The sequence below is a fragment of the Cibotium barometz genome, chromosome 16, assembly GCF_041138505.1.
Source record: "Cibotium barometz isolate CiBa-2024 chromosome 16, ASM4113850v1, whole genome shotgun sequence".
Classification (NCBI taxonomy): Eukaryota; Viridiplantae; Streptophyta; class Polypodiopsida; order Cyatheales; family Cibotiaceae; genus Cibotium; species Cibotium barometz.
Window position 1 is genome coordinate 7,583,342 of NC_141061.1, and position 72,089 is coordinate 7,655,430.

The 72,089-nt window shown below is 40.7% G+C and overlaps 2 protein-coding genes and 2 pseudogenes across 2 annotated transcripts; all 4 read left to right on the plus strand.

Annotated features, from left to right (window-relative positions):
- The first annotated feature begins 7,704 nt into the window (after nucleotides 1–7,704).
- Nucleotides 7,705–9,851, plus strand: LOC147630322 (chalcone synthase-like). Its single transcript, XM_086809974.1, has 2 exons — nucleotides 7,705–7,940; nucleotides 8,066–9,851. Exons 1-2 carry the CDS (start codon nucleotides 7,763–7,765, stop codon nucleotides 9,112–9,114), a joined length of 1,227 nt encoding a protein of 408 aa, XP_086666100.1. The 5' UTR covers nucleotides 7,705–7,762; the 3' UTR covers nucleotides 9,115–9,851.
- Nucleotides 9,852–17,401: 7,550 nt separating this feature from the next.
- LOC147630323 (chalcone synthase pseudogene) lies at nucleotides 17,402–18,987 on the plus strand (annotated as a pseudogene).
- A 10,202-nt stretch (nucleotides 18,988–29,189) lies between these two features.
- On the plus strand, nucleotides 29,190–31,336 carry LOC147630324 (chalcone synthase-like). The gene is made up of 2 exons (XM_086809975.1): nucleotides 29,190–29,425; nucleotides 29,551–31,336. Exons 1-2 carry the CDS (start codon nucleotides 29,248–29,250, stop codon nucleotides 30,597–30,599), a joined length of 1,227 nt encoding a protein of 408 aa, XP_086666101.1. The 5' UTR covers nucleotides 29,190–29,247; the 3' UTR covers nucleotides 30,600–31,336.
- A 1,411-nt stretch (nucleotides 31,337–32,747) lies between these two features.
- On the plus strand, nucleotides 32,748–40,504 carry LOC147630325 (chalcone synthase pseudogene; annotated as a pseudogene).
- Nucleotides 40,505–72,089: the final 31,585 nt, after the last annotated feature.

The window sequence follows — 72,089 nt, forward strand, 5'->3', positions numbered from 1 at the left end:
TTAGGTGAAACCCCCGAGAGAGTGTCTTTAGGGTGTTTCTCTCATCAAATGATGGGATTTACATTATAGTGCCGGTGCCCATTACATAAGTGCGCTGACATAGTTGTTGTAGGAATGTGTAACCAATATGTGGTTAACACACACACACACACACAGAGATTTGTGGGAGATGAGTGTTAGAGGTTACGATAAAATCATGTGGATTAAGTACCTTTTTAAGAAAACTTTAGTGGGTGCACTTAGATTCTCAAAGAAGGTAAGAATAAAGCAAAATAAGGTTAAAAATGAATAAAAATAGAATTAAATAGTGGGTCATATCATAAAAGTAGAAGTAGGTAGGGGGTTATGTCATAAAGATATGAAATTCAAGAAGAGAGAGGTGGTGGTAGAAATGAAGGACTAGAATAACAATAAAAGAAGATGGAATGGAATGATTATTAATTAAGATTTGTGAAATCAATTAATTAAAGTGTACAAAGAACACTCAAAGAGCATATGGGAGTAGATACATGTTGGAATTAGGGTTGCAGGAATGCACACACAACTTCAAGAAGATGAGGAAGCTTGAGCACAACACAGTAGTGTATTATGAGTGCCAAAAATGAAAGATAACAAGCCCTAGAAGATAATGGGCGTATATACAATGCACGGGGGAAAAAACCTCCTAGTGAGGGAAAAAGTGCCCCGGCGGTCCTAAGTGTGTTCACACACATCACTACTATAATATGATAACAAATCCCCCCTGGAGTGATGCGGTGAACAAGAGCTAGCACTCATGTATAGGGAAGTGTCTAGCTATGTGGACGAATCCACAAAAGGGAGTAAGCCCAAAGCTTTGCGAAAAGCTTCGAACTTCTCACGAGGCAGAGCCTTTGTGAAAAGGTCTGCAAGGTTATCCTGTGTTGGCACATAAGCCAAACTGATCTCTCCTGCAGAGAGTCTCTCCCTGACATAATGGTAGTGCACCTCAATGTGCTTTGTACGAGCATGGAACACTGGGTTCCGCGCAACTGCCAATGCGCTCTGACTGTCAGTGAAGATGGTGGTGGCAGATGGCTGCCCAACACCCAAATCAGCCATAAGGCGTCTGAGCCACACACACTCAACCGTAGCTGTGAAAGCTGCCCTGTACTCAGCTTCACAACTAGAAGTGGCCACAGTAGGCTGCTTCTTGCTCAACCATGATATGCATGAGCTTCCAAGCATGAAGCAAAAACCACTCGTGGACACGCGTGTGTCATAACAACCAGCCCAGTCAGAATCTGAAAAAGCATGTAAATCTGGCGGCAATGATCCCCCCTTGGGATAAAACAACCCAAGATGCCGAGTACCACTCAAATAGCGAAAGATACGCTTCACTGCCTGCCAATGCTTAATGCCTGGGCTATGCATAAATCTGCTCACCTGTGAAACTGCAAACTGAATGTCTGGCCTCGTAATGCATACATAAATGAGGCAACCAACAGCTGTCTGATAGAGTGTGACATCAAAGTGATCTCCAGCATCATGAAGACTCAACTTCAAACCTGTCTCCATTGGAGTAGCAATAGGCTTGCAGTCTTCAAGGCCAAATCTCCGCAACAATGTTTCAATATACTTTGTCTGACACAAAGCAATACCTCCATCACACTGCTTAAATTGTATCCCCAAATAATGATGCAAATGCCCCAAATCTGACATCTCAAAAGAGGCATTCAAATCAGCCTTAAAATCAGCAATATGACTCTCATTTGGTCCTGTGAGCAGCATGTCATCGACATAGAGAGCAATGATTAGATGTACACCATCCACACGTTTAGCATACAAAGTGCTTTCTGTTGGACTATTCTGAAACCCATGTGCAGTCAAATATGCATGTATTTTTTCATACCAAGCTCGTGGAGCTTGCTTTAAACCATATAAAGCCTTTTTTAACCTGCACACTTTGTTTTCCTGCCCTCTTTGAACAAAACCACGAGGCTGCGATACATACACCTCCTCATGCAAATCTCCATTTAAGAACGCAGTCTTTATGTCCAGCTGATGTACATTCCAACCATTATGAGCTGCTAATGCACAGATGCTACGAACAGTGGTCATACGACATGTGGGAGCAAAAGTCTCATCAAAATCAATGCCCTTCTCTTGAGCATAACCTTTTGCAACAAGCCTAGCCTTATGGCGATCCACTGTGCCATCAGGCTTACGCTTCAATTTGTATACCCACTTAGTGCCAATGGCCTTCTTGCCAGGGGGCAAGTCACATAAAGACCATGTACCATTCTTCATAATAGCATCGTATTCTGCTTGCATAGCAGCCATCCAATTTTCTGAACTTTGTGCCTCATCAAATGAAACAGGCTCACTTTCATCGCACATACTAGAAACAGCCAATGCATAACAATCTGACGCATAAGAGGCACCATGAGAGCCAGAACGAGTGCGACTAGACAAAGGGGCATCCAACTTGCTGTCACGCAAAGTCTGCACCAGCCATCTAGGCATATTCCTAGAGCCCTCAATCTCTTGTCTCTCATCCTCAAGTGCATCATGCGCATCTGCATCAGATATAGGCTGATCTGTGCCATCATTTAAAACCTGCATAGGCTGAAAAACTGCCTCATGAGGTATTGCACTTGACTGTGCACCACTGAAAAGAGGCAACAATGTATCATAGACATCACGTGAGCTGATATCTGTCTCCTTAGTACATGAAACCAAGGGCTGAACTGCATCTTCCACAAATACAACATCACGGCTAACCAAAATGCGCTTTGTCTGTGGATGATACAAACGATAGCCTTTGCTCTCAGCACTATATCCAACAAAAATACATTTGACAGCTTTGTCATCCAATTTTCTGCGATGTTGCACAGGCACTAATGCATATGCCAGGCAACCAAAAACACGTAAATGGCCAACAGATGGCTTGCGGCCATGCCAAGCCTCATATGGAGTGACAACCTGTAATGCTTTGGTGGGACACCTGTTTAGTACATAAGTGGCACACATGACAGCCTCAAGCCAAAAACCATGTGGTAGACTTTGACTCTTAACCATACATCTTGCCATTTCCATGAGAGACCTGTTTTTTCTCTCAGCCACACCATTTTGCTGTGGTGTATACGGCACTGTACATTGGTGTTTTATCCCACGCTCAGCCAGAAATGCATTAAATTCTGAAGACATATACTCCCCCCCTCGATCTGAACGGAGGGTGCCCATCTTACTTTCTGACACATTTTCAGCCATAACCAAAAACTGTTTGAAGCACAAAAACACTTCGGACTTTGCCTTCAAAGGATATACCCATGCATGCCTGGTAAAATCATCAATGAAAGTCACGAAGTAAAGGTAGTTTCCAAATGATGGAGTTTGCATGGGACCACAAACATCACTGTGAACAAGCTGCAATCTGCGTTCAGCTCTCACTGATCCATCTTTGGGAAAGGAAGCACGCTGCATTTTACCCAATATGCAGCCCTCACAAACATGCTTGACAGGTGCCTCAAGCTTAGGCAAAGAAGACACCATTTCAGATTTCTGCAGGCGCAGCAAACTTGCAAAATTCAGATGACCAAAACGTGCATGCCACAGTTTTGCATTTGAAATAGCCTGCGTATCCATAATAGCACATGCTGAATCCTCTACACATTTGCCATCCATATTGAGCTTATACAGCCCTCGACATAGTGAACCAGATGCTACAATGATGTCACCACAAGAGAGATCATGAACAGTACATCTGTCATCCACAAATTTTACAACCAAACCTGTTTTGGCAAATGCGGAAACTGACAGCAGATTCTTTTTGATCCCTGGCACATACAATGCATCAAAAAGTGTAAAGGTGTTGCCATTTGCAACATTCAGCACAATCTGTCCAACTCCTTTAACGGGATAAGAGGAGTTATTGGCACAAGTGACAGTATTCCCTGTGGGAGCAGACTCAAGGAAAGTGAATAAACTGCGCTGCGAGGTGATATGCTTAGTGGCACCACTGTCAAAGTACCATACATCTGAATCTACTGCAGACATACATGTGTCATGCAAAGATGGGTCATAACTGCACTGCGCATTGAATGCCCATTCTGTATCTAGCACAACATTAGCAGATTCATTGTTAGAAGGAGAGGCATCTGCAACAGCCATACCAGCCTCTTTCTTCTTAGCCTCTTTCGCAGCCAGCTTAGGACACGCTTTGATGACATGATCATTTCCCTTACAGTACTTGCAAAATGTCTTCTGTTTGTCACCCTTCTTCTCATCTTTGTCTTCCTTCTTTGGTTGCGCAGCATTTGCAGATTTCTGCTTACTAGAAGAAAAGCCTGCTTTACCTTTCCCGCTTCTCTGATTAGCAACGAAAGCTTGATCTGCGACACGCATAATATTCCTGTTTTGCCTTGACTGGTCTTCTTGCAGCAAAACAGAAACCAACTCCTCAAATGATAAGGCATTGGGATTGCCTTTCATCATCAAGCGAAGAGTGGAAGCAAAACCCTGATAAGAATCTGGTAGACCATTCAAAACAGTCTGCACAAGTGAACTGTCTGACAGGATTTCATCTGCAGAAATGAGCTGCTCTTTGAAATCCTTGATCTTTGTCAAAAAGCTATCCATAGAATCACCTTCGTTCATATGCTCACTCTCCAACTGTTTTCGGAGGTAAGCAACACGAGCCTCATTTCTTGCCTGATACAATGTGGCAAGTACATCCCAAGCATCCTTAGAAGTCCTGCAGGAGCGAATATGTGGGATAATGGTACGTTTGACAGACAGCGCAATCAAGGCATGAGCCTGCGCATCTCTACCATCCCAACGAATCTGCTCTGCTGAAAGTGGTGGTTCTCGAACAGCTGCTACAGCACTTGTGCCTGCACCATCATCAACAGTACCTGTTTCTGATGTGTTTGCAGCATTCCCAGCCACAATAGGACGTGCATCAATACCCTGCACAATGTTCCATAACCCCTTTGCTACCAATACATGTCGCATCATATATGCCCACAATGGATAGTTGGTGCCATCCAACTTATCCTCAGCAGCCAACATGCGGAATACATCATTGTTGTCAGCCATGGCCAATGACTGTACTACTAGATGTAAATGCTGTCTGTAAGAGGTAAACCTGTATAAAAACGACCTGTGCTATGTAGCACAGCCCAAAACAGACAAATGGGCACCTGTCCTGCAGATTTTAATCTTGACAGAAAATCTGCACAGTAGGACGATTTTGCCTGCGCAGTACTTGGAATGCAAAAACGGAGGGCGAAATGACCTCAGATCAAAATTCTGAAATGACCAAGCCCTACGGGCTCTCCCACGGCATATACTAACCTGCAGTCGCTCGTGAAACCTCGTCGCAATCGGAGGAGATTAAGCGGCAGGTGCCGGTGATGCTGCCCGGGAGGAGGAAGCCTGCTCTGATACCAATTGTTGGAATTAGGGTTGCAGGAATGCACACACAACTTCAAGAAGATGAGGAAGCTTGAGCACAACACAGTAGTGTATTATGAGTGCCAAAAATGAAAGATAACAAGCCCTAGAAGATAATGGGCGTATATACAATGCACGGGGGAAAAAACCTCCTAGTGAGGGAAAAAGTGCCCCGGCGGTCCTAAGTGTGTTCACACACATCACTACTATAATATGATAACAATACATTGTGACTTTATAGAGAGATAATGTGAGAGGGTGGGCTAAAATATTTAGAGAAAAAGAAGAAAGAAAATAAATAGGTTTTTATAAGTTATAAAGAATAATAAGATAGAGAGAAGATAAAGCAATTTAGAGAGATAAGGGAAAGGGTTAAGGATAACTGTGTATACACACACACACACACACACACACACACACACACACACACACACACGTGTGTGTGTTATTTTATATAAAATGAAAAAGAAGCCTTAAAGAAGAGGAGAGTGTATGAGGGAAAGGGATTCAAAAGGGGGGTCCATGCCATAACCTTTAGCTACAAATTATGAGAAAGGTCCACCAAAAAAAAACACTTAGGTTTATAGAAGAGAAAAATGAAGAGAAGGAAGACAAATCATCAGGGGGAAACTTATGAGAAAGGTACACCTAAAAAAAAACACACTTAGGTTTATAGAAGAGCATAATGAAGAGAAGGAAAATAAGGCATTAGGAGAATATTGATGAAAGAGAAGTGACAAAATGATTAGTTTATGGAGGGGTTAAGTTAGGAGGGTATGAACCCTTCCTTCTCCTTCGGCACCATTGTTCTCTTTTAGTGTTTCCCAAAAAAGTGAAAGCCTTTAGTATACATCATGTGAGGCCCAAATACCACCTCCTTTGTGGAATAACACCATTTTTATATATAGCGTTGACACTATTGAAGCTTGTAGCAAGCATGACTCTAATACGGTTCCATTCAAAGTAACCTTTTTCACATTTTCATGAGATTTCCCTCATGCGCCTTTTAGGTCCATAGGGTCTATATTACCCTCGCGTACTTTGCAGAGCCATAGGGTCCATAGTACCCTTGTAACGATTTGAGTTGCTCCTTTTGTCACAATTCCATGCCGAGGGGACTTTTATGTGACCTTGTTTGGAAATGAGCCACAACATGTGCCCTATGAACGTGTTGTATCCTCCATTTTTCTCTCTTCTACTAATTTCATTGTTAGCATTACTTCTAGGAGTTCCCCCCTTCGGAGTGTCTAGTTGATTTCTTTTGTATGCATTGTTCTTGATGTGGGATCAAGTTCACCTTTACGGGTGTCATGCCATGATGCATGTCCATAATCTGGATTTGACACCAAGTAGCTTCTCCTTTCTTTCTAACTTAGCCAGGCTCCTTACTCTTAGGATTAATGTGCTTCCTTTGCATTCTTGGGGCCTTGTGTTTTCATGTGATTACACGCTTGTATGGTTTTTGATTTTTTTGGATGCACCTTAATTCCTTTATCTTGTCTTGATGCACCTCCTTTTTCATTGCCATCTCTTTTGGTTGAATGACTTAAGGCACCCACTCTTGCTCAATCATTTTTTGATTCCCTACTTGGTGCTCTTGAACTGCCCTGGATTAATTAATCACGATAGAGTTTGTGGGTTGAGGGGAGGTCCTAGCCTTAGGTATCCACCAATATTGTAAAGTACTTGACCTAGCCTTAGGTATCCACCAATATTGTAAAGTACTTGACCTAGCCTTGGGTTGTTGAGCATGACAAACGTTCTTTGGGACTCACTTTTGCACGAGTCTAGATTGCCTACATTGTGGAAATTGGGACATAGGTTGCCTAAATGATAGAGCATTTAGCCCTTGCATAATGGATGATCTCGACATATGTTGCCTACATTGTTTACTTTTGTTGAAACATTTTGTCCTTTGCATTATGGTTATTAATTGAAGACCTTATGGTTACTAATTATATGTAATCGTTCAAACATTTTGTCTTCCGCTTTATGGTTTGAAACTGAAGATATAACAAGTCTAATTATATGTAACTTACTCAATCGAGCATTTATGATTGGACACCGCAAGACGTTTGAGAAAAGGAAGTGCATGACAGGCTGAAAGAGTCAGCATGTAAGGAAAACAAGTTTTTGAGAAGATCTTTGTGCGTGCGATTAATCGATCTTACGGATACTTTGCGGATTACACTTCTGACAAAGTTTTGATGTTAAATCTCCAAGATGGATACAGCTAGCGTATTATAAAAGCTGCACTCCGGCTTATCTACAGCCAAGCTGCGCAGCGCACCCATCCACCCATATATATATTCTCTATCTAGAAGCTTGCTCGTCTCCTCCGCCCGACATGCCGAGCTCCGCCACCGGTGCACGCCAAGCCAAAGCCGATGGCCCTGCCAGCGTGCTGGCCATGGGCAGCGCCACCCCTCCCCATATCTTCTTGCAGCACGAGTACCCGGACTTCTACTTCAGCGTCACCAACAGCAACCACATGACCGACCTCAAGAAAAAGTTCCAGCGCATTTGTAAGAGGCCGCACCCCATGCTGCTGGTGAGAAGTACTGGAACTCCATCCGTACTCTGGTTCAAACGAGTGAATCTAACGTTGCTCTGTCTGTGTTGCTCTGTGTGTGCGGCACGTGTACTGCAGGTGAGAGATCAGGCATCCAGAAGAGGCACATGTACCTGAACGAGGAGATCCTGCGGGCCAACCCGAGCATATGCGAGTTCTGGGGCGAGTCCTTGGATGCGAGGCAAGAGCACATGGTGGCAGAGATACCCAGGCTTGGTGGGGAAGCTGCGCTCAAGGCGTTGGAGGAGTGGGGGCGGCCCATGTCCTGCATCACTCACCTTGTCTTCTGCTCGACAGGTGGCATGGACTTGCCGGGGGCAGATTGGGCTCTCACCAAGCGTCTGGGCTTGCGCCACAATGTGAAGAGGCTGATGCTGTACTCGCAGGGCTGCTTTGGCGGAGGCACGGCCCTCCGCATGGCCAAGGAGCTGGCCGAGAACAACAAGGGCGCACGCGTGCTAGTGGTGTGCAGCGAGATCACCGTGGTGACCTTTCGTGGGCCCAATGAGACCCATATTGACAGCCTTGTGGGTCAGGCGTTGTTCAGTGACGGCGCCTCCGCCCTCATCGTCGGCTCCGACCCCATTGCTCACGTGGAGAAGCCCTGGTTCGAGGTACACTGGACGGGCTCCTACATTTTGCCCGACAGCGATGGGGCCATCCAAGGCCAGTGGAAGCAAATCGGCCTCACTTTCCACCTCCACAAAACCGTTCCACAGCTTGTCTCTCAAAATCTTCGTGCCGTCTTGCAAGACGCGCTGGATAACACTATCGACGGCGGCGTCCATGCTGATGACGATGACCATGCAGCAGCAACAGCACGAGAAACCCCTAGCCCCAATGACATCTTCTGGATCACCCACCCAGGCGGCCCCGCCATTCTCAACCAAATGGAGCAGACACTGAAGCTCAAACCCGAGAAACTGGCTGCCACTAGACAAGTGCTCGCTGAATACGGTAACATGTCGAGCGCTTGTGTTTTCTTCGTCATGGAGCAAATGCTGCGGAACTCTCTCAAAAACAAGCTCTCCACTTCTGGGGAGGGCTTCGAATGGGGGGTGCTTGTCAGCTTTGGCCCCGGTGTGACTTGCGAGGCCCTTCTCCTTAAGAGCCTCCCCCTTGGTTGATGCCATAACTACTACACACATTCTTGAGTCTACTACACACTCTTGAGTGAATAGATCATGAATGATATAGGATAATATACACATATGTATGTAAGTAGACATGTATGTGCGCATATGCATGTATGTATGTATGTCTAAAAACAAAGCCTAGCCAATAACTTATCGACTTTACAGTAGGAAAAAGTAAAACCCGATCTTTTATTATATACCTAGAATAAAGAAAGCAAGGCTCCTTCCTTGTTAAACTACTTTACTAGTTGCCCATTATCAACAGAGTCTTTTGTGAGAAAGCAGAAATGTTGATTGCCTATTAATAGTCTTGGCTTCTCATTATGCTATTGTACACATGCACATGCACTTGCACACCTAACAAAGATAAGGGAGTTGCTATATTTTGATGACATCGCATGGCAATGGTCTTTATTCAAGGAAGATAATATTGGTTAAAGCAAGTAGTTGCAAAAGAGGAAAACAACACAACTCACTCTAAAAGATAAATTGGTTACTATTACCTCAAGCATGCAATCCTTTTTTTGTGGTGATGGGACTTGGGGAGAGAGATTATTTGGCTCTGTCTTGAAGAAAGCTATGATATTGTGCAAAGAAAGAGTGGCACAATCATAATCAACTGATCCTTGATTAGGCCATATTACCATAGTGCAATGGAATCAGTAGCATATAAAATTGGGTTATAATCAGCCCTACGATGTTGCAAGCATGACACAACATTATGAGTGACTCTAGGCAAGGTGGAAAAGTAAGCCTATGTTGTTTCAAACTTTCAGTATCAAATTAAAAAAGTCACTTTGCGACTATGATCGTGATGCCTAAAATATCACTCGTTGATGCTTTTTGCAAAAGCTGTCACTATAAGAAATCTATCTAGTACTGACATTTTCTACCAACATTTTTAAGGAGAGTTTTTTGTAAGCATATCGTACGGCCTCGATATAGTTGTTGTGTATGTGCATCAATAATTTACTAATTAGATTTTATAATAAATATTAGTGAATACATTTGATTTGAATAAATATATATATATATATATATATATATATAATGATTGTTATCCTATACAAGGTCTATGGATCCAAAGAGATCAATTTCCAATGTGCTCTCTATATCTCCTATATCTTCAAACATGGGATTAAAAGGGAATTTGTTACCATCCGTAGAAGGATCCAAGGATGTACGATCGGTAAATTCACTAGATGATGATGAGCTCTCCTCATGTTCTATCAATTGATTCTCAAAATGAAATTGTTTTCCACAACATTTCCATTATGAGAATCTCTTTGCTTTACTATAAGGGAATAACCCCACACTGACACGTCCCATAACGACGTTTTAGACTTATATTTTTTTCAACCTTTTGACTCCCCTATCATTGATAATATAGGGTCATTCGTAGAAGCATCGAGAAATACAAATGTTAGTAAAAGCGTCAGAAGTTTTGTTGGTATATATAAATGCTAGTATGATGTCATTATATTAGCATGCCATGGTCATTCTGATATTACTAACTCTAGTCGCCTGACACTTATATCCACAATCGTTTTGATAATTATACCGACCCTATATTTTTTTGGGGTAGAATGTGATAGATTGGGGTTGGTAGAGCTCAATCTCTCTAAAATCTAAGGACCTATTGTGATACCAATGCAAGAATAGGACAGACTGGATGGCAAAGATGCCAGAACCACTCTTTCCCATTTTGCCACTGGTACCATAACAGGTACTTAGATTTTTGTGAACCCTAGTCTATCCCATTTTGCCGTTGGTGCCATTTCAGAGAGACTGAAGGAAAGGTATTCAAAATCAAGACATTGTTTTACACAAAAATATGATTTTATTTATATTGCTAAGTGCATCATTTATATTATTGTGTCACAAAAAAATAGAGCCAAGCTCTAACAAAAAACATTCATAAAAAACAATCTCCCTACTTGTCATCACCTCCTTCCCCTTTCTCATCATTGTGAGCCTCTTTCGGGATTGCATGCATAAATATAGGCAAACCATAAGTTACGTGCTACCAAAACAAAGTTTTGTAAACTTAATTAGAAAGGGAATATACTTTTGTAGTTGATAATGTGGGATCAATTAATTAGATGCACATCGATGAAGATGATGAAGAAGAATACCATGATGACTGCTCAGACTCTTGAGGTAACATATTTATTGCATTTGATTATTTAACACTTTTCGATAAACTCAAGGAGAGTTTTTATGCATCAAAAGTAAAACTTCTTGAAGGAACTCGCCCTTCCATCTTGAATTATCCTTTATGAATTTTTCACTATGTATTAGTCTTGTGGTATGGGTTACGAGATTAATCCTGTGTGAAGGATTCCGATGCATACTTATCTCTACATCTGTGTGGGATAATATCTAGCGGTATGGGACACTATAATTCATTACACATAGAAGTCCTTAATATAATGTATTTTGTTAGGGAACACACTTGAATTTATTTAGTATATGATAATTGATCTCCTTTTCTTGCATAAGCAAACAAGCATCTAAGGTCAGTTGCTTATCCAAGTAGGATAGATGTTACATAATCTCCACCCTTTAGTTGTACGGGGATGCCCGAACGCTAGTGTGCCATCCTAGTGAATTGGTATCGTGGGCGACTACACATTAAATATTGATTACCTAGTGGTATTGGCATAGCTTAAGACCATGCTTGATGGGTGTATAATGTTAAAGTGTAACAAGTAGTGCCATGCTTGACAACTGTATTGTGATCAAGTGAAACAAGTGGACTATGCTTGACAATTGCACACGATCGAAGTGAAACAAGTGGTTTATGCAACTGATGTGCCATGCTCATTAGAGTGTAACAAGTGGCAACTTACACCATGCTAGATGATGTGTACATAATGATACTCTCATCATAGTGAAACAAGTGGTGAATATATGTTGTGTTTGTGCCTATCAATGTATCATATTGGGATTAATTGTACACTAGGCCATTAATTGGGATGTGTTTACAGAAATAGGTGATGAGAAATGTGTATGTGTCACACATAAGGGATCTTGTCTATATCGTATTAGTTTTTATTATTATTTGTGATTTCACGATGGTGTGAGGATCACCAGTTTAGGTGTCACACGAGATTTTTGTTGTTGTATCATTTTCTTTACACAACTGAGGACAATTGCTTCCTGAAATGGGACGACTGTTATTACAGGTATATATTTTATCATATTTTTTATGAATTAATAATTGAAGAAAAATATGCTTGATTTAATGTATGCAGGAATCGGCTTAATGGAATGTGCAAATGTGTACAAGATTATTATATGTAAAAATGTGCACAAAGTTATTTTATGTAACAAGGCCCACTAGTAATTATATTTGGGCAAAGGTTTTTATATGTACAAATCTTAGGGATTTTGATATGATTAAAAATATGTAAAGAAATACCCCAAAAGTTGGGAAAAGCAAGCCCAATTTGTATGCTTATCTATTCTTAGCTCCTTGGGCTATTTTTATGAATAAAAATCTCAAAATACTTAAGTCGTGGAAGTGGAGCTACACACTTGAGGGGGGAGATTGCACCCAATCTGGTTTACCATGTGGTATTCTCTATCCTTTACTTTTAATGGTGGTGATGTTATTCTAACTCTTTTGCCTTGTGTTATGCTAAGTTATTTAATTATCAATTTCAATTCAAGTCTTTGTTTCAATTATGATGTAATTTGTGAGATTTTTAATTAATTCTTCAAGAAGTACAAAAGGGTCCCGTGACATCGACATTAGCACAGATGATGATCATGATGTATCTCATATACATACACATGATGATGTATTGTACACACACATATATATGATGATATTGATACACTAGCACACGATGATACACATGCACATGATATTATTGATACTACACATGCACGTGATGATGATATATGTGATGGTGTTGTGTGTGAGTTGGATCATGTGGGCATGATCTCGAGGGTAGAGATGGCAACGAGCACATGGAGCATTGATACTTCTATGCCCATCTTCCTTCCTACAGATCATGTGGATACATTAGTTGATTGTGGGAGAATTTTATAGGATAGTATGCATTCAATTAGTGATACATCCATTATAGCACACGAGTTAAGTGATACTTCACATGTGGGTTCTCAAGACACTTATGGGGGCACAGGCCTGAGTTCCTTGTGCTAGAGATAGGACATGCTATTCTTCTACGGCTTTGGCATATGGATAAGTTCCTGATATCACTACTCCTAGCCTTTATAGTGAACCTTGCAGTGTTCACTTGGCTATAGTCTATGTATTTAAGAAGTCAAGTATAGTGTATGAGGGTAGTATTAATTGTATTGAGGTGACATCTCATAGGAGACATATGATTATTCATATCGATCTATAGAGTTCCACATTTGACTTACATATTTTCTTAGATCCATTATTGATGGAGATAGACCCTACCTTATGAGGATTACTTCAGTGACCTTAGAGATTATAGGGTTAGGGATTTTATGAATGATGATTCCATTTATCTCTCATGTGTGGACACATTGTCTCAGTCTTCATCAGTGAGATGATGATGATGATTATGATAATCCTATTGATCATATTCTTATCTTGGGGGATCATGCCCACATAGAGGGATTACACATAAGGATGTGATGCATAGCTTAGGTCATGCATATACACACATGGATATAGTGGATCGTGCCTCAAATTTTGTCAAGTTATGCTACATTGAGAGATGGTGTCGATTCGTATTGGACTTTACATGATGCTGACTATAAACTACCTGCATTTGGTTTCCGTGATTATTGACACAACCCTATGTTTTGTGAAGTTGAGACATTTAATTTTGGGTGTATCATTTTCCATTTTCACTCGAGGGGTCACCGTATATATCATGTGTGTTCAAGGCCTATATCTTATCTGTGAATTTTTATTAATTAAAATTAACCATTTTTTATACAATTTGTATTTTTTTGAATTTGTTTTTAGAAACCCCTTCTTTCTGTGAAAAAAGTAAATAAACTATACCTTTTTTATGCACTCATGTGATATATTCATGTATTTTTTAGTGACCCTCCCCCGGAGCATTTGCAGTATCTGGTTTTTTATTATGTGGCTCGACATTCAGATGTGCCTATGGTACATCCTAGTCTTGGCTCTTGGCTTGCATGATGGTTATTTTGTGCTAGGACATTTCGATATTCTGGCCACAAGCTTTGCCCTTCAACACAGGAGGATTTAGGGCTAGCCACATCATCAACATTGGTCTTCCATATTTACCATTTGATCCAAGTGGTTCAAGGGCCATGATTTTGGAGTTTGGATGGTTCAAATTTCCCTTTGATCCAGGAGATTTTATGATTAGCTTCATCATTGATAGGAGTTTGATATGATTTCCATTTAACCTTGGGGGTCATACGACTCATTGGCTTCAAATTTAACTCAAAGGATATATTGTTAGCTTCATCATCTGCATTATACTACATTCTTTTCCATCTGATCCAGGAGGGGCCATATGCTTGGATGACGACATCGACATTCAGCTTTGGATGTGACATTTTTTGGCTTTTGTATATGTTTTTTGTGTATGACCACCCTTCAATTTCGAGGACAAAATCATTGTAGGAGGGGATGGTTTATAATAAAGAGATTTTAGGCTTGCACATACACATGGGGATGGGCTTAGGCACACAAGGGTTAGAGGCATTTATACATGTGGTGCTAGGGCATGAGGGCCTTGGGACTATAAACGGCACTAGCACCACAACAGAATGAGGGTTCAACAGCAGTGAAAATAATAGCACTTTTATAAGTAGAGTACAGAGATGTTGGGCCTATTTTGCTTCTAGAAATGCTACTATTTTTGTTGCAATGGGATCACTACTTAAACACAAAAATAGCAGCAAAAATTTGTTGTGCATTAGTGAAATTTCACTGCTGCTGGAGCGGAGAAGTATCGCTACGAATTCCAGGGAAAAAGAAAGCTAGGGCAGACTGGGGAGTGTGCACACACAAGACTCCCAGTCTGCCCCAACTCTTTTTTTTAATTGATATAGATAATTTTTTGATACAAACATAAACTTGAAAAAGAAAATAAAACTGGGAAAAATGAAAGTGAACCAAATATATATTATATTTCTCGATTGGTCAGGCCTTTGGCCATATACCAAAAAAAAATCAAGGAAGGGGAGGCTAATCAAAATCCTCATCAGATTCCTTGGGCTCGTCTTTGTCTTCATCTTCACTTGCTTCACCTACTTCATGGTCATAGTCCACATCATCCTCTTCCTCTTCCTCTTCATCCTACAAACATGCAAACAAGAGTAAGGTAAGTATAAAACAATAAAATACAATCACATATAGATAAAAGAAGGGCTTAGCAACTATTTACCTCATCATCTTGAGTCCCCAAAATGGACTCATTCAAGCGTACACCTCGCATACGCATCCAAGCCCACAATTGCGGACGGGGAGCGTCATATCCATAATTGTACTCTTGTTTTGTTGGGTCACGCCCAACAAACTCCCTCTATAAAAAACAATTAAAAAAAGATACAATTAGTTAAAGGAAACAATGTTGTTTAAAATGAAATGAAACATATAACCCAAACCAAATACATGCATAAGAGTCAATTTATCAAAGCATAAAACATTTATAAATAGCTATGCATAAAGTCTTTATACATATAGCTTATGCATAGAGCCTACGCATAAAGCTTTGCATAGGCTCTTATGCATAATGTGCTATACATAGTCTCTATGAATAAATTTCTTATGCATAAGCTTACATATGCTCTATGCATAAAGCTATATGCATAGGCTCTTACGCATAAAGCATATGCATAGGCTTTATACATAGAGCCTATGCATAAAGCGCTTATGCATAAGCTTGCAGATGTGCTATGCATAAAGCTAGGCATAGAGCCTATGCATATGCTTTATGCATAGGCTCTTATGCATATGCTTTATGCATAGATCCTATACATAAAGCTAGGCATAGAGCCTTTGCATACACTTTATGCATACTATGCAAGCCTATGCATATACATAGGCTTGTATAAGGCTTTTTGCATCGGCTTTATGTATAAAGCTCTTATGCATAGAGCTCGTACGCATAGGCGTTATGCACTAAGGTGAACCTAAACTCGGAACCCAAGAAGAACACATTAGGGAGTTTGGGAAAATCCCAATTCCCATTTTGCAAGATCGAAAAATAGGGGCATGGTGAATCTTTTTAAGATTTTGTGAAAACCCTCTCATGTGACATATCTTTAGAAAGCTCTTTAAGAGAGGGTTCTAAATACACATTCTCTGACAAATTGGGAATTGGTATGGTCAAGATACACCAAAAATTAGATTGAAATTTTTTTCCAAAGTAACGGGATTTTTTCAATTTCCCTAATATGGTAATCAAGGGTGAAATAAACAAATATCTTGTATTGAGGATTACAATAAAAAGAGGGCTTACCTCTTTTTTGTGAAGCAAAAAAGGAGAGGATTAGTGCAAGACCTACAAAACATAAAATTAAGTAAAGTGATTAGTAGCACATCTAAAGTGATTAGTAGCACATCTAAGAGCTGCAGCTAGGCCTTAAGAGCTCCATCGTAGTTGCTCGTCATTGCCGCCTGCACTCGTTGTTGTCACACCGAGGGTTGCTCTAATCCAACGAGGGTTTCCATGTGATTTTTCTTCAACAAATAGTCAACTATATATATATTGAGAATATTAACTCTAATTTTATTAGAGATAATATAATCTACAGTCCCTTTAGGACTAGATTTATATCTACTCTTTAAGAATGATATCCCACATGAGTGGGTTTTAATGTACGGTAAGGGAGATATTTGATTTCTTTTGTATGCATTGTTCTTGATGTGGGATCAAGTTCACCTTTATGGGTGTCATGCCATGATGCATGTCCATAATCTAGATTTGACACCAAGTAGCTTCTCCTTTCTTTCTAACTTAGCCAGGCTCCTTACTCTTAGGATTAATGTGCTTCCTTTGCATTCTTGGGGCCTTGTGTTTTCATGTGATTACACGCTTGTATGGTTTTTGATTTTTTTGGATGCACCTTAATTCCTTTATCTTGTCTTGATGCACCTCCTTTTTCATTGCCATCTCTTTTGGTTGAATGACTTAAGGCACCCACTCTTGCTCAATCATTTTTTTATTCCCTACTTACTACCCTTGATTAATTAATCATTTTTTTATTCCCTACTTACTACCCTCAATCATTCTTGCAGCACGAGTACCCGGACTTCTACTTCAGCGTCACCAACAGCAACCACATGACCGACCTCAAGAAAAAGTTCCAGCGCATTTGTAAGAGGCCGCACCCCATGCTGCTGGTGAGAAGTACTGGAACTCCATCCGTACTCTGGTTCAAACGAGTGAATCTAACGTTGCTCTGTCTGTGTTGCTCTGTGTGTGCGGCACGTGTACTGCAGGTGAGAGATCAGGCATCCAGAAGAGGCACATGTACCTGAACGAGGAGATCCTGCGGGCCAACCCGAGCATATGCGAGTTCTGGGGCGAGTCCTTGGATGCGAGGCAAGAGCACATGGTGGCAGAGATACCCAGGCTTGGTGGGGAAGCTGCGCTCAAGGCGTTGGAGGAGTGGGGGCGGCCCATGTCCTGCATCACTCACCTTGTCTTCTGCTCGACAGGTGGCATGGACTTGCCGGGGGCAGATTGGGCTCTCACCAAGCGTCTGGGCTTGCACCACAATGTGAAGAGGCTGATGCTGTACTCGCAGGGCTGCTTTGGCGGAGGCACGGCCCTCCGCATGGCCAAGGAGCTGGCCGAGAACAACAAGGGCGCACGCGTGCTAGTGGTGTGCAGCGAGATCACCGTGGTGACCTTTCGTGGGCCCAATGAGACCCATATTGACAGCCTTGTGGGTCAGGCGTTGTTCAGTGACGGCGCCTCCGCCCTCATCGTCGGCTCCGACCCCATTGCTCACGTGGAGAAGCCCTGGTTCGAGGTACACTGGACGGGCTCCTACATTTTGCCCGACAGCGATGGGGCCATCCAAGGCCAGTGGAAGCAAATCGGCCTCACTTTCCACCTCCACAAAACCGTTCCACAGCTTGTCTCTCAAAATCTTCGTGCCGTCTTGCAAGACGCGCTGGATAACACTATCGACGGCGGCGTCCATGCTGATGACGATGACCATGCAGCAGCAACAGCACGAGAAACCCCTAGCCCCAATGACATCTTCTGGATCACCCACCCAGGCGGCCCCGCCATTCTCAACCAAATGGAGCAGACACTGAAGCTCAAACCCGAGAAACTGGCTGCCACTAGACAAGTGCTCGCTGAATACGGTAACATGTCGAGCGCTTGTGTTTTCTTCGTCATGGAGCAAATGCTGCGGAACTCTCTCAAAAACAAGCTCTCCACTTCTGGGGAGGGCTTCGAATGGGGGGTGCTTGTCAGCTTTGGCCCCGGTGTGACTTGCGAGGCCCTTCTCCTTAAGAGCCTCCCCCTTGGTTGATGCCATAACTACTACACACATTCTTGAGTCTACTACACACTCTTGAGTGAATAGATCATGAATGATATAGGATAATATACACATATGTATGTAAGTAGACATGTATGTGCGCATATGCATGTATGTATGTATGTCTAAAAACAAAGCCTAGCCAATAACTTATCGACTTTACAGTAGGAAAAAGTAAAACCCGATCTTTTATTATATACCTAGAATAAAGAAAGCAAGGCTCCTTCCTTGTTAAACTACTTTACTAGTTGCCCATTATCAACAGAGTCTTTTGTGAGAAAGCAGAAATGTTGATTGCCTATTAATAGTCTTGGCTTCTCATTATGCTATTGTACACATGCACATGCACTTGCACACCTAACAAAGATAAGGGAGTTGCTATATTTTGATGACATCGCATGGCAATGGTCTTTATTCAAGGAAGATAATATTGGTTAAAGCAAGTAGTTGCAAAAGAGGAAAACAACACAACTCACTCTAAAAGATAAATTGGTTACTATTACCTATAGCATAAGATAACACAACTCACATATGTGTTATCTCAAGCATGCAATCCTTTTTTTGTGGTGATGGGACTTGGGGAGAGAGATTATTTGGCACTACGTGTCTTGAAGAAAGCTATGATATTGTACAAAGAAAGAGTGGCACAATAATAATCAACTGATCCTTGATTAGGCCATATTACCATAGTGCAATGGAATCAGTAGCATATAAAATTGGTTTATAATCAGCCCTATGATGTTGCAAGCATGACACAACATTATAAGTGACTCTAGGCAAGGTGGAAAAGTAAGCCTATGTTGTTTCAAGAAAAGTAAGCCTATGTTGTTTCAAACTTTTAGTGTCAAATTAAAAAAGTCACTTTGCGACTATGATTGTGATGCCTAAAATATCACTCGTTGATGCTTTTTGCAAAAGCGATCACTTTAAGAAATCTATCGAGTACTGACATTTTCTACCAACATTTTTAAGGAGAGTTTTTTGTAAGCATATCGTACGGCCTCGAAATAGTTGTGGTGTATGTGCATCAATAATTTACTTATTAGATTTTATAATAAATATTAGTGAATACATTTGATTTGAACAAATATATATATATATATATATATATATATATATATTGTTATCCTATACAAGGTCTGTGGATCCAAAGAGATCAATTTCCAATGTGCTCTCTATATCTCCTATATCTTCAAACACGGGATCAAAAGGGAATTCGCCGTTACCATCCGTAGAAGGATCCAAGGATGTACGATCGGTAAATTCACTAGATGATGATGAGCTCTCCTCATGTTCTATCAATTGATTCTCAATGAAATTGTTTTCCACAACATTTCCATTATGAGAATCTCTTTGCTTCATTATAAGGGAATAACCCCATACTTACACGTCCCATAACGACGTTTTAGACTTTTATTTTTTTTCAACCTTTTTACTCCCCTATCATTGATAATATAGGGTCATTCGTAGAAGCATCGAGAAATACAAATGTTAGTAAAAGCGTCAGAAGTTCTGTTGGTATATATTCATTGATATAAATGCCAGTATGATGTCATTATATTAGCATGCCATGGTCATTCTGATATTACCAACTCTAGTCACTCGACACTTATATCCACAATCATTTTGATAATTATACCGACCCTATATTTTTTTGGGGTAGAATGTGATAGATTGGGGTTGGTAGAGTTCAATCTCTCTAAAATCTAAGGACCTATTATGGTACCAATGCTAGAATAGGACAGATTGGGGATTGGCAGAGATGCCAGAACCACTCTTTCCCATTTTGCCACACTGCTACCATAACAGGTACTTAGATTTTTGCGAACCCTAGTCTATCCCATTTTGCCATTGGTGCCATTTCAGAGAGACTGAAGGAAAGGTATTCAAAATCAAGACATTGTTTTACACAAAAATATGATTTTATTTATATTGCTAAGTGCATCATTTATATTATTATGTCAAAAAAATTAGAGCCAAGCTCTAACAAAAAACATTCATAAAAAACAATCTCCCTACTTGTCATCACCTCCTTCCCCTTTCTCATCATTGTGAGCCTCTTTCGGGATTGCATGCATAAATATAGGCAAACCATAAGTTACATGCTACCAAAACAAAGTTTTGTAAACTTAATTAGAAAGGGAATATACTTTTGTAGTTGACAATGTGGGATCAATTAATTAGATGCGCATCGATGAAGATGATGAAGAAGAATACCATGATGACTACTCAGACTCTTGAGGTAACATATTTATTGCATTTGATTATTTAACACTTCGAAAAACTCAAGGAGAGTTTTTATGCATCAAAAGTAAAACTTCTTGAAGGAACTGGCCCTTCCATCTTGAATTATACTTTATGAATTTTTCACTATGTATTAGTCTTGTGGTATGGGTTACGAGATTAATCTTGTGTGAAGGATTCCGATGCATACTTATCTCTACATTTGTGTGGGATAATTTCTAGCGATATGGGACACTATAATTTATTACACATAGAAGTCCTTGATATAATGTATTTTGTTAGCGAACACACTTGAATTTATTTAGTATATGATAATTGATCTCCTTTTCTTGCATAAGCAAACAAGCATCTAAGGTCAGTTAGTTATCCAAGTAGGACGGATGTTACATAATCTCCACCCTTTAGTTGTACGGGGACGCCCGAACACTAGTGTGCCATCCTAGTGAATTGGTATCGTGGGTGACTACACATTAAATATTGATTACCTAGTGGTATTGGCATAGCTTAAGACCATGCTTGATGGGTGTATAATGTTAAAGTGTAACAAGTAGTGCCATGCTTGACAAGTGTATTATGGTCAAGTGAAATAAGTGGACTATGCTTGACAACTGTACATGGTCGAAGTGAAACAAGTGGTTTATGCGACTGATGTGCCATGCTCATTGGAGTGTAACAAGTGGCAACTTACTGTTGAGATATCGAGCTCCATAATGACTGCCTGGTCCCACACTTACACCACTGCATGGTTGGTGAGATCATGGGTGATATGCGGCCAGTGGGATGACAGGCTAGGTGACAGCCATTCTAGAGACTGTAGCGCCAGCTCATTTAGTTGGGTTCACACTATAGAGAACCCTAGTATGTATTTGGTTGAGTACCTTTTTATATTGTATGTACTATTATCTTTGTATATGGTGTGTTGAGTGTTATGTGAAGAAGAAGAAGATTTTCAGCCTCTCACCTTCTTGTGTGTTCTCTTTTAGGGTTTTGTGAGTGTGTGTGTGTGCTTACAAGAGCTCAAGCTCTCTTCTCCCCTGCATCTTTTCATGGTCAGGTTCATGCTAAGGGCTGAGCTGCAAGAAGCAAGAGAAGCACAGGAAGTGTTACAAGGGTAAGAGCTTCATCTACTCTTCCCTATTTGTGTTGGCGACTACACCCTTGTGTCAGTAGCTCTACGGGAGGCACCGGCAAACGATCTCTGATTGAGGAGCTTTCTTCATGGTGGGAGTAAAGCTATAGGGAAACTATACTATCCTATTGTGGGCAGTCCTACTGGATAAAATTTTTGGTGCCGAAAATTCGTTTCGGGCACGTTTATTACGACCTTCATTTTTTAGAAAGCAGGCGATTTCGAGCACTGCGGGTAAGTCATCGATTCTCTGCAGAACTCTGTTTTAAGAACTGCAAGAAGACAAATTGGTTGTGCAGACATTGTGTGTGCTGCACAAGGACGTCAACAGTTGCCATTGGGTGTATGTATGGACATTGAGGTCACTGGTTGTGACATTTGAGTGTAGTACAGTACCGTTGCAAAAAATACAGCAGTTTGTGCAGGACAAACCAGAGTGCTGTTTCTGGTAAATTTGTGTCTGGCAAGATGTCAAATGATGGCATAAACCAGATTGTTGCTGAGAAGCTTGATAAGAACAACTTTCATGCTTGGAGGTTCGGGCTGACAAATTTCCTGATGGGAAAGGGTTACTGGGACTATATAGAAGGTGAGCATGAAGAGGCACCGCAGATACCGGAGATCAATCCGACTGCTGCGCAGATGTGAAAGAGTTCAAGGATTGGAACCAAGGAGCCATAAAAGTTATGTATTGGCTCTCTATTAGTATACAAGACACCATGATTGGGCACATACAAGATGCCAAGTCCCCCCAAGGAGGCGTGTGGGACGCCTTGGTAAAACTCTATGAAACGAATACCAAGGCACGAAAGATACAGTTGAAGAATGAACTTCATACTGTGGAGAAAAAGAGTATGTCTGTGAATGACTATGCATTGAAGATCAAGGGTATTGTGGAATCCCTTGCATCTATTGGCGTTTCAGTAGATGATAATGATAAGGTGGAAGTTTGTCTACGTGGTCTCGGGCCATAATACATGACGTTCAAGAAGATGTCTATTTAGACTCAAGAAAACATTCCCAATTTCACAGATTTGGTATCTATGTCGATTATAGAAGAGAAGAGCTTGGGTGAAGACCATTCATCACGAGAAAGTAATTTTGGATGTCAGCCAGTCTCTACGACTGCATCCTTGGCAAACCATTCACGAGAAAGTAATTTAGGATTGTTGCAAGATTAGGGTGTCCACTTTATGCTGGACAGGGACAATGCTTGGAGAGTAAATTTGGAAGGGGGGAGGTACTTCAAATGAGATCAAGCAGCTAATAGAAAATACACATGCACTCAAATTAACGTAATATAACTTAAATTAATATAAATTAGTCTAATTAATCAAAATTTATCAAAAATATGATGAAATGATTAAAAATGATATTTCCATACTTAGCGATCATTTTTTTTCCATAGATGCACCATTACAAGTACACTAGTCCCTATAGGTATTAGATGATTTATATCAAAAATGTAATTTTACTAATTCGATTACTAATATTTGCAGACCTTCTAATAGCTAGGAAGAATTTGGGAAAAGAGATCGTTAAAAATCCAACCATTGGATTTGCAATTTTGACTAGCCACCACATTCTACTAATTCTCACTATCTACCACTCTTTTGATCTACAATATTGAACATTTTAAGTGGTAGTTATTGTGGGTACAAAAACTGGCATATATTATAACACTTTAAAAACCTTGAAATATTTTAAAAAAATAGACAAATAAATTTATTTTTTCTCAAAAAGTCAACTTAAGCTCTATATTATGTGAAGATATAAGGCCCAAAGTGAGAATTTGATATGAGTTTATATATAAAAGATATTAGCATTTTATGGATTCAGTCCTAATTTGGGACAGGGTGTATACATTAACTTTGTACCTAAACAAATCAGGACTAATGCTTAACCAGATTATGCAACTATATTCCCAACTTTGTATGTGATGTTCCAACAAAAGAAGTTGAATGGAAATTCCTTGGTTAGCTGGGAGAGATTAGCCAGTAAAGGTAAACAAATGCCTATTTTTTAAACGTTTGTAGGATGCATGAGTGGACAAAACTGGGCACCCTAATCCTCTAAGCACCCAAAAAATGATTCATGATTGGGATACCGACCACATATAAATTCGACGAGAATATCTAACATTCAAGATCAATCTACGAACATGGAAGGTCCACCCCATGAGCGGCAAACCATTCGTAGCAGAGGACTTGATTATAAAATGACATGATCCACTACAGTCCATTTGTGCCAAACATGCCATAAGACACTTGAAGATGAAAGGGAGAATGAGGGGTGTGCACCACTTCCAAAGCCTGAAGACTCTAATAATTGGATGCATATCCTTACTACCCTGGACATTTTGCCTAGACGCACTAGTACAAGGTTTGCTATGGCAGAGGGGTAAGATAATACATTGCTATACATGCTCAGTTTAGCATACCTGACCAATGTCGCCACACCCAAGAACTTGAACAGGCTATTAGAGAAAATCCATCAAGGGGTACATGCTCCCATAGAATGCACAGGCCTGAGGGATTGATTAACTACTGGGCTCATAAACCTAATTGATTCTAGGCATGGCTCTGATACCATGTTGAAATTTGAGCATAATGATGAGCTATGATGGATCAAACACTAGAATCAACATCATTAACAAAGTGATTAGCAAATGATTAAGATGTAATTAGTGAATAATTCGTAAATGATTAAGACATAATTAGTGAATAATTAGATTAATGTAGGTATGGATACTCAAAAACCAGCAAATTCTCATTAGGACAATGCCTCAATTTATAGAGTTTACATCAAGCATAAAATCCCATTGATTTCTCCATGATTCACTCCCAGAATATCTCCACCTCTTGCCTGATTCTCTCCACCTCTTCTCTTTTCCCTGAATATCTCCCAGAATAACTCCACACTCCTAAATTCTCTCATGCTACCCTTTATTCTCTCCTAGTAGATTCTTCTCACCTTTTAACAGGTTCTTTCACAATTACATCTCCTCTTTTACAGCCTCTAACCAAGGGCTTGTTCCTGCACACACCCTATTCACTTGTATTTTCAACAGTGATAAGCTTCATGGAGTCACTGACTTGGGGAGGATTGTAGGGTGGTATGTGGGTAGGGGTGGGAGCAAGACCTGGATGAGAAAAACTTAGAGAGGAAAGATTGGGAATAGGAACCACTTGTGGAGCAGCGGGAGCAGGGAATCCAGGCTGTGATGGTGCTGGAGAATCAACAGGAGAAGGAACAGCAGTAGAGAAACCTCGTGAATCCATGTCCTCTGATAAGAAACCTTCTCTAAAGAAAGGGGTTGAAAAAAATCAGCAAGTCCTCCTCTCAAGCTTTGCACAGCAAGAAGAAAGGGAGGATGGGTGGGAAGCTGAAAGGAGAGGAGGAAGATCTCTCCAAGATGTAGTTTCCTGTCCTCAGCACCTAGAAGTGGGCTTCAACAAAATCAAAAAAAAATCTGCAATCTTTGTTGAAAATTCATAAATACAATAGTCCCAAGTGTTAGATGAAGAAAACACAGCACTCTTGAGGAAGCCTCTACTCCTCTCGGAAGAAAACGCAGCACCTTCTACACTAAAATTTACAAAAAACACAGCAAACTATCGACGCCGAGCTGCTCTAAAATAGAAAACACATCTTTCTTCTTCTCACAAGTCAACATTTTTCTTTGATACCATGGAAGAAAAAGTGAAGAAAATATAAAACACAGATGTAGGCCCAGGTACAAGACCTATAAATGCTGAAAACTGATGTTTATTGCCTAAAATCTGAGCACGAGGGAAGCCCGTAGGTGCTATACAATGGTGAGAAGCAGTAGCAACTGCTAATGACCTCAACTGAATGCTAAAAAATGAGATGAACTAGGGGAAAGGGAGCCAGCCCTTATATATTCCCTTAGGATGCTGGTCGGCTACCTATAGCAAGCCGACAACATGGCAATTGCATAAAATGCCACAAAAAATGCCTAAAAATACTAAAAATGGTATGTAAAGAGAGGGAGAAATTGAGTGGCAAGCACTTAATGGATCGTTTCCTCTTGGGCTTGTACAATCCAAGACTCCACAACCACACGTTGGTTTAGGACCCCTCCACCTTTGATCAAGCTTACAAATGGGCAATCTTTCTCGATGATGACAACATGCGAGAAAGCTATTCCACACAATTGGCCACCGTGCCAATGACAACCCAAAGCTCATTTGTAACATTACCTTCCTCTCCTCTCGGGAACCAAGCCTTACCGCCGGTGGCACCACCCCCAACTAACTTCGCACACATAGCGCCACCGTGACCTTCTTTAGTGCCCATCTTTCCATTCCAACCGTTGCCTCTAAGAAAACCCCATTCATCATGGAAAGAGACAAACTAGGTCCATTGCTAAACCTGTGGAGCCCATATGCTCTGCCATCCTCTTTGAAGCACCCATAACACCTCATCTCCCTTTGTCGGTGCCTCACATGGACCCTAAACTAATTGTGCACACTATAAGTGCACTCGTAGGGAGAAACCACCTCTTCTGTGTTTCGTCTGCCACACAAGGACCCCATAGAGTGGCTGAATACCATAAAAAAGAAACGCCAATGACACCACAATGTCACAGCTCTGGAATTGACCATTACTACAAGGATTTCCCTTTGCAATTAGTTTCTCACTCCTCCAGAGTCAAAGGCGTGCCATCCCTCAACATGTTGAGTGTTCAGCATGGGAAGATATCCCCTATCGTCCCATTGAATGTCATTACACGGTTGCAAGCCAAGCTATATAAGGCCACATCCCAAAACAAACAATACTGTAAGCACATTGACTAAGGTGATGATCAGGTGCGCATCCGAACTAGCTCAACCAAGACCATGTCATCCTCCTTTGGGAGTGATGATCATGCCAAAATGCCACTCCCCCATGCAACCCCCCAAAAACTCACCAAACAAAAAAAATGGTTAGCCGCCGCATATCCCAATGCCATCGTTGAGAAGCAACGTCTTCAAGAGGCCCAAGCACTGGTAGAGGACTACCAGGATCAACTTGAACCGCTACCTGTTTTTGTGACCTTTGACCCAGTATCTGAGTGTGCGCCATCCCCCATAGAACCTGAACTTCCGCACCCGCCGGTAAGGTAGGATCCCCCTTTTACGCTCAACATCGAGGAAGATCCGTTCACCAACATGACGTTAACAAACGAAGATCTTGCCCCACATGCACTTAATCCTCCGGTTCATATTCCACAGGCGGCCAAGCCCAAATCCCAAGTTCACATCGTCGCGACTAGTGACACAGAGTCCAACAAAGACTCATGAGGTGTGTATACACACACACACACACACACACACACACACGTGTGTGTGTTATTTTATATAAAATGAAAAAGAAGCCTTAAAGAAGAGGAGAGTGTATGAGGGAAAGGGATTCAAAAGGGGGGTCCATGCCATAACCTTTAGCTACAAATTATGAGAAAGGTCCACCAAAAAAAAACACTTAGGTTTATAGAAGAGAAAAATGAAGAGAAGGAAGACAAATCATCAGGGGGAAACTTATGAGAAAGGTACACCCAAAAAAAAACACACTTAGGTTTATAGAAGAGCATAATGAAGAGAAGGAAAATAAGGCATTAGGAGAATATTGATGAAAGAGAAGTGACAAAATGATTAGTTTATGGAGGGGTTAAGTTAGGAGGGTATGAACCCTTCCTTCTCCTTCGGCACCATTGTTCTCTTTTAGTGTTTCCCAAAAAAGTGAAAGCCTTTAGTATACATCATGTGAGGCCCAAATACCACCTCCTTTGTGGAATAACACCATTTTTATATATAGCGTTGACACTATTGAAGCTTGTAGCAAGCATGACTCTAATACGGTTCCATTCAAAGTAACCTTTTTCACATTTTCATGAGATTTCCCTCATGCGCCTTTTAGGTCCATAGGGTCTATATTACCCTCGCGTACTTTGCAGAGCCATAGGGTCCATAGTACCCTTGTAACGATTTGAGTTGCTCCTTTTGTCACAATTCCATGCCGAGGGGACTTTTATGTGACCTTGTTTGGAAATGAGCCACAACATGTGCCCTATGAACGTGTTGTATCCTCCATTTTTCTCTCTTCTACTAATTTCATTGTTAGCATTACTTCTAGGAGTTCCCCCCTTCGGAGTGTCTAGTTGATTTCTTTTGTATGCATTGTTCTTGATGTGGGATCAAGTTCACCTTTACGGGTGTCATGCCATGATGCATGTCCATAATCTGGATTTGACACCAAGTAGCTTCTCCTTTCTTTCTAACTTAGCCAGGCTCCTTACTCTTAGGATTAATGTGCTTCCTTTGCATTCTTGGGGCCTTGTGTTTTCATGTGATTACACGCTTGTATGGTTTTTGATTTTTTTGGATGCACCTTAATTCCTTTATCTTGTCTTGATGCACCTCCTTTTTCATTGCCATCTCTTTTGGTTGAATGACTTAAGGCACCCACTCTTGCTCAATCATTTTTTGATTCCCTACTTGGTGCTCTTGAACTGCCCTGGATTAATTAATCACGATAGAGTTTGTGGGTTGAGGGGAGGTCCTAGCCTTAGGTATCCACCAATATTGTAAAGTACTTGACCTAGCCTTAGGTATCCACCAATATTGTAAAGTACTTGACCTAGCCTTGGGTTGTTGAGCATGACAAACGTTCTTTGGGACTCACTTTTGCACGAGTCTAGATTGCCTACATTGTGGAAATTGGGACATAGGTTGCCTAAATGATAGAGCATTTAGCCCTTGCATAATGGATGATCTCGACATATGTTGCCTACATTGTTTACTTTTGTTGAAACATTTTGTCCTTTGCATTATGGTTATTAATTGAAGACCTTATGGTTACTAATTATATGTAATCGTTCAAACATTTTGTCTTCCGCTTTATGGTTTGAAACTGAAGATATAACAAGTCTAATTATATGTAACTTACTCAATCGAGCATTTATGATTGGACACCGCAAGACGTTTGAGAAAAGGAAGTGCATGACAGGCTGAAAGAGTCAGCATGTAAGGAAAACAAGTTTTTGAGAAGATCTTTGTGCGTGCGATTAATCGATCTTACGGATACTTTGCGGATTACACTTCTGACAAAGTTTTGATGTTAAATCTCCAAGATGGATACAGCTAGCGTATTATAAAAGCTGCACTCCGGCTTATCTACAGCCAAGCTGCGCAGCGCACCCATCCACCCATATATATATTCTCTATCTAGAAGCTTGCTCGTCTCCTCCGCCCGACATGCCGAGCTCCGCCACCGGTGCACGCCAAGCCAAAGCCGATGGCCCTGCCAGCGTGCTGGCCATGGGCAGCGCCACCCCTCCCCATATCTTCTTGCAGCACGAGTACCCGGACTTCTACTTCAGCGTCACCAACAGCAACCACATGACCGACCTCAAGAAAAAGTTCCAGCGCATTTGTAAGAGGCCGCACCCCATGCTGCTGGTGAGAAGTACTGGAACTCCATCCGTACTCTGGTTCAAACGAGTGAATCTAACGTTGCTCTGTCTGTGTTGCTCTGTGTGTGCGGCACGTGTACTGCAGGTGAGAGATCAGGCATCCAGAAGAGGCACATGTACCTGAACGAGGAGATCCTGCGGGCCAACCCGAGCATATGCGAGTTCTGGGGCGAGTCCTTGGATGCGAGGCAAGAGCACATGGTGGCAGAGATACCCAGGCTTGGTGGGGAAGCTGCGCTCAAGGCGTTGGAGGAGTGGGGGCGGCCCATGTCCTGCATCACTCACCTTGTCTTCTGCTCGACAGGTGGCATGGACTTGCCGGGGGCAGATTGGGCTCTCACCAAGCGTCTGGGCTTGCGCCACAATGTGAAGAGGCTGATGCTGTACTCGCAGGGCTGCTTTGGCGGAGGCACGGCCCTCCGCATGGCCAAGGAGCTGGCCGAGAACAACAAGGGCGCACGCGTGCTAGTGGTGTGCAGCGAGATCACCGTGGTGACCTTTCGTGGGCCCAATGAGACCCATATTGACAGCCTTGTGGGTCAGGCGTTGTTCAGTGACGGCGCCTCCGCCCTCATCGTCGGCTCCGACCCCATTGCTCACGTGGAGAAGCCCTGGTTCGAGGTACACTGGACGGGCTCCTACATTTTGCCCGACAGCGATGGGGCCATCCAAGGCCAGTGGAAGCAAATCGGCCTCACTTTCCACCTCCACAAAACCGTTCCACAGCTTGTCTCTCAAAATCTTCGTGCCGTCTTGCAAGACGCGCTGGATAACACTATCGACGGCGGCGTCCATGCTGATGACGATGACCATGCAGCAGCAACAGCACGAGAAACCCCTAGCCCCAATGACATCTTCTGGATCACCCACCCAGGCGGCCCCGCCATTCTCAACCAAATGGAGCAGACACTGAAGCTCAAACCCGAGAAACTGGCTGCCACTAGACAAGTGCTCGCTGAATACGGTAACATGTCGAGCGCTTGTGTTTTCTTCGTCATGGAGCAAATGCTGCGGAACTCTCTCAAAAACAAGCTCTCCACTTCTGGGGAGGGCTTCGAATGGGGGGTGCTTGTCAGCTTTGGCCCCGGTGTGACTTGCGAGGCCCTTCTCCTTAAGAGCCTCCCCCTTGGTTGATGCCATAACTACTACACACATTCTTGAGTCTACTACACACTCTTGAGTGAATAGATCATGAATGATATAGGATAATATACACATATGTATGTAAGTAGACATGTATGTGCGCATATGCATGTATGTATGTATGTCTAAAAACAAAGCCTAGCCAATAACTTATCGACTTTACAGTAGGAAAAAGTAAAACCCGATCTTTTATTATATACCTAGAATAAAGAAAGCAAGGCTCCTTCCTTGTTAAACTACTTTACTAGTTGCCCATTATCAACAGAGTCTTTTGTGAGAAAGCAGAAATGTTGATTGCCTATTAATAGTCTTGGCTTCTCATTATGCTATTGTACACATGCACATGCACTTGCACACCTAACAAAGATAAGGGAGTTGCTATATTTTGATGACATCGCATGGCAATGGTCTTTATTCAAGGAAGATAATATTGGTTAAAGCAAGTAGTTGCAAAAGAGGAAAACAACACAACTCACTCTAAAAGATAAATTGGTTACTATTACCTCAAGCATGCAATCCTTTTTTTGTGGTGATGGGACTTGGGGAGAGAGATTATTTGGCTCTGTCTTGAAGAAAGCTATGATATTGTGCAAAGAAAGAGTGGCACAATCATAATCAACTGATCCTTGATTAGGCCATATTACCATAGTGCAATGGAATCAGTAGCATATAAAATTGGGTTATAATCAGCCCTACGATGTTGCAAGCATGACACAACATTATGAGTGACTCTAGGCAAGGTGGAAAAGTAAGCCTATGTTGTTTCAAACTTTCAGTATCAAATTAAAAAAGTCACTTTGCGACTATGATCGTGATGCCTAAAATATCACTCGTTGATGCTTTTTGCAAAAGCTGTCACTATAAGAAATCTATCTAGTACTGACATTTTCTACCAACATTTTTAAGGAGAGTTTTTTGTAAGCATATCGTACGGCCTCGATATAGTTGTTGTGTATGTGCATCAATAATTTACTAATTAGATTTTATAATAAATATTAGTGAATACATTTGATTTGAATAAATATATATATATATATATATATATATATAATGATTGTTATCCTATACAAGGTCTATGGATCCAAAGAGATCAATTTCCAATGTGCTCTCTATATCTCCTATATCTTCAAACATGGGATTAAAAGGGAATTTGTTACCATCCGTAGAAGGATCCAAGGATGTACGATCGGTAAATTCACTAGATGATGATGAGCTCTCCTCATGTTCTATCAATTGATTCTCAAAATGAAATTGTTTTCCACAACATTTCCATTATGAGAATCTCTTTGCTTTACTATAAGGGAATAACCCCACACTGACACGTCCCATAACGACGTTTTAGACTTATATTTTTTTCAACCTTTTGACTCCCCTATCATTGATAATATAGGGTCATTCGTAGAAGCATCGAGAAATACAAATGTTAGTAAAAGCGTCAGAAGTTTTGTTGGTATATATAAATGCTAGTATGATGTCATTATATTAGCATGCCATGGTCATTCTGATATTACTAACTCTAGTCGCCTGACACTTATATCCACAATCGTTTTGATAATTATACCGACCCTATATTTTTTTGGGGTAGAATGTGATAGATTGGGGTTGGTAGAGCTCAATCTCTCTAAAATCTAAGGACCTATTGTGATACCAATGCAAGAATAGGACAGACTGGATGGCAAAGATGCCAGAACCACTCTTTCCCATTTTGCCACTGGTACCATAACAGGTACTTAGATTTTTGTGAACCCTAGTCTATCCCATTTTGCCGTTGGTGCCATTTCAGAGAGACTGAAGGAAAGGTATTCAAAATCAAGACATTGTTTTACACAAAAATATGATTTTATTTATATTGCTAAGTGCATCATTTATATTATTGTGTCACAAAAAAATAGAGCCAAGCTCTAACAAAAAACATTCATAAAAAACAATCTCCCTACTTGTCATCACCTCCTTCCCCTTTCTCATCATTGTGAGCCTCTTTCGGGATTGCATGCATAAATATAGGCAAACCATAAGTTACGTGCTACCAAAACAAAGTTTTGTAAACTTAATTAGAAAGGGAATATACTTTTGTAGTTGATAATGTGGGATCAATTAATTAGATGCACATCGATGAAGATGATGAAGAAGAATACCATGATGACTGCTCAGACTCTTGAGGTAACATATTTATTGCATTTGATTATTTAACACTTTTCGATAAACTCAAGGAGAGTTTTTATGCATCAAAAGTAAAACTTCTTGAAGGAACTCGCCCTTCCATCTTGAATTATCCTTTATGAATTTTTCACTATGTATTAGTCTTGTGGTATGGGTTACGAGATTAATCCTGTGTGAAGGATTCCGATGCATACTTATCTCTACATCTGTGTGGGATAATATCTAGCGGTATGGGACACTATAATTCATTACACATAGAAGTCCTTAATATAATGTATTTTGTTAGGGAACACACTTGAATTTATTTAGTATATGATAATTGATCTCCTTTTCTTGCATAAGCAAACAAGCATCTAAGGTCAGTTGCTTATCCAAGTAGGATAGATGTTACATAATCTCCACCCTTTAGTTGTACGGGGATGCCCGAACGCTAGTGTGCCATCCTAGTGAATTGGTATCGTGGGCGACTACACATTAAATATTGATTACCTAGTGGTATTGGCATAGCTTAAGACCATGCTTGATGGGTGTATAATGTTAAAGTGTAACAAGTAGTGCCATGCTTGACAACTGTATTGTGATCAAGTGAAACAAGTGGACTATGCTTGACAATTGCACACGATCGAAGTGAAACAAGTGGTTTATGCAACTGATGTGCCATGCTCATTAGAGTGTAACAAGTGGCAACTTACACCATGCTAGATGATGTGTACATAATGATACTCTCATCATAGTGAAACAAGTGGTGAATATATGTTGTGTTTGTGCCTATCAATGTATCATATTGGGATTAATTGTACACTAGGCCATTAATTGGGATGTGTTTACAGAAATAGGTGATGAGAAATGTGTATGTGTCACACATAAGGGATCTTGTCTATATCGTATTAGTTTTTATTATTATTTGTGATTTCACGATGGTGTGAGGATCACCAGTTTAGGTGTCACACGAGATTTTTGTTGTTGTATCATTTTCTTTACACAACTGAGGACAATTGCTTCCTGAAATGGGACGACTGTTATTACAGGTATATATTTTATCATATTTTTTATGAATTAATAATTGAAGAAAAATATGCTTGATTTAATGTATGCAGGAATCGGCTTAATGGAATGTGCAAATGTGTACAAGATTATTATATGTAAAAATGTGCACAAAGTTATTTTATGTAACAAGGCCCACTAGTAATTATATTTGGGCAAAGGTTTTTATATGTACAAATCTTAGGGATTTTGATATGATTAAAAATATGTAAAGAAATACCCCAAAAGTTGGGAAAAGCAAGCCCAATTTGTATGCTTATCTATTCTTAGCTCCTTGGGCTATTTTTATGAATAAAAATCTCAAAATACTTAAGTCGTGGAAGTGGAGCTACACACTTGAGGGGGGAGATTGCACCCAATCTGGTTTACCATGTGGTATTCTCTATCCTTTACTTTTAATGGTGGTGATGTTATTCTAACTCTTTTGCCTTGTGTTATGCTAAGTTATTTAATTATCAATTTCAATTCAAGTCTTTGTTTCAATTATGATGTAATTTGTGAGATTTTTAATTAATTCTTCAAGAAGTACAAAAGGGTCCCGTGACATCGACATTAGCACAGATGATGATCATGATGTATCTCATATACATACACATGATGATGTATTGTACACACACATATATATGATGATATTGATACACTAGCACACGATGATACACATGCACATGATATTATTGATACTACACATGCACGTGATGATGATATATGTGATGGTGTTGTGTGTGAGTTGGATCATGTGGGCATGATCTCGAGGGTAGAGATGGCAACGAGCACATGGAGCATTGATACTTCTATGCCCATCTTCCTTCCTACAGATCATGTGGATACATTAGTTGATTGTGGGAGAATTTTATAGGATAGTATGCATTCAATTAGTGATACATCCATTATAGCACACGAGTTAAGTGATACTTCACATGTGGGTTCTCAAGACACTTATGGGGGCACAGGCCTGAGTTCCTTGTGCTAGAGATAGGACATGCTATTCTTCTACGGCTTTGGCATATGGATAAGTTCCTGATATCACTACTCCTAGCCTTTATAGTGAACCTTGCAGTGTTCACTTGGCTATAGTCTATGTATTTAAGAAGTCAAGTATAGTGTATGAGGGTAGTATTAATTGTATTGAGGTGACATCTCATAGGAGACATATGATTATTCATATCGATCTATAGAGTTCCACATTTGACTTACATATTTTCTTAGATCCATTATTGATGGAGATAGACCCTACCTTATGAGGATTACTTCAGTGACCTTAGAGATTATAGGGTTAGGGATTTTATGAATGATGATTCCATTTATCTCTCATGTGTGGACACATTGTCTCAGTCTTCATCAGTGAGATGATGATGATGATTATGATAATCCTATTGATCATATTCTTATCTTGGGGGATCATGCCCACATAGAGGGATTACACATAAGGATGTGATGCATAGCTTAGGTCATGCATATACACACATGGATATAGTGGATCGTGCCTCAAATTTTGTCAAGTTATGCTACATTGAGAGATGGTGTCGATTCGTATTGGACTTTACATGATGCTGACTATAAACTACCTGCATTTGGTTTCCGTGATTATTGACACAACCCTATGTTTTGTGAAGTTGAGACATTTAATTTTGGGTGTATCATTTTCCATTTTCACTCGAGGGGTCACCGTATATATCATGTGTGTTCAAGGCCTATATCTTATCTGTGAATTTTTATTAATTAAAATTAACCATTTTTTATACAATTTGTATTTTTTTGAATTTGTTTTTAGAAACCCCTTCTTTCTGTGAAAAAAGTAAATAAACTATACCTTTTTTATGCACTCATGTGATATATTCATGTATTTTTTAGTGACCCTCCCCCGGAGCATTTGCAGTATCTGGTTTTTTATTATGTGGCTCGACATTCAGATGTGCCTATGGTACATCCTAGTCTTGGCTCTTGGCTTGCATGATGGTTATTTTGTGCTAGGACATTTCGATATTCTGGCCACAAGCTTTGCCCTTCAACACAGGAGGATTTAGGGCTAGCCACATCATCAACATTGGTCTTCCATATTTACCATTTGATCCAAGTGGTTCAAGGGCCATGATTTTGGAGTTTGGATGGTTCAAATTTCCCTTTGATCCAGGAGATTTTATGATTAGCTTCATCATTGATAGGAGTTTGATATGATTTCCATTTAACCTTGGGGGTCATACGACTCATTGGCTTCAAATTTAACTCAAAGGATATATTGTTAGCTTCATCATCTGCATTATACTACATTCTTTTCCATCTGATCCAGGAGGGGCCATATGCTTGGATGACGACATCGACATTCAGCTTTGGATGTGACATTTTTTGGCTTTTGTATATGTTTTTTGTGTATGACCACCCTTCAATTTCGAGGACAAAATCATTGTAGGAGGGGATGGTTTATAATAAAGAGATTTTAGGCTTGCACATACACATGGGGATGGGCTTAGGCACACAAGGGTTAGAGGCATTTATACATGTGGTGCTAGGGCATGAGGGCCTTGGGACTATAAACGGCACTAGCACCACAACAGAATGAGGGTTCAACAGCAGTGAAAATAATAGCACTTTTATAAGTAGAGTACAGAGATGTTGGGCCTATTTTGCTTCTAGAAATGCTACTATTTTTGTTGCAATGGGATCACTACTTAAACACAAAAATAGCAGCAAAAATTTGTTGTGCATTAGTGAAATTTCACTGCTGCTGGAGCAGAGAAGTATCGCTACGAATTCCAGGGAAAAAGAAAGCTAGGGCAGACTGGGGAGTGTGCACACACAAGACTCCCAGTCTGCCCCAACTCTTTTTTTTAATTGATATAGATAATTTTTTGATACAAACATAAACTTGAAAAAGAAAATAAAACTGGGAAAAATGAAAGTGAACCAAATATATATTATATTTCTCGCTTGGTCAGGCCTTTGGCCATATACCAAAAAAAAATCAAGGAAGGGGAGGCTAATCAAAATCCTCATCAGATTCCTTGGGCTCGTCTTTGTCTTCATCTTCACTTGCTTCACCTACTTCATGGTCATAGTCCACATCATCCTCTTCCTCTTCCTCTTCATCCTACAAACATGCAAACAAGAGTAAGGTAAGTATAAAACAATAAAATACAATCACATATAGATAAAAGAAGGGCTTAGCAACTATTTACCTCATCATCTTGAGTCCCCAAAATGGACTCATTCAAGCGTACACCTCGCATACGCATCCAAGCCCACAATTGCGGACGGGGAGCGTCATATCCATAATTGTACTCTTGTTTTGTTGGGTCACGCCCAACAAACTCCCTCTATAAAAAACAATTAAAAAAAGATACAATTAGTTAAAGGAAACAATATTGTTTAAAATGAAATGAAACATATAACCCAAACCAAATACATGCATAAGAGTCAATTTATCAAAGCATAAAACATTTATAAATAGCTATGCATAAAGTCTTTATACATATAGCTTATGCATAGAGCCTACGCATAAAGCTTTGCATAGGCTCTTATGCATAATGTGCTATACATAGTCTCTATGAATAAATTTCTTATGCATAAGCTTACATATGCTCTATGCATAAAGCTATATGCATAGGCTCTTACGCATAAAGCATATGCATAGGCTTTATACATAGAGCCTATGCATAAAGCGCTTATGCATAAGCTTGCAGATGTGCTATGCATAAAGCTAGGCATAGAGCCTATGCATATGCTTTATGCATAGGCTCTTATGCATATGCTTTATGCATAGATCCTATACATAAAGCTAGGCATAGAGCCTTTGCATACACTTTATGCATAGGATCTTATGTATAAGCTTTATGCATAGGCTCTATGCATAACGCTTATGCATAAAATCTATGCATAAGAGCTCTTTGCATAGAGCCTATGTAAGCTTATGTGTATGCATAGTCTTTATGCATAGAGCCTATGCATATGCATAGAGCCTATGCATATGCATAGGCCTATGCAAGCCTATGCATATACATAGGCTTGTATAAGGCTTTTTGCATCGGCTTTATGTATAAAGCTCTTATGCATAGAGCTCGTACGCATAGGCGTTATGCACTAAGGTGAACCTAAACTCGGAACCCAAGAAGAACACATTAGGGAGTTTGGGAAAATCCCAATTCCCATTTTGCAAGATCGAAAAATAGGGGCATGGTGAATCTTTTTAAGATTTTGTGAAAACCCTCTCATGTGACATATCTTTAGAAAGCTCTTTAAGAGAGGGTTCTAAATACACATTCTCTGACAAATTGGGAATTGGTATGGTCAAGATACACCAAAAATTAGATTGAAATTTTTTTCCAAAGTAACGGGATTTTTTCAATTTCCCTAATATGGTAATCAAGGGTGAAATAAACAAATATCTTGTATTGAGGATTACAATAAAAAGAGGGCTTACCTCTTTTTTGTGAAGCAAAAAAGGAGAGGATTAGTGCAAGACCTACAAAACATAAAATTAAGTAAAGTGATTAGTAGCACATCTAAAGTGATTAGTAGCACATCTAAGAGCTGCAGCTAGGCCTTAAGAGCTCCATCGTAGTTGCTCGTCATTGCCGCCTGCACTCGTTGTTGTCACACCGAGGGTTGCTCTAATCCAACGAGGGTTTCCATGTGATTTTTCTTCAACAAATAGTCAACTATATATATATTGAGAATATTAACTCTAATTTTATTAGAGATAATATAATCTACAGTCCCTTTAGGACTAGATTTATATCTACTCTTTAAGAATGATATCCCACATGAGTGGGTTTTAATGTACGGTAAGGGAGATATTTGATTTCTTTTGTATGCATTGTTCTTGATGTGGGATCAAGTTCACCTTTATGGGTGTCATGCCATGATGCATGTCCATAATCTAGATTTGACACCAAGTAGCTTCTCCTTTCTTTCTAACTTAGCCAGGCTCCTTACTCTTAGGATTAATGTGCTTCCTTTGCATTCTTGGGGCCTTGTGTTTTCATGTGATTACACGCTTGTATGGTTTTTGATTTTTTTGGATGCACCTTAATTCCTTTATCTTGTCTTGATGCACCTCCTTTTTCATTGCCATCTCTTTTGGTTGAATGACTTAAGGCACCCACTCTTGCTCAATCATTTTTTTATTCCCTACTTACTACCCTTGATTAATTAATCATTTTTTTATTCCCTACTTACTACCCTCAATCATTCTTGCAGCACGAGTACCCGGACTTCTACTTCAGCGTCACCAACAGCAACCACATGACCGACCTCAAGAAAAGGTTCCAGCGCATTTGTAAGAGGCCGCACCCCATACTGCTGGTGAGAAGTATTGGAACTCCATCCGTACTGTGGTTCAAACGAGTGAAACTAACGTTGCTCTCTCTGTGTTGCTCTGTGTGTGCGGCACGTGTACTGAAGGTGAGAGATCAGGCATCCAGGAGATCCTGCGGGCCAACCCGAGCATATGCGAGTTCTGGGGCGAGTCCTTGGATGCGAGGCAAGAGCACATGGTGGCAGAGATACCCAGGCTTGGTGGGGAAGCTGCGCTCAAGGCGTTGGAGGAGTGGGGGCGGCCCATGTCCTGCATCACTCACCTTGTCTTCTGCTCGACAGGTGGCATGGACTTGCCGGGGGCAGATTGGGCTCTCACCAAGCGTCTGGGCTTGCGCCACAATGTGAAGAGGCTGATGCTGTACTCGCAGGGCTGCTTTGGCGGAGGCACGGCCCTCCGCATGGCCAAGGAGCTGGCCGAGAACAACAAGGGCGCATGCGTGCTAGTGGTGTGCAGCGAGATCACCGTGGTGACCTTTCGTGGGCCCAATGAGACCCATATTGATAGCCTTGTGGGTCAGGCGTTGTTCAGTGACGGCGCCTCCGCCCTCATCGTCGGCTCCGACCCCATTGCTCACGTGGAGAAGCCCTGGTTCGAGGTACACTGGACGGGCTCCTACATTTTGCCCGACAGCGATGGGGCCATCCAAGGCCAGTGGAAGCAAATCGGCCTCACTTTCCACCTCCACAAAACCGTTCCACAGCTTGTCTCTCAAAATCTTCGTGCCGTCTTGCAAGACGCGCTGGATAACACTATCGACGGCGGCGTCCATGCTGATGACGATGACCATGCAGCAGCAACAGCACGAGAAACCCCTAGCCCCAATGACATCTTCTGGATCACCCACCCAGGCGGCCCCGCCATTCTCAACCAAATGGAGCAGACACTGAAGCTCAAACCCGAGAAACTGGCTGCCACTAGACAAGTGCTTGCTGAATACGGTAACATGTCGAGCGCTTGTGTTTTCTTCGTCATGGAGCAAATGCTGCGGAACTCTCTCAAAAACAAGCTCTCCACTTCTGGGGAGGGCTTCGAATGGGGGGTGCTTGTCAGCTTTGGCCCCGGTGTGACTTGCGAGGCCCTTCTCCTTAAGAGCCTCCCCCTTGGTTGATGCCATAACTACTACACACATTCTTGAGTCTACTACACACTCTTGAGTGAATAGATCATGAATGATATAGGATAATATACACATATGTATGTAAGTAGACATGTATGTGCGCATATGCATGTATGTATGTATGTCTAAAAACAAAGCCTAGCCAATAACTTATCGACTTTACAGTAGGAAAAAGTAAAACCCGATCTTTTATTATATACCTAGAATAAAGAAAGCAAGGCTCCTTCCTTGTTAAACTACTTTACTAGTTGCCCATTATCAACAGAGTCTTTTGTGAGAAAGCAGAAATGTTGATTGCCTATTAATAGTCTTGGCTTCTCATTATGGTATTATACACATGCACATGCACATGCACACCTAACAAAGACAAGGGAGTTGCCATATTTTGATGACATCGCATGGCAATGGTCTTTATTCAAGGAAGATAATATTGGTTAAAGTAAGTAGTTGCAAAAGAGGAAAACAACACAACTCACTCTAAAAGATAAATTGGTTACTATTACCTATAGCATAAGATAACACAACTCACATATGTGTTATTTTAAGCATGCAATCCTTTTTTTGTGGTGATGGGACTTGGGGAGAGAGATTATTTGGCACTACATGTCTTGAAGAAAGCTATGATATTGTACAAAGAAAGAGTGGCACAATAATAATCAACTGATCCTTGATTAGGCCATATTACCATAGTGCAATGGAATCAGTAGCATATAAAATTGGTTTATAATCAGCCCTATGATGTTGCAAGCATGACACAACATTATAAGTGACTCTAGGCAAGGTGGAAAAGTAAGCCTATGTTGTTTCAAGAAAAGTAAGCCTATGTTGTTTCAAACTTTTAGTGTCAAATTAAAAAAGTCACTTTGCGACTATGATTGTGATGCCTAAAATATCACTCGTTGATGCTTTTTGCAAAAGTGATCACTTTAAGAAATCTATCGAGTACTGACATTTTCTACCAACATTTTTAAGGAGAGTTTTTTGTAAGCATATCGTACGGCCTCGAAATAGTTGTGGTGTATGTGCATCAATAATTTACTTATTAGATTTTATAATAAATATTAGTGAATACATTTGATTTGAACAAATATATATATATATATATATATTGTTATCCTATACAAGGTCTGTGGATCCAAAGAGATCAATTTCCAATGTGCTCTCTATATCTCCTATATCTTCAAACACGGGATCAAAAGGGAATTCGCCGTTACCATCCGTAGAAGGATCCAAGGATGTACGATCGGTAAATTCACTAGATGATGATGAGCTCTCCTCATGTTCTATCAATTGATTCTCAATGAAATTGTTTTCCACAACATTTCCATTATGAGAATCTCTTTGCTTCATTATAAGGGAATAACCCCATACTTACACGTCCCATAACGACGTTTTAGACTTTTATTTTTTTTCAACCTTTTTACTCCCCTATCATTGATAATATAGGGTCATTCGTAGAAGCATCGAGAAATACAAATGTTAGTAAAAGCGTCAGAAGTTCTGTTGGTATATATTCATTGATATAAATGCCAGTATGATGTCATTATATTAGCATGCCATGGTCATTCTGATATTACCAACTCTAGTCACTCGACACTTATATCCACAATCATTTTGATAATTATACCGACCCTATATTTTTTTGGGGTAGAATGTGATAGATTGGGGTTGGTAGAGTTCAATCTCTCTAAAATCTAAGGACCTATTATGGTACCAATGCTAGAATAGGACAGATTGGGGATTGGCAGAGATGCCAGAACCACTCTTTCCCATTTTGCCACACTGCTACCATAACAGGTACTTAGATTTTTGCGAACCCTAGTCTATCCCATTTTGCCATTGGTGCCATTTCAGAGAGACTGAAGGAAAGGTATTCAAAATCAAGACATTGTTTTACACAAAAATATGATTTTATTTATATTGCTAAGTGCATCATTTATATTATTATGTCAAAAAAATTAGAGCCAAGCTCTAACAAAAAACATTCATAAAAAACAATCTCCCTACTTGTCATCACCTCCTTCCCCTTTCTCATCATTGTGAGCCTCTTTCGGGATTGCATGCATAAATATAGGCAAACCATAAGTTACATGCTACCAAAACAAAGTTTTGTAAACTTAATTAGAAAGGGAATATACTTTTGTAGTTGACAATGTGGGATCAATTAATTAGATGCGCATCGATGAAGATGATGAAGAAGAATACCATGATGACTACTCAGACTCTTGAGGTAACATATTTATTGCATTTGATTATTTAACACTTCGAAAAACTCAAGGAGAGTTTTTATGCATCAAAAGTAAAACTTCTTGAAGGAACTGGCCCTTCCATCTTGAATTATACTTTATGAATTTTTCACTATGTATTAGTCTTGTGGTATGGGTTACGAGATTAATCCTGTGTGAAGGATTCCGATGCATACTTATCTCTACATTTGTGTGGGATAATTTCTAGCGATATGGGACACTATAACTTATTACACATAGAAGTCCTTGATATAATGTATTTTGTTAGCGAACACACTTGAATTTATTTAGTATATGATAATTGATCTCCTTTTCTTGCATAAGCAAACAAGCATCTAAGGTCAGTTAGTTATCCAAGTAGGACGGATGTTACATAATCTCCACCCTTTAGTTGTACGGGGACGCCCGAACACTAGTGTGCCATCCTAGTGAATTGGTATCGTGGGTGACTACACATTAAATATTGATTACCTAGTGGTATTGGCATAGCTTAAGACCATGCTTGATGGGTGTATAATGTTAAAGTGTAACAAGTAGTGCCATGCTTGACAAGTGTATTATGGTCAAGTGAAATAAGTGGACTATGCTTGACAACTGTACATGGTCGAAGTGAAACAAGTGGTTTATGCGACTGATGTGCCATGCTCATTGGAGTGTAACAAGTGGCAACTTACTATTGAGATATCGAGCTCCATAATGACTGCCTGGTCCCACACTTACACCACTGCATGGTTGGTGAGATCATGGGTGATATGCGGCCAGTGGGATGACAGGCTAGGTGACAGCCATTCTAGAGACTGTAGCGCCAGCTCATTTAGTTGGGTTCACACTATAGAGAACCCTAGTATGTATTTGGTTGAGTACCTTTTTATATTGTATGTACTATTATCTTTGTATATGGTGTGTTGAGTGTTATGTGAAGAAGAAGAAGATTTTCAGCCTCTCACCTTCTTGTGTGTTCTCTTTTAGGGTTTTGTGAGTGTGTGTGTGTGCTTACAAGAGCTCAAGCTCTCTTCTCCCCTGCATCTTTTCATGGTCAGGTTCATGCTAAGGGCTGAGCTGCAAGAAGCAAGAGAAGCACAGGAAGTGTTACAAGGGTAAGAGCTTCATCTACTCTTCCCTATTTGTGTTGGCGACTACACCCTTGTGTCAGTAGCTCTACGGGAGGCACCGGCAAACGATCTCTGATTGAGGAGCTTTCTTCATGGTGGGAGTAAAGCTATAGGGAAACTATACTATCCTATTGTGGGCAGTCCTACTGGATAAAATTTTTGGTGCCGAAAATTCGTTTCGGGCACGTTTATTACGACCTTCATTTTTTAGAAAGCAGGCGATTTCGAGCACTGCGGGTAAGTCATCGATTCTCTGCAGAACTCTGTTTTAAGAACTGCAAGAAGACAAATTGGTTGTGCAGACATTGTGTGTGCTGCACAAGGAGGTCAACAGTTGCCATTGGGTGTATGTATGGACATTGAGGTCACTGGTTGTGACATTTGAGTGTAGTACAGTACCGTTGCAAAAAATACAGCAGTTTGTGCAGGACAAACCAGAGTGCTGTTTCTGGTAAATTTGTGTCTGGCAAGATGTCAAATGATGGCATAAACCAGATTGTTGCTGAGAAGCTTGATAAGAACAACTTCCATGCTTGGAGGTTCGGGCTGACAAATTTCCTGATGGGAAAGGGTTACTGGGACTATATAGAAGGTGAGCATGAAGAGGCACCGCAGATACCGGAGATCAATCCGACTGCTGCGCAGATGTGAAAGAGTTCAAGGATTGGAACCAAGGAGCCATAAAAGTTATGTATTGGCTCTCTATTAGTATACAGGACACCATGATTGGGCACATACAGGATGCCAAGTCCCCCCAAGGAGGCGTGTGGGACGCCTTGGTAAAACTCTATGAAACGAATACCAAGGCACGAAAGATACAGTTGAAGAATGAACGTCATACTGTGGAGAAAAAGAGTATGTCTGTGAATGACTATGCATTGAAGATCAAGGGTATTGTGGAATCCCTTGCATCTATTGGCGTTTCAGTAGATGATAATGATAAGGTGGAAGTTTGTCTACGTGGTCTCGGGCCATAATACATGACGTTCAAGAAGATGTCTATTTAGACTCAAGAAAACATTCCCAATTTCACAGATTTGGTATCTATGTCGATTATAGAAGAGAAGAGCTTGGGTGAAGACCAATAACCTTCACAAAACAAAAACAGTTCAGAGCAACAGGCCTTCTACAGAAGTTTAGGAAGAGGATGAGGTAGAGGAGGCCGTGGATGTGGCCAAGGAGGTGGCCGAATAGGTAATCAGAATTATGAGCAACAACAACAGTCCCAGAATTCACAACAACAACAATACGTAGGTGGAAGAGGCCAATTCAGAGGCAGGGGGAGTCAAAGAGGTCGTAGAAATTGACAAAGGCAGTATAATGATACACGTGGATGCTTTTATTGTGGTAAGCCTAGACATGTGCAGGCAAATTGTTAAGAAGCAGGCTGACATGCAAAATGGAAAACCGCAGCAAAACAACTATGCATCCTCGAGCAGAAACAATGAGGATAATGAAAGGTTGTTTGTTATGCAGCATGTTGTTAATGCCATGTCTGAAAATGTTGAAGCAGCGCATAAAGATGATGTATGGTACGTTGATTCAGGTGCTTCGAACCACATGACAAGTCATAGGGAGTGGTTCAAGGAGATGAAAAACCTTAAAAGACCAGGTTTTGTGGAAACAGGGGATGACACAGCTCATCCAATTGCCCATGTTGGAGATGTGCCATTGTCTATGCAGCAGGATGACAAAGTGAAGTACCTTGCAGATGTACTTCATGTTCCGAACATAACAAAGAATTTGGTTTCAGTTGGCCAGATGATTGAGCAGGGTTTCCAGGTTCGGTTTAACCCCTGATGGTTGTTATGTTGAAGACTTTAAAGACAAGCGCAGGTTGGTTGCAAAAGGCAACAGAGTGGATAGAATGTTGACATTGAATGTAAACATGCCTAAAGTGAGTGTTGCGATGTTTGCAAATGGTTCAAGAATTGTTGCACACAGACATTTGGCATAAAAGAATTGGACATGTGAATGTGCAGAGAATGAAGTCTATGCAGACTAAAGGAATTGTGACAGGGCTGCCAAAGTTTAAAGTTGAAGGTATGCAAAAAATATGTGAAGCATGCCAATTTGGAAAGCAAACAAAGCATGTATTTCCACGTGACAGAAATGTGAGTAGAAATGCACTAGATGTTGTGCATTCAGATGTATGGGGTCCTATGAAGACCATGTCTATGGGAGGCTGGAGGTATTATGTGACATTGATTAATGACCACATAAGGAAAGTGTAAGTATACTTCATGAAGGAGAAGAGTGAGGTGTTCACTCATTTTCAGAATTTCAGAGTTATGGTTGAAAAGCAAACAGGGAAATATGTAAAGTGCCTAAGGTCAGATGGAGGGGGAGAGTACTTCTCCAATGAGTTCTCTGATTTTTTGAAGAAAAATGGTATTCAGAGATAGTTTACATGATGCAGATACACTTTGCAGCAAAATGGAGTTGCTGAGCAAAAGAACTGGCACATTGCTGAGATTGCGCGAGCATTGATGGGAGAGAAGAATATGCCGCATAGCTATTGGGCTGAGGCTGTTTTTAGAGGCAGTTTACATCATGAACAGGACTCCAACTGCAGCCATACATGATGTAACTCCAGAGGAGAGGTTTACTCGCAAAAAACCTGATTTGTCTCGTCTGAAAGTCTTTGGATGCATTGCATGTGCATGTGCCAGATGAGCTGAGAACTTAGCTGGATCATCCAAAAGCTGAAAAATGTGTGTTTATTGGATACTCCCTTGAGCAAAAGTGATACAGGTGTTATAACCCTGCTACTACACATGAGTTGAGGGTAAGCAGGGATATTGTTTCTGATGAGATGAGCAGCTAGTATGCTGCTGAAAAAGAAGCTGTTGGGGGGACTGATGTGAGTAGAAATGTGGTTGCACAGAATGCGTCAACCATCACAGTCTTTAAGTGGACCAGGAGAGTCCTCATCTAGTGGTTCAGATAGACCATGGAGTGGTAGGCTGCATCATAATACCAATCCTGCAAATGTGATTAGTACATCACATAAAGGCAAAGAGAAAGTGATTGAGCCCCTTAGTATGCCTGACATTTCTGCAGGGCATTCTCATGTTGATGGAGAGTCTAATGGCTCAAAGATGAGTCTTGATGAGGATCTTGGGATACCAGCTATGAGAACACTTGGTGTAAAGAAGGCTATGAAAGCCATGAATGCAAAGCTGCAAAGATCTGGGAGAGTGAAGAATCCTATGCAGAGGTTTACCTATGATGGTTGTGGCACATCACTATGCATACATGGCAAAAGTTGTATAGGTTATAGAGCCCACATGCATTGATGAGGCTGTTGGAAATGTGTGTTAGGAGAAAGCTATGGATGAGGAGATGGATGCATTATATGGAAATGAGACTTGGGATTTAGTGCAATTGCTTGAAGGCAAGAAAGCCATTGGATGCAAGTGGGTGTACAAAGTAAAACATAACAGTGATGGAAGCATAAGCAAGTACAAGGCTAGATTGGTAGCCAAAGGATATGCGCAGACATATGGCATTGATTATGAGGAAACTTTCAGCCCAATTGCCAAGATGGCAACAGTGAGAGTTGTTATAGCAGTGGCTGCGTCAAAGCAATGGTCTTTACATCAGATGGATGTAAAGAATGCATTCTTGCATGGGGATTTGCAGGAAGAGGTGTATATGTTGCAGCCACCTGGTGTTATGAGGATGTGAGTCACCCCGAGCATGTTTGTAGGTTGAAGAAAGCCTTGTATAAGCACCAAGAGCATGGTGGTCTGACAAGATTTCTGAATATCTTGTCACTATTGGCTTTCATGTAGCCAATGCAGATATCTCGCTATATGTGAGCCACAGTGATAGTAGAGGGGTTGTGCTTGTTATCATCTATGTAGATGACCTTATCATTACGGGGGGGACCATGATGCAGAGATCTTTGATGTAAAGATCTTGCTTAGACAAAAGTTTGAGATGAAGGATCTAGGGCAGCTCAGATATTTCTTGGGCATTGAAGCGATTAGGTCACCACATGGTATTGGATTACTGCAGAGACAGTATGGCTTGGACATGTTGTCCAAGTATGGTATGACAGGCCTATCTCAGTGCCATTGGATCAGAATGACAAGCTGAGTGCAGATTCAGGAGAGATTTTGGAGGATCCTACTATGTATAGGCGTATAGTAGGAAGCTTGATCTACATGACAATCACCAGACCAGATTTGAGCTATGCTGTTGGGTTGGTGAGTCAGTTTATATAGGTTCCTCGAAAGTCGTATTTGGATGCATTGAGACGCATACTGAGGTATGTGAGGTCTACTTTGCATTGTGGACTATTTTATAAAACTGGGATAGAGATATGTGTACATGGGTACACAGATGTTGATTGGGCGGGTACACAAATGTTGATTGGGCAGATAGTATCTCAGATAGAAGATCTACTAGTGGCTTCATGTTTTCTTTGGGGAGTATTGCTGTGACTTGGGGTAGCAAGAAGAAGCCTACGATTCCAGTACAGAGGCCGAGTCAGAGGTGCTATTATGGCAGCATGTGAGGTAGCTTGGTTAAGAAAGCTACTTGCAGATTTGGGTCTATCAGTGGTGGATAGACAAGTTGTCATTTTCTATGACAACATTAGCAGTATACAGTTGGCCAGGAACCTAGTTTTTCATGCTCGCATGAAGCATATAGAGGTCCACTACCATTTTGTCAGAGAGAAGGTTTTGGTAGCAGGAGCCGTTGACCTTGTTTATGTCAGCACACACACGATCAGGTAGCTGCCATCTTCACCAAAGCATTGGGTACAGAGAAGCTCTGTAGATTCAGGGCTTCGCTTGGTGTACATGAGATGGAGTTGAGCTCGAGGGGGAGTGTTGAGATATCGAGCTCATCTAGTGAGGCAGTGGACATTGATGACCTGCCTGGGGGATAGGCCCCACACTTACACCACACTGGCATGGTTGGTGAGATCATGGGTGATATGCAGCGCCAGTGGGATGATAGGCTATGTGACAGCCATTCCAGAGACTGGCATAGTTATAGCGCCAGCTCATTTACTTGGGTTCACACCATAGAGAACCCTAGTATGTATTTGGTTGAGTACCTTTTCATATTATGTGTACTCTTATCTTTGTATATGGTGAGACGTTGACCTTGTTTATGTCAGCACACACAGGATCAGGTAGCTGACATCTTCACCAAAGCATTGGGTACAGAGAAGCTCCATAGATTCAGGGCTTTGCTTGGTGTACATGAGATGGAGTTGAGCTCAAGGGGGAGTGTTGAGATATCGAGCTCATCTAGTGAGGCGGTGGACACTGATGACCCGCCTGGGGGATAGGCTCCACACTTACACCAGTAGCATGGTTGGTGAGATTATGGGTGATATGCAGCCAGTGGGATGACAGGTTATGTGACAGCCATTCTAGAGACTGGCATAGTTTATAGCGCCAGCTCATTTACTTGGGTTCACACTATAGAGAACCCTAGTATGTATTTGGTTGAGTACCTTTTCATATTAGGATGACAGGTTATGTGACAGCCATTCTAGAGACTGGCATAGTTTATAGCGCCAACTCATTTACTTGGGTTCACACTATAGAGAACCCTAGTATATATTTGGTTGAGTACCTTTTCATATTGTGTGTACTCTTATCTTTGTATATGGTGTGTTGAGTGTTGTGTGAAGAAGAAGATTTTCAGCCTCTCACCTTGTGTGAAGAAGAAGAAGATTTTCAGCCTCTCACCTTGTGTGTTCTCTTTTAGGGTTTTGTGAGTGTGTGTGTGCTTGCAAGAGCTCAAGCTCTCTTCTCCCCCTGCATCTTTTCATATACACGATGCTAGATGATGTGTACATAATGATGCTAGATGATGTGTACATAATGATACTCTCATCATAGTGAAAGAAGTGGTGAATATATGCTGTGTTTGTGCCTATCAATGTATCATATTGGGATTAATTGTACACTAGGCAATTAATTGGTATATATTTACAGAAATAGGTTTTTATTATTATTTGTGATTTGACGATGGTGCGAGGATCAACAGTTTAGGTGTCACACAATATTTTTGTTGTTGTATCATTTTCTTTACACAACTAAGGACACTTGCTTCCTCAAATGGGAGGATTGTTACAGGTATATATTTTATCATATTTTTATGAATTAATAATTGAAAAAAAATATGCTTGATTTAATGTATGCAGGAATCGGCTTCATGGAATGTGCAAATGTGTACAAGATTATCATATGTGAAAATGTGAACAAAGTTATTTTATGTAACAAGGCCCACCAGCAATTATATTTGGGAAAGGTTTTTATATGTACAAATCTTAGGGATTTTGATATGATTAAAAATATGTAAAGCAATACCCAAGTCAATATTAGGTAATTTGGAAAAAATCTCACATTTTGGGAATCAATTACTCCATATAGTTTTGGACATATCTTAAACATACTAACTCCAAATTTATCGGAGATCATAGATTTAGATTCTACTCTTCAAGATCTTTCCGATGATATGTCACATGAGGGGGTTTTGACAAACTTTTGGACAAGTTCACCATGCTCCCATTTTTCAAATGGGAATGGGGTTTTTCCCAAATTATCTAATATGGTGTTTACCCCAAAAGTTGGGAAAAGCAAGCCCAATTTGTATGCTCATCTATTCTTACCTCCTTGGGCTATTTTTATGAATAAAAATCTCAAAATACTTAAGTCGTGGAAGTGGTGCTACACACTTGAGGGGGGAGATTGCACCCAATCTGGTTTACTATGTGGTATTCTCTATCCTTTACTTTTAATCGTGATGTTATATTAACTCTTTTGCCTTGTGTTATGCTAAGTTATTTAATTATCAATTAATTCAAGTCTTTGTTTCAATTATGATATAATTTGTGAGATTTTTGATTAATTCTTCAGGAAGTACAAAAGGGTCCCGTGACATCGACATTGGCATAGATGATGATGATGATGTATCTCATATACATACACATGATGATGTATTGCACACACACATATATGATGATATTGATACACTAGCACATGATGATACACATGCACATAATATTATTGATACTACACATGCACGTGATATTATTGATACTACACATGCACGTGATGATGATATATGTGATGGTGTTGTGTGTGAGTTGGATCATGTGGCTATGATCTCGAGGGTAGAGATGGCAACGAGCACACGGAGCATTGATACTTCTACACCCATCTTCCTTCCTACAGATCATGTGGATACATTAGTTGATTGTGGGAGAATTTTATAGGATAGTATGCATTCAGTTAGTGATACATCCATTATAGCACACGAGTTAAGTGATACTTCACATGTGGGTTCTCGAGAAACTTATGGGCACAGGCTTGGTTCCTTGTGCTAGAGATAGGACATGCTATTCTTCTACGGCTTTGGCATATGGAGAAGTTCGTGATACCACTACTCCTAGCCTTTATAGTGTACCTCGCAGTGTTCACTTGGCTACAGTCTATGTATTTAAGAAGTCAAGTATAGTGCATGAGGGTAGTATTAATTGTATTGAGGTGACATCTCATAGGAGACATATGATTATTCATATTGATTTATAGAGTTCCACATTTTACTTACATATTTTCTTAGATCCATTATTGATGGAGATAGACCCTACCTATGAGGATTACTTCATTGACCGTAGAGATTATAGGGTTAGGGATTTTATGAATGATGATTCCATTTACCTCTCATGTGTGGACACATTGTCTCAGTCTTCAGTGAATGATGATGAAACGATTATGATAATCCTATTGATCATATTCTTATCTTGGAGGATCATGTGCCCACATAGAGGGATTACACATAAGGATGTGATGCATAGCTTAGGTCATGCATATATACACATGGATATAGTGGATCGTGCCATACTTAATGCACTGAGTCATATGCAAAAGTCTTATGCTTATGACTTTTGGCTTATGGCATATGCATAGGCTTGCGAGAGCCTATGCATAGTTCCTACGCATAAAGTTTATGCATAGAGCCTATGCGTAGAGTTTGCATAGAGCTTGTAAGCCTACGCATAAGCTTTATGCAAGCCTACGCATAGGCTCTACGCATAGAGCCTATGCGTAGAGCTTGCATAGAGCTTGTAAGTCTACGCATAAGCTTTATGCAAGCCTACGCACAAAGCTTATGCATAAGCTTGCAAGCCTAATGCATAGACCTTTGGGTGCAATAAAGGTAAAGTTGCATAAATAATTAAAAGAAAAAGACGTCTTACCTATTTTTTATAAAGCTGGATTAGTGTAAGACCTACAAAGAAAAAGATTTAAAAAATTGATTAGTAGATTAAACATAAGATTAAACAAAGTACACAAGAAGATTTATGCAAGCCTCTATGCATGAAGCTTGCAAGCCTATGCATAAGCTTGCAAACTAAACCTAATCCATGGCACTCAAGGGTGCAATAAATGTAGAGAAAAGCATAAATGATTAAAAGAAAAAGAGGGCTTACCTCTTTTTTGTGAAGTTGAAGGAGAGGTTTAGTGTAATACCTACAAAATAAAAGATTAAATAAAGTAATTAGTAGATTAAACAAAGTGATTTAACAAAAGCCTAAAAGCTCTATCATGCATTGAGAGCTCCCAACATGCATAGAGAGCTCTCTATGCATGTCTTAACCACTCCGGTTAACATTACCTTGTGCATTAACTACACATTTACAATTTATCTTTTTGTAACCACACAAAGTGCTGATTATAAAAGAAACATGGAATGACCGAGCTTAGAGCTTGTGTAACGCCGGTCATGAGGAATAGATGTAAATAGAGCTAGAGAAACTAGGAAGACTAGTTTTGGGCTTCCAATTGTCAATGGGCAGCCGAACATTGTAAATATGAGGTTATCTATATAAACCATTTTATGGAATATGAAAAGGGACAATCCCATTTGTCTCATTGGAGTTTTCCTTCTCTTTCTCTCTCTCATTTGAGCTTGTGGTTGCATGTTAGCTTGTGTTCTTGCTTGCTTGCAAGAACACAAGCTTGTGGTTGCATGTTAGCTTGTGTTCTTGCTTGAAAAGGGACAATCCCATTTGTCTCATTGGAGTTTTCCTTCTCTTTCTCTCTCTCATTTGAGCTTGTGGTTGCATGTTAGCTTGTGTTCTTGCTTGCATGTTAGATTGTTGGTGTATGTAAGTAGGAATGGTAATGCTCTCCTTTCTTCTCTTATCTACCTTGTCTTTGCTATCTACCATCATGTCCCTTTTCCATGCTAGTTACATGAAGTAGAGGTTGAGATCTCCATAGCTCTCTCCTTCTTGCTCTCTACCTAGCATTTGGATCTCTTCTTGAGTGACACAGGAAGAGGTGGAGTGAGTCCCTAGCGGCTTCACATCGAGGAGTTAACCCTCATAGGGTTGGCGAAATGCAACTCTCCGGACTCTACTCTTGCATGCATATTTCTTCTCGACTTTTTCTCTTGTGTGCAAGGTAGCATGTTATCCTTAACAGCATGCATTGAGAGCTCCCAACATGCATAGAGCACCCGGAGCATTGGAAGTTAATTAAGCATTGGAGAGTTCAAGTCCTCACCAAGAGAGGGAGAAGCAAGTGAGTGCTCTTACATTTGCCCTTAACATTCAAGCAAAACCTTAATTTTATGTGTTTTTTTCTTTAAGTTTGCATTCTAGATTAATCTACAAATTAATCTCAATTTATTAGTTTTAATCATGTATTATAGACACCAATAGATAGCTAGAGATTAGATCTAGCTCCCTATTAAAACAAAAACACAAAAAACACTGGAGAAACACTTGAATTAGCAAGTGATTGACGAAAAAACTAGGCAAAATTGCATTCTCTTGGGCTGCTCTGAGAAGCGAATGCCCGTTCGCTTATCAGCAGGCCAAGGCCGTGGCACATGTGCTAGGCCCGTTCCTTTCCTCAGCTGATAAAATCTAGTAAGATTTGCTACCTAAATGTGGCAAATGTATTAAAATAGGATTAATTGAGCATAAATTGCATTGAATTACATACAATTTAGGGGGTGTGACCGTACCATCAAAGAATATTCAAGGGAGCTGTCAGACCTGCACTCATAAATCCCCAAACAAATTTTAAAAATTTCGAGAGTTGACTGTGCCACGTCTGTTCTAGAAGTGTCGTGGCTCTTCCAAATGTGCCACGCCTGCTCACTTCTCATCTCGAAGTGAACGTTTGTTCTAGAGCTCAATCGCAAGCGCACACTGGTGCCTTTCATTCTTTGTTCAGATTCCAAAAGAAAATGCATGTTCGCTTGTCATCTTGAAGCAAATGCTCGTTCCACTTTGGACTTACTTTGGAACTCTCGTTCAATTTGTCTTTTTGAAAGAGAGTGTTTGTGGCATCTACGCTACACCCATTCCACTATGGACCCAATTTGAAAGTCCATTCCCTTCTTCTCTTGATGAGTGAACGTATGTTCCTTCTTTCATCTCCAAATCGCACCATGCCATTCCAAAAGTGAATGTCCATTCCTTCTCTCCGTGAGAAGTGTATGCCCGTTTGTTTCACATTTTGAAAGTGTACACCCATTCCAAAGTTTATATACGGCCATTCCATCTCACCAAAAAAAAATTATTAGAGGGGTTTTGAACAACAGTTCCATATTCCCATGCACCTACGATCGGGTAGATTGGTACAAAATAACCCTCTTTTTGACAAAGAAAACTCTCAGGAAGCTCCTTCGCCTTTAAGGTTGGACCCATTGGTCAATACTACCGAGTGGAGTCAAACGGTGCTTGTATTTGAAAGTACCAATGAAAGAGAAGACCACCCAAGCATGGGATGAGGGACTCTAGACCTTGAAACAAGAGAGCCAGAACTTTAGTGCTTGCATGGACATACCATTTGCCCAAGAGCAAGATCCTACCTCTCCCACACATTCACAAAGAAGCCTTGCTTTGAGGCTCTGTGATTTTATCCTAGGAAATACAGAGTCAGATGAACCAGAACCCAGGGCAAGAGGCATGGACCAACCACAAGAAAGTGAGCCCATTCCATCTCTAGATCCTAGAGTGAAAGTAGGGCAAAGTGGAAGCCAACAAACCCAGACAGAACCATCAATCCTTCTAGACCCATTGGTCTACTGATGAGGAATCTTAAGATTAAGATCTTGGGAACTACTTACTGCCACACCTTTGTGGTGAGATGAATTTTGGACGTCAGCCAGTCTCTACGACTGCATCCTTGGCAAACCATTCATCACGAGAAAGTAATTTTGGATGTCAGCCAGTCTCTACGACTGCATCCTTGGCAAACCATTCACGAGAAAGTAATTTAGGATTGTTGCAAGATTAGGGTGTCCACTTTATGCTGGACAGGGACAATGCTTGGAGAGTAAATTTGGAAGGGGGGAGGTACTTCAAATGAGATCAAGCAACTAATAGAAAATACACATGCACTCAAATTAACGTAATATAACTTAAATTAATATAAATTAGTCTAATTAATCAAAATTTATCAAAAATATGATGAAATGATTAAAAATGATATTTCCATACTTAGCGATCATTTTTTTTTCCATAGATGCACCATTACAAGTACACTAGTCCCTATAGGTATTAGATGATTTACATCAAAAATGTAATTTTACTAATTCGATTACTAATATTTGCAGACCTTCTAATAGCTAGGAAGAATTTGGGAAAAGAGATTGTTAAAAATCCAACCATTGGATTTGCAATTTTGACTAGCCACCACATTCTACTAATTCTCACTATCTACCACTCTTTTGATCTACAATATTGAACATTTTAAGTGGTAGTTATTGTGGGTACAAAAACTGGCATATATTATAACACTTTAAAAACCTTGAAATATTTTAAAAAAATAGACAAATAAATTTATTTTTTCTCAAAAAGTCAACTTAAGCTCTATATTATGTGAAGATATAAGGCCCAAAGTGAGAATTTGATATGAGTTTATATATAAAAGATATTAGCATTTTATGGATTCAGTCCTAATTTGGGACAGGGTGTATACATTAACTTTGTACCTAAACAAATCAGGACTAATGCTTAACCAGATTATGCAACTATATTCCCAACTTTGTATGTGATGTTCCAACAAAAGAAGTTGAATGGAAATTCCTTGGTTAGCTGGGAGAGATTAGCCAGTAAAGGTAAACAAATGCCTATTTTTTAAACGTTTGTAGGATGCATGAGTGGACAAAACTGGGCACCCTAATCCTCTAAGCACCCAAAAAATGATTCATGATTGGGATACCGACCACATATAAATTCGACGAGAATATCTAACATTCAAGATCAATCTACGAACATGGAAGGTCCACCCCATGAGCGGCAAACCATTCGTAGCAGAGGACTTGATTATAAAACGACATGATCCACTACAGTCCATTTGTGCCAAACATGCCATAAGACACTTGAAGATGAAAGGGAGAATGAGGGGTGTGCACCACTTCCAAAGCCTGAAGACTCTAATAATTGGATGCATATCCTTACTACCCTGGACATTTTGCCTAGACGCACTAGTACAAGGTTTGCTATGGCAGAGGGGTAAGATAATACATTGCTATACATGCTCAGTTTAGCATACCTGACCAATGTCGCCACACCCAAGAACTTGAACAGGCTATTAGAGAAAATCCATCAAGGGGTACATGCTCCCATAGAATGCACAGGCCTGAGGGATTGATTAACTACTGGGCTCATAAACCTAATTGATTCTAGGCATGGCTCTGATACCATGTTGAAATTTGAGCATAATGATGAGCTATGATGGATCAAACACTAGAATCAACATCATTAACAAAGTGATTAGCAAATGATTAAGATGTAATTAGTGAATAATTCGTAAATGATTAAGACATAATTAGTGAATAATTAGATTAATGTAGGTATGGATACTCAAAAACCAGCAAATTCTCATTAGGACAATGCCTCAATTTATAGAGTTTACATCAAGCATAAAATCCCATTGATTTCTCCATGATTCACTCCCAGAATATCTCCACCTCTTGCCTGATTCTCTCCACCTCTTCTCTTTTCCCTGAATATCTCCCAGAATAACTCCACACTCCTAAATTCTCTCATGCTACCCTTTATTCTCTCCTAGTAGATTCTTCTCACCTTTTAACAGGTTCTTTCACAATTACATCTCCTCTTTTACAGCCTCTAACCAAGGGCTTGTTCCTGCACACACCCTATTCACTTGTATTTTCAATAGTGATAAGCTTCATGGAGTCACTGACTTGGGGAGGATTGTAGGGTGGTATGTGGGTAGGGGTGGGAGCAAGACCTGGATGAGAAAAACTTAGAGAGGAAAGATTGGGAATAGGAACCACTTGTGGAGCAGCGGGAGCAGGGAATCCAGGCTGTGATGGTGCTGGAGAATCAACAGGAGAAGGAACAGCAGTAGAGAAACCTCGTGAATCCATGTCCTCTGATAAGAAACCTTCTCTAAAGAAAGGGGTTGAAAAAAATCAGCAAGTCCTCCTCTCAAGCTTTGCACAGCAAGAAGAAAGGGAGGATGGGTGGGAAGCTGAAAGGAGAGGAGGAAGATCTCTCCAAGATGTAGTTCCCTGTCCTCAGCACCTAGAAGTGGGCTTCAACAAAATCAAAAAAAAATCTGCAATCTTTGTTGAAAATTCATAAATACAATAGTCCCAAGTGTTAGATGAAGAAAACACAGCACTCTTGAGGAAGCCTCTACTCCTCTCGAAAGAAAACGCAGCACCTTCTACACTAAAATTTACAAAAAACACAGCAAACTGTCGACGCCGAGCTGCTCTAAAATAGAAAACACATCTTTCTTCTTCTCACAAGTCAACATTTTTCTTTGATACCATGGAAGAAAAAGTGAAGAAAATATAAAACACAGATGTAGGCCCAGGTACAAGACCTATAAATGCTGAAAACTGATGTTTATTGCCTAAAATCTGAGCACGAGGGAAGCCCGTAGGTGCTATACAATGGTGAGAAGCAGTAGCAACTGCTAATGACCTCAACTGAATGCTAAAAAATGAGATGAACTAGGGGAAAGGGAGCCAGCCCTTATATATTCCCTTAGGATGCTGGTCGGCTACCTATAGCAAGCCGACAACATGGCAATTGCATAAAATGCCACAAAAATGGCCTAAAAATACTAAAAATGGTATGTAAAGAGAGGGAGAAATTGAGTGGCAAGCACTTAATGGATCGTTTCCTCTTGGGCTTGTACAATAAGTTTCATTCGAGCAATCCCTCTCAATGCTGTAACAAGGCTACAAAACCAAAAGAGAGCCGCAACACATGCTGCTAATAGAAGCATTAACCTCACAAATCTATAGCCAAGTAAGAGCCCCTGAACAAGCATGAGAGCGACGAGGTGCTCAAGGAAGAAGGCCACAAAGATCGGCAAGGGTGAGAGCTGGGTGGTTATCAAAAGCAGTTCGGAAGATAGAACTACAAATCACGCATTGACTTCTTCAAGAGGAAGATTTTCTATGCACTACCGCCCTGAGCCAAAGAACCTATTGATATGTGTTAACTACTGAAAAGCTCACTGAGTATCCTAACCCCATTGAGGAAAAGAAGATACTTTTGGTAGCCCAAGAGTTGGTCAGGGAATGCAAAGCGCAATTGTAAGATGAGACTCCTACTGTGCCTACCTTGAGCCATGCCCATTGGTCTCAAACCTAAGACCCACTGAAGAAGCTCAAGTATATCTTGGAGATTTTCTAGACCAAGCACCCCCACAAAGGCTAAGGAAGAAGTAGGTTCCACTTCAACAACTACCCCCCCCCAATAGGGAAACAAGGTGGCTGAATATCTTAAAAATTTAGGGGATGACCACCTTAGGGAAACGAGCACAAAAGTCCATGTTCCCATCCCTTACACACAAAAGAGCTTAAGACTAAGCCAAACCAACCTTCCTCTTGCGAAAAAGCCCCCGTTCCAAGAGACATTGCAGGTCTCTCTTCCTTCCTCTCTTCTCAGGTCCAAATCCCTATTGGCACTTTGCTCCAAAGTAGCCCAAGCCTCTGGAATGATATGAAGGATTGGATGGAAGGATTGGATGGAAGGATGCCTCAGTGCAGGTTTGCACAAAACCATAGATCATGACAGCTCTAATGAATCTAATGAAGAAGAATTTTGTATACCCCATGAGGTAACTAGGACCTCTATAGTTTGAGTGAATAAGCTCGAACAGTACTTCGAAGGTGATGAACTCAATGCATCCTTGCCAATAACCTTCAATGGCCACCAAGTTATAGCAATCTTGAATATGGAGGAGTAGGAGTGAGCATTGTTACAAAACAGTGCTGGGAAAAATGGGGAGCACCCTATTTGGATAACACCACTTTGTTAGTTAAGCTTACTGATGGAGCCACATCTAGACCCATTGGTCTACTGATGAGGAATCTTAAGATTAAGATCTTGGGAACTACTTACTGCCACACCTTTGTGGTGAGATGAATTTTGGATGTCAGCCAGTCTCTACGACTGCATCCTTGGCAAACCATTCATGAGAAAGTAATTTAGGATTGTTGCAAGATTAGGGTGTCCACTTTATGCTGGACTGGGACAATGCTTGGAGAGTAAATTTGGGGGGGGGGGGGGAAGGTACTTCAAATGAGATCAAGCAACTAATAGAAAATATACATGCACTCAAATTAACGCAATATAACTTAAATTAATATAAATTAGTCTAATTAATCAAAATTTATCAAAAATATGATGAAATGATTAAAAATGATATTTCCATACTTAGCGATCATTTTTTTTCCATAGATGCACCATTACAAGTACACTAGTCCCTATAGGTATTAGATGATTTACATCAAAAATGTAATTTTACTAATTCCATTATTAATATTTGCAGGCCTTCTAATAGCCAGGAAGAATTTGGGAAAAGAGATCGTTAAAAATCCAACCATTGGATTTGCAATTTTGACTAGCCACCACATTCTACTAATGTCTCACTATCTACCACTCTTTTGATCTACAATATTGAACATTTTAAGTGGTAGTTATTGTGGGTACAAAAACTGGCATATATTATAACACTTCAAAGACCTTGAAATATTTAAAGAAAATAGATAAATAAATTTATTTTTTCTCAAAAAGTCAACTTAAGCTCTATATTATGTGAAGATATAAGGCCCAAAGTGAGAATCTGATATGAGTTTATATGTAAAAGATATTAGCATTTTATGGATTCAGTCCTAAATTGGGACAGGGTGTATACATTAACTTTGTACCTAAACAAATGAGGACTAATGCTTAATCAGATTATGCAACTATATTCCCAACTTTGTATGTGATGTTCCAACAAAAGAAGTTGAAAGGAAATTCCTTGGTTAGCTAGGAGAGATTAGCTAGTAAAGGTAAACAAATGCCTATTTTTTAACCGTTTGTAGGATGCGTGAGTGGACAAAACTGGGCACCCTAATCCTCTAACCACCCAAAAAATGATTCATGATTGGGATACCGACCACATATAAATTCGACGAGAATATCTAACATTCAAGATCAATCTACGAACATGGAAGGTCCACCCCATGAGCGGCAAACCATTCGTAGCAGAGGACTTGGTCACAAAACGACATGATCCACTCCAGTCCATTTGTGCCAAACATGCCATAAGACACTTGAAGATGTAAGGGAGAATGAGGGGTGTGCACCACTTCCAAAGCCTAAAGACTCTAATAACTGGTGGATGCATATCCTTACTACCCTGGACATTTTGCCTAGACGCACTAGTACAAGGTTTGCTATGGCAGAGGGGTACGATATTACATTGCTATACATGCTCAGTTTAGCATACCTGACCAATGTCGCCACACCCAAGAACTTGAACAGGCTATTAGAGAAAATCCATCAAGGGGTACATGCTCCCATAGAACGCACAGGCCTGAGGGATTGCTTGATCCATAACAATATGTCTTCCTAGATGATTCAAATAGCCATTGGTTGAAGTATGTGGGAGCTGTGGAGGTGCATGACCACTTCAATGAAAAGTGGCAAAAGGAGTTTGTTAATAGCTCTCTTTTGATTCACTCTACCATTCCACAACTAGAAAAACCCATTGAACCCACACTAGACTCAGAAAAGCCTTTCTACTGAGCGTGCAAAGCACAAAACAAGAAGCACAAGCTAAAAAGAAAGTGAAAAGGCTAGTCGATGAAGAAAGTGCTAAAGCTAAAGAGACTAGGCAAGTGTCTAAACATTTCAAAACCTTCCAGATGGCCAACCGATTTGTCCCCCACCAATATGATTCAGCTTTGAAAGGTTTGACAGTGGGCAACCAAGGATCTCTACGATGGTCCAGCCAAAGTCAAGGAGATAAACTTGGCAGGCCCCAGGCTGGTGTATATTGGTGAAGACCTCTCTATAGAGGAAGAGACTGAGCTTATCACTCTATTGACAGAATTCGAGGATTGCTTCTCTTGGAAGTACATGGACATGAAAGGTGTACCTCTTGAAGTGGTCCAACATACCATTCCAATGGTTGATGGATACAGGCCGATCAAACAATGGGCGTATCCGATGAACCCTAAATACTCCAAAAGCAACAAGCCTCAGTATGACCTATCCTTCCCAATAATCGCATTCATTGCTTTTGTCCTTAGATTCCTTTCTTAGAATCCTATTTACTCTTGCCTTTGCCTTTGTTTTTGTTGTTGTTGTTGTTGTTGTTGTTGGAGTTCCCTTTTCCACCTTTTCCTTAGCCCTTGTTGTCAGAGGCAACAAAAGCAGACTCCGATTTGCCTTTCCCCCCAACGAAGCATGCACTTGTCGTGGAGATAACACATGACTTCCTCAAAAGGGGGGAGAGGATCATGGAAATAAATATTATCCTTGAAAGAATCAAAGTAAGCAGGCAGCTTACCAAGAAGTTTATAGATGGGATTGTTGATGGTGCTCCCATACTCCTCAAGTTGCAGCTTGATACGGGAAAACTCTCCAATCTTCTCAATCAGGTTATCTGACTCAGTGATGGTAAGCTTCTCCAGATTTGACTTCAATTTGGAAATCTTCACTGTCGAAACTCTCCCACTCCCATACCTCCTCTGGATCTCTATCTACATTTGATGAGCATTACTCTGAGAGGAGACAAACTGTGCCTGTATGGATGGAGTCATGCAATGGATGATGATAAGATGAGCCTGATCATCCAATATTCTTCTCAAAGTAGGGTCTACCAAGTGAGGTGTGGAGATAGCCATCCACAGCTCCTTCCAGCAGCAACAACTGAGTGTAGAAAGACCAAGTATGATGGTTGGTTGTGCTAAGCTTCATGGAGTCACTGACTTGGGGAGGATTGTAGGGTGGTATGTGGGTAGGGGTGGGAGCAAGACCTGGATGAGAAAAACTTAGAGAGGAAAGATTGGGAATAGGAACCACCTGTGGAGCGGCGGGAGCAGGGAATCCAGGCTGTGATGGTGCTGGAGAATCAACAGGAGAAGGAGCAGCAGTAGAGAAACCTCGTGAATCCATGTCCTCTGACAAGAAACCTTCTCTAAAGAAAGGGGTTGAAAAAAATCAGCAAGTCCTCCTCTCAGGCTATGCACAGCAAGAAGAAAGGGAGGATGGGTGGGAAGCTGAAAGGAGAGGAGGAAGATCTCTCCAAGATGTAGTTCCCTGTCCTCAGCACCTAGAAGTGGGCTTCAACAAAATCAGAAAAAAATCTGCAATCTTTGTTGAAAATTCATAAATACAACAGTCCCAAGTGTTAGATGAAGAAAACACAGCACTCTTGAGGAAGCCTTTGCTCCTCTCGGAAGAAAACGCAGCACCTTCTACACTAAAATTTGCAAAAAACACAACAAACTGTCGACGCCGCCGAGCTGCTCTAAAACAGAAAACACATCTTTCTTCTTCTCACAAGTCAACATTTTTCTCTGATACCATGGAAGAAAAAGTGAAGAAAATATAAAACACAAATGTAGGCCCAGGTACAAGACCTATAAATGCTGAAAATTGATGTTTATTGCCTAAAATCTGAGCACGAGGGAAGCCCGAGCCGTAGGTACTATACAATGGTGAGAAAGAGTAGCAACTACTAATGACCTCAACTGAATGCTAAAAAATGAGATGAACTAGGGGAAAGGGAGCCAGCCCTTATATATTCCCTCAGGATGCTGGTCGGCTAGCTATAGCAAGCCGACAACATGGCAATTGCATAAAATGCTACAAAAAATGCCTAAAAATACTAAAAATGGTAGAAAAATGCTAAATAATCTCTGTAAAAATATGCCAATGCAAGGCCTCATAAATGGCCAATCCAAGCATGAAAAAAGTTGATGTAGACCCTCTAGAGATGATATAATCCAATAGAAATCCAAAGACTTATTGATGCTAGATTCATATATGAAATGAAGCATACGAAGTGGGTATCACCTATTGTGATAGTGCCCAAGAAGAACGGAAAAGTGAGAGTGTGCATAGACCTCAAAAAGGTCAATGTAGCTACCATCACGGACCACTATCACTTACCTTTCATTAAACACATGCTAGAATGAGTACCAGGAAAGGAAGCTTACAACTTCCTCAATGGATTCTTTGGATACAATCACGTGCTGATCGATCCCAAAGGACCAACACAAAACATCCTTTGTCCCACTGAATGGGGCACATACACATATCGAGTCATGGCCTTCGGGTTGACCAATACCCCCAGAACCTTACATCTTATGTGTATGGCATACAAGGAATATCTTTAGAAATTCCTTAAGCTCTTCATGGATGGCACTTGTGTCAATTCATCCTGGAAGAGCACATTGCATGTTTGCGCAAAGTGCGCAAAGTGCTAGAAAAGTGCAAGCTATATCGTATCTCATTGAACCCCCCTCAAATGCCAATTCTGGGTTTGGCATGGATTGATCCTGGGACACTGTCTCCAGGCGACAGGGAATCTCCACTAATGACAGCAAAGTGCGGCTCATCCTAGAGCTCTGCCACCCCCCACAAACTTCAAAGGAGTCCAATGCTCTATGGGACACGTCGGCTACTATCGGTGATTCATTTTTATGTACACTGATATTTCTCAACCTCTTTATGGACTCCTCGTTGTCTTCGAGTGGACTAATGAATGCCAACGGGCTTACACTATGCTAAAAAAAGCCTTGGCAAGCACGCCAATTCTTAGATCCCCAAATTGGGACATCATCTTTCATGTCCACATTGATACCTTAGCCTTTACTATAGGATGTGTGCTAGCCCAACCAGGAGAACACAAGATGGATTTCCCCATCATTTTTTCTAGCCGCCAACTCAATGAAGCTAAGAGGAACTACACTATGACGGTGAGAGAGGGACTAACCATGGTCTACACCATCAAGAAGTTCCACTATTATCTTTTGGTAACTAAGTTTGTTTTCTTTGAAAAATGATAAGCAAAATCACCCGGTGGTTGCTTATACTGCTCGAGTATGACTTTACCGATTTGGCGAGGAAGGGCTCTCAGCATCTCCTCGCATACCACATGTCAAGGATCCCCAATGGTGAACAGCCAGCTGGGAGTAGATGATGATTTACTAGATGCTGCCCTATTCCAACTATGCTTGATTCCTGGATGGGGCGAGGAGGTGGCACACTTTTTAGCCAATGGCTTACCTTTTGATCCCCTTCTCAACAAAGACCATGCCTACCACTTAATTAAACAAGCAACCCCTACTATCAGCTCATTGCAAGAAGTCAACTTTATAAACAAGAGAAAGATAGAATCCTACGACTCCGTGTCTAAGAAGATGAGTATGTCTTCCTCCTTCAACAGGCTCACTCTGCCTATGCCAGGGGTCACTTTGCAGAGCAGATATCACTCCTGGTAAGGTCCTCATGGCTGGGTTATGGTGGCCCACTCTAATGGCTGACGCTCTAGAATATGTCAACACTCAAAGCAACCCCTGCCATCATTACAACTGTGGCATCATAGCATGTTCATTGCATAGGCACAATCACACTTTTGTTCCACATTGGAAATAATCCCTTGGAAGGGAAGTTCTATGTGATGCTTGCAAGAACTATGCGTGAAGAGATACTCCTTGGGACATAACCAATGCATCATCGACTAGGATGCACGGACAATAACCCTATAGTTGGCTTCTAGCCTAGTTACTATCCTCGGACGAAGAGCCTATACCCTTAGTTTCCCCATGCCAAGCACTTCCTATTTAATCACCCACCATCATTCCATCACTTCAGCCCTATCAATCCATCACTTCAGCCCTATCAATCCATCCCCTCAAAAAACAGGCCACTTCTCATTCCAGCCACATCAACACCTCTCACACCCCCATCACCACCATGCACAGAAGCAACCCACTCTCACAGGGTCCCTTCACCAACTTTTTCCCTACCAAACCAAACTAACCAAACTAACACTACTAACACTACTATAACAAAACTCCATAGGGTTCACCATTTTGCCTTTGGGTACCTAAAAAGCTTCTTGTAGCACAAGGTTATTATGTGGGCGAATCTAAATTGTGGATCTCCAAACGATCTAGCCATCCCCTTCATCCCCATAGGCAACCAAAGATCATTGTCCCCCACATCGGCGGCAACACATTCACGAACCACAAGCCTATAGGTACAGGACAAATGCAGGCCCAAGCGCTCCCCACGGAATTCCAACCCTCAATTGTACCCAAAACCAACTCTTCGATGGATCCCCAAACCTCTCTTATGAGCCCAGCACTTTTATGTGACAAGGGAAATCATCATATTTGGATCCTCAAACATCCCCAATCTCAACTTCTACCCCGTGTCACTGAGTAGTCCCGAAGGCGACATCTGCCAAGAAAAAGGGAAGAAAAATCTTCACAATGACACTACAACCTCCATGCTTCCCACCACTGACAGAGTTAATTATTGATATACCTTCAATGTCATCAACAACCCCCCCACCTATCATTGTGAGGCTAAAACAACAGAGTACAACAATGCCTTCATCAGCTCAGGTTCTTTCAGTCTCAAGTACTTCCTTGCCAACTACTTCAGAATCCCTCAAGGAAGTGATACCTACTACCTCACCATTGCCTAATTGGAATTGACTCCTTATTTTAACAAATTGGGCATGCGATCACAATATAAAACCCACAATGGGGTGCTGGAAGCATAGCCTTTGGGTACAAAGGTCTCAAGTACTTCCTTGCCAACTACTTTAGAATCCCTCAAGGAAGTGATACCTACTACCTCACCATTGCCTAATTGGAATTGACTCCTTATTTTAACAAATTGGGCATGCAATCACAGTATAAAACCCACAATGGGGTGCTGGAAGCATAGCCTTTGGGTACAAAACTTGTTGCAGGTGCCCATAAAAAATAAAATAATAATAATTTATAAGTTAACTACCATGGGCGTTCCACATTTTCCATGGTCGTTCCTTTATAGGTTATGAAGTGCCGCATCCGTTCGACTGTTCGAAGTTTGCCACGGTCACGATCCAAATCTGATTCAAAGTCCCTAGCCATTCCTTTCCGATTTCATGAGTGAACACCTGTTCCCTTCTTCAATTTGGAAGCCCTTGCCTGTTCGTTCTTTATTTATTGATGCCGAGACTATTTGCTAGACTTCCCATGGTCATTCCCTTCTGTTTGTATGAGCGAATGCCTATTCCTTTTTTGTTAAGCTTGTGGCTATTGCTGGAGTTACCATGGTCGTTTTTTGGCCTTGCCATGCTTGATTCTTTCCATTGTTTAACTGTCATGGCCATTCCTTACAAGCATCACGGTCATTCCTTGGGTTTTCCACGGTCATACCCTTTTGCTAAACCTATAAATAAGGGCCCCACCCCCTCATTTCCTCACTTTTAGCTCTCCCCCTAGCTGAACTATTGCCAATGTTTCTCTTGAGCTTTCTTGGGGGGGGGGGAGTCACTCATAAACATGTAAGCATAGCATGTGGGTTCAACAAAAGGAATTTCTAAAATCCCTTTTTTACACATTTTTTACATATAGAAGGGTACCCTTTAAAGGGGGTATTCACAGGTTGAATAAAAAAAGGTCATGTTTTATTCATGAAAAATTCATAGATAAGGGATTTTTAAAATAGGCCTTGAACAAACGTGATACAGAGGGTTTACATATAGTGATCCCCCCGAGGAGCCTTCACACTCACCCACCATACATCACCATGTCTGACTTATCTGACTCTTCCATAGAGATTCTTTGTCACACCTCTATGTGGAGAAAGTGACCTCTAGGTGTGGCCGCTTCTTCGAGGAATATGCCAAGCACCCGACCTAGTTTTATCATCTAGGTGAGGGTTTCATGAGGTATATCAATGAGCACACGATGCATTCCTTGATGAAAAACAATCATAAGGTGGAGCACAGGCTCCTTTACTACATTGGGCCGTGTTATAGGGCCATAGCCTCAGACCCCGTTGTGGTGCAGAAGCTGGCGCAACTTGGCTTGGGTGGATTTCCAACCTTTGAGCCTTGGGGACCGGACCTCTACAATGCCTTATACTTCACAGAAACCTACAATGCCGATCAGCATACTATAAAGGTCACGGCGGATAACGAGGGACGAAGGCACTAGGTACAACTTAGTATAGAATTGATCAGAGATGCATTGTCACTCCCCCCACCTGGATCAGTCATATGTTAGACTTACCAATGCACCGAAGCTGACCAGAGGTTTATTATGGTGAAGCCCCAACAAGGATGGTGTTGAATGGGCTAATATTACAAAGGAACATCTTATCATGCTAGCTAGAGCATTGCAGTTTCTCCTCACCACACCACATGGACAAACCGCTTCAATCGTGCAACTTGACCACCTTGGCTTAGGTGCACCAAGGTCATATGGTTAACTGGTTAGGGAGCTGCACATAGTCTGATCTAACCCCCAAGGGAAGCTGGCAACCACTACATTATTAACGCGAGTGCTTTATTACGCAAATGGATGGGAGGAGTTGCCCCATGTGATCCAACTTAGCGGCCTGGACGCACCAATCACCTCTTTGATTCCTCCATCCACTTCTCCAACCCCCCCACCAGCAAAGAGGAAACACCAAGAGCTAGCCGTCAATCGCTGAATAGGCCTCTCAACCACCCGCACAAGAAGAGTCAACAGTTGCAGAAGCAACTAGGAAGGCCGCTGAAGAGGAGGAAGAGCACCAGAAACATGACTTTTTAATAGGAATTTATATGTGATACCACCTCTTGAATGTTTCGTCTCAACATGCACTCAAACATAGAGGCAGGACCTCCTTCCCCCAGTGCAGTACATAAACACCATATTGGAAAATATGGGAATTTCCTATAAGTTTGGGACACGTGGTCAAATCTTTGGATTAATCATAACTTGAGCACCGTTACTCCAAATTGAGCGCTCTATAGCTCACTAGATTCCATTTTCCAAGCGCTTTCCAACAATAGGTCACATGATATGGTTTTGAAAAACTTATAGGCATGTTATCCAGGTCCCACCTTTTTAGTATTCAAAAAATGGGAGTTGGGAAATTCCAAAGTCACGAATATAGTGTTCATAACACAACGAACACTCTCTGCTAGGCACGCTTAGGAAGCTTCCGTTCCAGTCAGCCATATGCAGAAAGTATTAATGCGGCCCATGGAGAAGTGTCAAATTTTACACTTGGTTTCTCCCATATGGCGAGGGAACTCATAACATAGATGACGGATTGCATTTACCATCAAGGTGGCCCAAGTTTCCCAAAGAGAGATGCTCCTAGCCAAATCCCATGAATGCCAAGTGTCTCAGGATCTATACCAAACCAACTTACAGTACATAGAGCTGCAAGAAAAGTTTGATGAGCAGACTCAGCAATTGGGGCATGTCCTTGCTCACATAACTGAGCTCCAACAACAGCTCACTTAGGCCCACGAATCTGCTCAGAGGGCACATCGTGAGCTGACCATCATCAAAATCTTGCACCAAGGCGCCCAAAATCGGGCCCAGACAGCAGAAGATACCCTTCCCCACACACCCAAAAAGATTTCCTTGGGCACCGAGAGATCTCAAAAGCAACCGTCTGCACCCTGGAAGAGCACTTCGAAGATGTATCAAGATACCAATGATGGCTACTCCAAGAAGAAGGAAAATGTATATAATCACTTCAAAAACCTACAAATCGATTTACAATAGTATGACATTTGGTATTTGACATGTAAAAGTATTAGTATTGACTAGTAACATTACTTTCTATCATACTGTGTTCTAATACTACTTTCTATCAAGCTGTGTTTTTTCTTGCTGATGTTTCAACTCTTGCCTTTATTGTTGTATCTTTGTTGCTAGTAACACCTATAAAAGTTCCTGTTAACTACTAATTAGCACATCTGGATATGAGGTAGACTACTAATTACGACTAAGGATACACTATAACTATGTTTGGCACTAGTAGAGTGCTAATTAACACCTATAATCACTTCCAAAACCTACACTGATCAATTTACAATAGTATGCCATTTGGTATTCGACTTGTAAAAGTATTAGTATTGATTGGTAACACTACTTTCTTTCAATCTGTGTTCTAATACTACTTTCTATCAAGCTGTGTTTTTTCTTGCTGATGTTTCAACTCTTGCCTTTATTGTTGTATCTTTGTTGCTAGAATCACCTGTAAAAATGCCTTCTAATTGCTAATTAGCACATTTGGATATGAGGTAGATTGTTAATTACCTATTAAGGTTGACTAAGCATACACTGCAACTATATTTGGCACTAGCAGAGAGTGCTAATTAACACTTGTTAAAATAGGGCAAGTTGCTAATTAACACCTGTCAAAATAATGCGGACTCCTAATTAACATCTATTAAAATAATGTAAGCTGCTAATTTACACATGTTGAAGTAATGTAGGCTGCTCATTAACACCTATTGAAATAATACGAGCTATTAATTAACACCTATTAAAATAATGTGGGATGCTAATTAACACCTATTAAAATAATGTAGGCTACTAATTAACACTTATTGAAATAATGAAATATGCTGATTAAGGCATATTGCTTATTAACACCTTTTGTAATAAGATAGAGTGCTCACTAACATACTTGGTAAAATTGTTAATTAACACCTATGATCCCTATGAAAACACCTAAAAATTTCTAATTAACATCTGTTTATATGTAGTATACTACTAATTAACACTTGCTTCATCTCATTTTGTTTCTCACTTATTACAAAAATATGTTAAAATAGGTCAGGCTGCTAATAAGTAACACCTATTGAAATAATGCGAGCTGTTAATAAAAACCTATTGAAACAATGTGAGCTGTTAATTAACACCTATTGAAATAATGTGGGTTGCTAATTAACACCTATTGAAATAACGTGGGCTGCTAATTAACACTTATTGTAATAATGTGTTGCTCACTTATTACAAAAATATGTTGAAATAGGGCAAAGGCTGCTAAGTAACACCTATTGAAATAATGTGAACTGCTAATTAACACCTATTGAAATAATGTGGGCTGCTAATTTTAACACCTATTGAAATAATGCAAGCTGCTAATTAACGCTTGTTGAAATAATGTGGGTTGCTAATTAACACCTATTGAAATAATGTAGACTACTAATAACACCTATTGAAATAATGCAAGCTGCTAATTAACACCTATTGAAATAATGTAGGTTGCGAATTAACACCTATTGATATAAGGTAGACTAGTAATAAGCTTATTTGGATATAAGGTAGACTACTAAATAATACCTATTAGGGTTCACTAAAACAGAGAGATTCACAAATATGTGCTGAGTATATTCAAGAGTGTTGAATACATTCGGTTTGCTAACCATTTGTCACAAAAAATTATAGGTACTACTGTTGTTTCCTTGCAGGACGTTCGTATTGTGTTTTTGGTTTTGGAGAGAGGTTCATCTCTCTTTTAGCATGTCTTTCACTATCTTCTTGGACATCTATCTTTGTTGATGCTCTCGTCTCTAATTCTCCTCTGCATCTCTTTGGTGTGCCCTCATCTCCTCTTCTAGTCTCACTTTAAAACACTTATTTCCTACATCATTACTAAATGGATCCTCTTCTACCAATAATGCATCTTCAGCTGTGTAACGACAAACGATCCTCATTTTAAAGCCACAACCACAGCCAGGTCTTCAAATCTTCCACAACGAAAATGTGTTAAGCTCTTACTATGATTGGTTTTCTAACTTTGAAACTATCATTCATGTGCCCTTTGGATTGTGGTGGACTTTGTATCTACCTTCATGTAATATCAATGTATTCTTGGCATTGAATAGAGGATGTACTCAGTCATGTTTTTGAAGAAGATAGATTTGGACCTCACTTTCCATGTGACTATATCACAAGACTCCTAGGAAAAGACTCCTGCTATGGGCAATCTCTATTCCAGGAACACTTTTCTCAATATGCCCTCCAATTTTTGATACCTGCAGGAACAACATACAAACACATGGAAGAACTTCAAGCACCAATCTAGAAACACATGAGATTCTTTCCAATAGTAGACATGAAGAAACTCATTTATTGGGTGATGTTCCAAACATTTTGCATATACTGGTGTAAGGTTTCCCCCTTCCACAAATGGGGGAAACGCTTAAGATAGTCCGCTAAGTCTTATCTTAGAGAAAATTTCCTACTCATCGACACCTTGACCATACAGAGATTCAAGGATATGATTCATAGGTAAGACCTAGTTCTATCCCGCAGGGGGAGCGTGGTCTTCTAAAATCAAATCACCCATAGGGTAATTGATCACATAAATTGGGTAACTACTAGTCTTGATTCCTAGAGACAACTCTTTTTTCCTCATCCATGCAAGGCACAGCCGTTGGCCTAGTCTTCTAGAATAGAATTGCTCGAGAACCTATTTATCTAACGTAGGGCTTTCACTTAGTATGTTGGAAAGCTACCCGACTAATCGGGTCCACCCGTCCGTAGGATGGTGCCGTCGGGGCATTCCATCCTCCCACTTTCCACCCTACTCATGCGTCAATTTGTTTTCTAATTAATCCTACCACACCGTTTGACATAAACAAACATGTTCCTTAATTAAGGCCCTTTCACAAGGTTTATTAAAACAGCCTTTGCCTTTTTCCACAATACAATAATGCCAAAGATAAGATTTATAAAAACAAAGTTTAAACATGAAACAATTTCATACAAGCCAAACTGGCTCTCTTATTCTTTTCCTTTATACCGCCGATGATCTAGAATTCGGCCTTCCAGCCTCCACATGCTGGGCAAAACCCTACGGGACCATACACCTCATCGTCGGCCGCTGGCGAGGACTCAAGCCGGCCTGTCGCCCTCTCAGGCTCCATCGCTCGATTCTCCCGCCCTTCAGAGGGATGTCTGCGCACTAGGGTGGGCTAATTCACCGCACTAGCCTGGGCCCTCAGAACTAGGCAGCATCATCACAATCACTTGCCTCAATCGGCAAACCTCATTCTCCCAATGGTATGAGGGATACCATGGGCCAACTCCGGGCCTTACTAACGTCTCCGCCGTCCGGCTACACAAGCACAAGAACGGGGCAGCGTCAAGGCAGGGAGAAGTTGTACCTGTACCTTAATTTAACCAAGATAACAATCCATT

Excerpts from the sequence above, each read along its gene's own strand:
- LOC147630322 (XM_086809974.1), top strand. The coding sequence starts at position 7,763 with ATGCCGAGCTCCGCCACCGGTGCACGCCAAGCCAAAGCCGATGGCCCT. Across the intron at positions 7,941-8,065 it reads GAAAAAGTTCCAGCGCATTT|GTGAGAGATCAGGCATCCAG; the intron begins GTAAGAGGCCGC and ends CGTGTACTGCAG.
- LOC147630324 (XM_086809975.1), top strand. The coding sequence starts at position 29,248 with ATGCCGAGCTCCGCCACCGGTGCACGCCAAGCCAAAGCCGATGGCCCT. Across the intron at positions 29,426-29,550 it reads GAAAAAGTTCCAGCGCATTT|GTGAGAGATCAGGCATCCAG; the intron begins GTAAGAGGCCGC and ends CGTGTACTGCAG.